At 38.7% G+C, this 72,089-nt stretch overlaps 1 protein-coding gene across 1 annotated transcript; it reads right to left on the reverse strand.

The window, feature by feature from the left end:
- Positions 1–4,483: 4,483 nt before the first annotated feature.
- On the reverse strand, positions 4,484–49,935 carry GAS6 (growth arrest specific 6). The gene is made up of 15 exons (XM_087726498.1): positions 49,739–49,935; positions 48,696–48,868; positions 39,261–39,285; positions 38,517–38,579; positions 32,040–32,162; positions 31,027–31,149; positions 25,336–25,461; positions 22,613–22,734; positions 20,812–20,930; positions 17,958–18,147; positions 15,785–15,949; positions 12,481–12,649; positions 10,182–10,354; positions 9,632–9,860; positions 4,484–5,009 (listed from the first exon to the last, which is right to left on the reverse strand). The coding sequence occupies exons 1-15, from the start codon at positions 49,803–49,805 to the stop codon at positions 4,858–4,860; spliced, it is 2,019 nt and encodes a 672-aa protein (XP_087582624.1). The 5' UTR covers positions 49,806–49,935; the 3' UTR covers positions 4,484–4,857.
- Positions 49,936–72,089: the final 22,154 nt, after the last annotated feature.

A 72,089-nucleotide genomic window follows, 5' to 3' on the forward strand; every position in this document is an offset into this window, starting at 1 on the left:
TCAGGATCAGGTATAATAATGTTAGTGAAAACCAAAATAATATCCCTATAGCTACCCACATAGATTAGCAATGCAGATACATAATTGCTTCATATATGGTTTAACTTAGCCAGCATCTTCTTTTGGGTAAAGATGTCTTCCAAAAGATTGTGGTAGTTATTTTACAATAAAATATTATGTACATATTTTTCATAATTTCAGGGTATGCATTTTATCAAAAAGGAGGGATAAATAATCTAATCTAGTGTGATCTAAGTTCTTCCCCTTCCCCATCCAATGGTACTATATTGAAACATATTTTAAATATTTGGATTTGTTCTCCTTATCCGAATAGTTTGTGATGTCCAGGACTTAATACGGCTGGAAATAAAGTTATTGCTTTCTGCAAACTGCAGATTCAGCCAATTAATAATTGGGCACAAGAAAGGACATTATAAAAGGAATCTGTTGGGAAAGAGGATGATTTGGGGTTCACCAGCTGTTCCAAAAGGCAGAGTTCCTTCTCTCCATTGCCTGTTCCTATTCTAAAAACAGTCATGTTGTCAAAGTCTTAAAAGGCCATGGGAGATACAGCAATAGTAGGGTTTTGCTGTCTTCCAGTCAATTGTGTCCGATTCTCAGAAACTTCCTGGACAAGTTCCTGCAGTTTTCTTGGCAAGGGTTTTTCTTCAGAAATGGTTTGCCATTTCCTAGGGGTGAGAAAAAACAACTGGCTTACGATCACCAAGCAGGCTTCGTACCTGAGCCTGACTAGAACTCACAGTCTCCCAATTTTCAGCCTGTTGCTTTAACCAGTACACATCTCCTAGGAGGTTATTAGGGCTTGCAAAACCCTCTTCTATTTCATTATCCACAATAAACAGAGAAAATATATGCACAATCTGAAATAAAAAGGATTGGTCTGGGGGGGGGGGAATTACTTAAAATCAGAAGAAATAAATGCATTATATTCTCCAAATATCCTCCACAGTCAGTATTACCAGCCATTCTTCCTATATCAATATACATTTATAATCTAATAACATTTCTCTGGACAGGCTAAATGAGGAGAGATATATGCTTGTCACTTTTTTCTTTTTAATTTGCATAATACTTCGCACCTTAATTTAAACACATATTTTAAAGCTTTAAAAATGCTTAATTATCTGACAGTGCTTCTCAGCTTTATGAACTTATTTATTTATTTTATTTGGAGTTTTTATTTGGAGTTTTTATATGCCGCCCAATCCACACTTTATGGTGTGTGAACATCATCTTCCAGAATTCTACAGCCACTTGGCTAAGAAATTCTGGGAGTTAAAGTCCACACATCTTAAAGTTCACAAAGTTGAGAAAAACTGATCTATGATATCTAGTCAATTCTGAACCTTATATAACTCATTACAGCAAAGAACATTTATGAACAAGAAGAGGTTGTTTTCTTGATTGCTAGAAAACAAGCAAGCTCAGAGAGCAGTAAGGCCTCCTCATTTCAACCCTGAATTACAAATATTCTATTAATTCTAAACATGCTTGATTTGGTATAATGGGGATTCTGAGACTTGTTCTTAAAGTATCTGCTTTAAATGAATTTTTAACCAAGTAACAATTCCATTGGATGAAGGGGCAATGGAAATATTTTTAGAATGAAATAATTTGGGACAATTAAAACTATTTTATAAATAAATAATTTAGTGCTTTAAGATATTTCTGACCACACTGAACAAACAAATATAAAATATAAAATTTCAATTCCTAGACAGGGTGTAGTCCTGGGAAAAGAAATTTCAGTAGTGTAACTCCTAAAATAAGATGATTAATAAAAGTCTTGGAATCTGCTCGGAACTAGACAGGAACCCATATAATGTGTGGGGTATTTTGTATGATGATACTTGCTCCAATGTAACAAGCCCTGAAAAAACAAAAAACTAGATTTGGGGCAAAATGTCTGTAAGAAGAAAAACTCAACCATAACAACTTCTAAGCACTTTGGTGACAGAACTTAGCTTCCTATCTATTACAGAGTACAGACTGATAAGTCTTCAAACAGAAATTGAAGTACTATAGGCAGTGTTAAGAGATGGTTAAAATGAACCCAACCAGCTGAAGGATGGCTCAGTGTGTGTAAGGCCATTGTGTATTGTATTTGCAGATAATGAAAAAACTAGAAAGGTTCGTTATCTTGTATACCTAACAGCTTAAATAATAATGCAAATTTGAGCCAAGTCAGTATCTCAAAAGAATTCACTAGTTTCACATCTGTTCCAGATCTACATCATCCATCTGAGAGCAAATTAGGAAATTCTAGAACACCAACAAAGTAGAAAAGTGGCAGATATTAGAATTAGTAATCCCTAATCTCTACTTGCTGAAATTTCAAGCTTAATTGGAGCTTGGCTACAGGATTTATGGTCTCAATCACGGTAGCTTTTCCAATCATGTTGAAAATATTACCACATAGTAATGCTCTTTATATTTTCAATGAGAAAAGAGGAAAAATATAGTGATATATATTTGTGGGCATGTCTGTACGTGCATGAAGGAAGAATACATGAAGAGATGAATAAATGCAGGATAAATGCCATGTGTGTAAATAAAATCCTTTAAAAATGTTTTTGTGGGCCTCTTCTTATATATGGAAAAATAGCATTACAAAATAACTTTATATAAATAGGATAACCAACATTTTCACCACTTCAGAAAGCATCCAAACACAGGTGATAAATCAGAGGGCTACACGTATATTACTAAAAATATACATATATGTTTTGGCAAAAGCTTAAACATCACCTCTTTCCTCCCCAGTGCAATACTGCTATTCTATAGTTTGTCAGGTAATCCAATTAGTAAGCTTCTGATAGTTATAGTGACATAATGTAACTATACCATGATGGCGAAGCTATGACACGTGTGCCAGAGGTGGCACACAGATCCCTCTCTGCTGGCACATGCGCCATTCGTCCCAGGTCACATCTCCATGGTGTTTCTTTCGTGAACTTGTTTCCCTACAAATGACGAAACAGAAGCTCACAAAAGAAAAAAAACTTACCTCTTGCCGTGCCTCCAGTGTTGGGATGCTCAGTCTCCTGCCAGCCAGCTGGTCTTTGAGTCTCTGCTGTGCATGCACACATGTCCGCATGTCTGTGCATGTGGCATGTCTGCGTATGCCTGTGCATGCATGCATGTCCACACGCACACACTTGTACATCATGTGCACGTACACATACCTTTTAGTTTGGGCATGTGCACACGGACAGTTTGGCTACTCAGTGTATAAAAGGTTCACCATCACTGAACTATACTATACTACTTTGTAACTACCCCCTATAGAAAAACATATATTGCTTTACTCCTATACTTTTTTCAGCTTTTGATGGGTACATTTGAAAAAATGCTGTTATATTGGGATTGAAAGTCAAAAGGCCTGGGACAAATAGCTTTCCCAATCATAGAAAAAGGCAAACATATTCTGAAATAACACACAAATAATCTGAATAAATAACAGCAAGCTGTTTAGGAACAGCAGGATAAACATGGACTATATAAAAACTCAAGAGCCCAAGCTTGTTACTTTTTCCAAGTTAATTTCTTAATGGGGTAGTTAACCGTAGCATATTAAGTCTTTATAAGGCCAAACAGTTTTACTAACTTTTATTGGATTCCAGGTTAGCCTAGAACTGTATATCATGTACACTGAGTACATGGGAAAGAAAAAAAGGAAGACTGAAAAGGAATACTTGAGGCCTGGAGAGCCCTATTCCCAGAATGTAAGAAGCTGGAAGCAGGTTGGATGGAGCTCATTCGGTTAAACTTGGTCAATCCAAAATATTACTTCAGCCATCCTCAATGAGACTGTTCTGCACTGTAGAGGCCGAAATTCAACAAATGCTGGGTCCTCCTTCCTTTAAATACTGAACTTATCAAGTTTCAGGAAATGGTTCCTAAACTTGCTTCTGCTGGAACAGAAACTCTTTTTTCTGTTTTGTGATCCTCCTCTTCTTCTTTATCCTATTGGATAAAGTCAAGTTTACTTTTGTTTATTGTGAGAAAGAAAGCTGAGGGAAGTGGTTATCCAAAGATAATCAGGAAAACAGGTTTAAAATCCACACCATCATTTGAATAAAACCAAAGGAAAAAGGTGGAGCACTTCATCCTATGCTTTTGCATCCCATATGTTTGTACTGTATCCAAGGGTAGAATAGAATAGCATTAGTATGAGGATTTTATTTTACAAGCCTTGATTTTCCATTACAGATTATACTTCCAACAAAGGCAGAAGGAACCAAGAGAGGAGAATGGGAACCACTATTGAACATGTGGATTTAAATGTTTCTTGTTCCCTCCATAATTGCTGTTTGCCATGTTTTCTAAAACCCAAAGCCAAACTTCTTATGTCTAAATTAGATAGGAAAACACATTTGCTAAGCTTAAGCTTTGAATGGGAGAAAATGTTAAAATCTCACTGCCCATGTTCATCTACAGTAAATGCTGTCCTTGCATCATATAATTCAACAAAAAGTTTTATTTTTTTCATATTTTGTAAGTTAGGAAGCAGCATTAAAAAAATACATAATTATTTTTAATCTTTCAGTCCACACACAGTAATTTACCAGCGGCTATGAACTGTCTTTCAACTACTTACCTCAGACAACAATTTGCAACTTCTGGTTATTAACATTAGTCTTCTCAACTATTTACAAATATATTACATATTTTAAATTCTCTCAAGCAAAGAAATATTTCAATAATTAACACAGTAGATCCTACATCACTTCAGTGTTCAAGGGAACTATACACGCAGTGCTGGAAATCTGAATAATTTATAACTGAAATGCACATATGTTGAATACAAAAATTCTGTGTGTGTTGCAGTGGCATCTATTGACCAGTTTCTACTGGAGGACAAGAATGAGAGGTGATGTCATTGGTCTTTTGGAGCGCCTCATCTAAATCCAGAGCTTGATTGTTAACTTTCACCGTCATGCAGCCATGGTAGGAAGCAGTAACTGGAGTTGAAGTGACAGGAACATCTGTGGTGTTTTTAAAACAAGAACAACAAAGACATCTTCAATAAACACTACTACCAAGCTCCTCATTCTTCTTAATTTCAAAATATATAGAACAATTGTTCTTTTTGATGTTGTAAGTAGTTCATGTATCTTATAATGGCTATATGAACAGTTGAGCCCCACTATGAAAAGAAATATTCACAAAAAGCACCTTGGCAAATGAAGAACCAGAACTTATATCCTGGAATGAATTCTAATTTCTTATCACTTCTACTTTCAAAATCTTCACTGTAATTTTTAAAATAAACTTTAGCTTTTGGCAGTGGAGTGGCACTGGAGAGCAAACCACTGCCAAAACCTAAAACCTGAGCTACAAATATTTTCTATTATTTCAACATAAACCTTAAATGGATGCAGCATCACAGTCCAGGTTCTGACTCTTGGTACATGCACCAATGTAGAATGGGTCGAAATATCATTTCACTATCTTATCAGCTTTGCCCCTCCTTTTAGCCAAAAGATCAACACACAATACACACAACAAACATGACTAGCTTTGATTCCCCCCATTGGTGATAGCATCATTACCTTTTTAAAAATATCGTATTTTTCGGAGTATAAGATGCACCTTTTTCCCTCAAAAGAGGCTGAAAGTCTGGGTGCATCTTATACACTGAATACAGCATTTTTTGTCTCCCGAAACCCACCCACCCCTCACCAAAATGGCCCTTCATACCTCTTAGGAGGCTTATAGAGGAGCTCCTGGGGGCTGGGGAGAGCAGAAATGAGCAAAAAATGGACCATTTTTTTGCTCAATTTTGCGCCCCCCCCCAGCCCCACAAGCACTCTATAAGCCTCCTAAAGGCTATGCATGGCCTTTTTTGACAAAAAGGGGCAAATTTTTGCTTGTTTTGGGGGGCCCCACCCTCTAGGAACATGCTACAAGCCTCCTAAAGGCTATTCATGCCCCCTTTTTTTTGAAGAAAAATGGGCCATTTTTGAGAGGTCTGCAGAGTACAATTTTTTTTTTTTTAATTTGCCTCTTCAAAATTTTGATGCGTCTTATACTTCGGTGCGTCTTATACTCTGAAAAATACAGTACACCCTGCAAACATCTCCGTATTATACAATCAGTCTCTGAGATGTGTATTTATCTCCACTGCCTTGCTGGACTCAGAAACACTGCAAGATCTCTGTTTTTGTTAAAATGATGAATGCACAAGCATTTGTTATTTGCTTCCCTTGACCTCACCTGCCAATTAAGGTTCTGCCATATAGGTAGTCCTCCATCTATGACTGTGAAGGACATGTTGTGATGTTGTAAAGTGGGATCACCTTGGTTAACGACCCCACCCCTGCTCTCCCTGGTGAGGTCAAATGACCATGCAGGTTGTTAAGTGCAGCATGGAGTGCCTCTGGAGTGGGAGAAGCCCAGTGCAGGCCCAGACCCACCTGCCATGGGACTCCCAAGATCTTCATCACCCCAACAAATGACATGCTCTGCCTGCTGCCCCTCGGGGTCCCCACAGCCTTTAGACCTTCTTCTGTCACCAGGTCCCCACATGCCTTGTACAAAACCATACTTTTCATATGAAACATTATTTTCTAATCTATAGCACTCTCCCTACTCTCCCTGAAACATATGGAATGCAGTTTCTCCAACAGGCTTTGGGTGATATCTAGAAAGAACCAGGAAGAACTTTGCACTTATCAGGAAGATATTACCTAGCTGGGGGAAAACAACTGAGCAATCTAATGCTTGGATGGGGTGGGGCAGAAAACACAAGGAAAAGCAGTCATCAGCGGACATTTGCATTCCACTTCTGCAGGATTCCTCTACAAACCAATGCTTGCATCTGTAAAAACTCTTCAAGTACTCAGAAAATAAAAGTAAGGAGCAAACAAACGCTACATTATCTGAGTAAGTCTCATATACCCAAATATCTTTGCTTAATTAACAAGAATGACAAAAGTACAGTATTTAAGAACCAAGGCCTTGCTTTTTTGCACTAATTGTTAACAAATACTCCCTCTCGGTCCTCTTATATTTCTGTGTTATCCATAGAAACCTTTTCTTTCCAAGAGCTGGCTCCCACAGATACAGACATATACACATACACACACAGTGCCTCTTTAGTACCCATTTGAAAAAGCAGAGATAAATCCAAGTTTAGCCCACTAATCTAAATTTAATCTAACAGGATCATATGGACAGACTCTAACTACAGACTCTAACACTACACTATGTGTAGCAAGAGAAATGAATGCGCCCATGACATATTCCTATGTTCACTGAGCATATACTTCACATATACTAAAACAGCGGCCCTCAACCTTTTGGGTACCAGGGACCAATTCTGTGGAGAGAGGATTTTCTGCATACACGAAGGGGTATGGTTTCACACGCTGCCTGCATCTTGCGGATGGGGCTTTGCTTGTTTGCGTGAACCGGTTTCTGGCATGCCGCAGACTGGTGCCAGTCCATGGACTGGGGGTTGGAAACCCCTGTACTAAAAAATAGAACTGGGCCTTCAGTAAGAATCAGTGGAATGTACTTTACTTCTACATAACTATAAGAAAATGTCTGCAATTTGATACAATTTGGCAAGTTGACTTTTCTGTCACTTAATCTGTTGTACAAGAGCAATCCTGAAGCAAAACTGGTATTTATTTTGCAGCATCACCACCACCACCAACAACAAAACAACAACAGTAATAATAATGGTGTCTTCCCAATAGCTTCAAATAGCTCTTGTAAAGGAGGTGGGATACCCTGGCAGATGTTTTTGATATTTGATAGCCACGTCCTGAGTTATTCAGTATTGTTGACAGAGGAATCAGTGCAATGACAAACCGTAGTGGTGACACTGAGTCTGCTTGAAAGATTCTTCTCTTGATGTTAACTTCTCCCAGTCTATCACAATTGGCCAGCAACTGTGTCCTCCACTGTGCCATTGATCTTTACATAAACCTTCTGATATTTCTACTGCTCCAGTTATTTCTAGGCACCTGATTAACCAACCATGTGGCAGGGAGTCAAACGCTTTCCTGTAATCAAGCCATGCTACATTGAAATTGATCTTCTTTCTCTTTCCATTTTCCAGAATCAATTAGAAGTTGATCTTTTATCCCTTTGCTGTTTGGGCAGGTTTTTTTCTGCTCAGGTGGAAAGAACTTATTTTCAGTAGATGCTGTTGGACTGCATCAGCTATCACACCAGAAAGTAATATGAAAGTTGTTGGTAATAATTGGCCTGTAGTTGCCTGGTCTTGTCCCCTTTTCAAACTTTCATTATCAGGTAGGTTTTGCCAGATGTTAGCCACTCTTCAATTTCACCTCTTGCAGTATGTTGTTAAACTGCTTGGCAAAAAGTGAGAATAGGTAATGCCAATGGTCATAGGCATCTTGGGTGCAATCCCAAAATAACAGGAGCACCACTTGAACATCATCGGCATTGACAAATTTACCACCAGTCAATTGCAAAAGGTGTTTTTACTCAGAATAGCTTACGTCCTGTGATAATACCTTCAACACCATCAAACATCCACATCTGCCTAGCCCAGATAATTGGAAAGGACTCAACAAACAAAAATGCCAAATCTGGACTCAACATTTGGCAGACACTGCTATGAACCCTAATAAAGTAATGAAAATAATGAATGATAATGAATAGACCAAGTATATGATAATGGCAAAAATAATGAAATAAAATTAAAACCATAATAGAAACTCTCTTTAAAGCAACCATATCCTTCTTTAGGACCTTTCCTCAGTTTGCACCAAAGGGTTGCATAGCTCTAATACTCACCAAATGTAATCAATGTTAAGATGTGCCTTAATCCAAATAATTACAGGAACCATAAACACATAAGGATTTTGAAAATTCTGTGTAAACTATTTCAGAAACCTGAGTCATTATATAAGTTATCCCAAATAATCACATATCTACTGGAAAAATTAGCAGTGGTGGAAGCTACTGATCATTTGATGACAGCCATATGAAAGCATCTCTAAGCATCAGGAGTGGTATTTTTATGACTTCTGCACATCCAGCAATTGTAATAGACTTCTGGACTATTTCCTGTAAATAACTTGCAGTGCACTGCCTGGGTATTAAACAAGGAAGATCATAATGTTTGCTAATGGAACATATTTAATTGCATGAACAGCTGAATAACAGCCTCTGCATCCCAAATGATCTGATGTGGTTGAATTCATGTATTAGAATTATACAATTGGAATTATACAAAGCCTTGAAGGGAAATCTATCATCAGTTCTAATATAATGGAAAAACGTTGAAGGGAAAATTATTTGCTCTTCCATGAACAATGTACATATTGTATGTTATATTACATTCATTTCTATTATTTCTTTGTGACTCTTTATTAAAACCAGGCCCGAGACAGCATGAAGTATATATTTTTTTTCCTCAGAACAAAATCAAATTTAATTGTGCTTCATTTACTTAACTTCCCCAAGGATATAACCTACATGCTGTAATGTGTTTAAAAGCAAACAAGTCAATAAGGTTTGTTCTTGAGGCAGTCATGCAGGAAAGATGGAAAAGATCCAATTTTCACAGGCCACCTATTCTATCAATGAGCAGATCATATGCATTCTGGATGTAGAATTGAACACTCACCTGGCAGTCCTCCCACATAGGTCTTTATAGATGACTGTAGATAATTATCTAAAACAGACAGATTATCTTCCAGTTGTTCCTGGTTTAGTTCATTCTGTCCTGCAGTCCCATCCATGGTCAGAACTATCTGACTATTGCTGATGGAGATGTCTATCAAGTGTTCTTGTTTGTCACAAATGCTTACTGCCAGCCGGCAAACCACAGTATTCTTCACTGCTAGGATAATAAACTGTACAGCAAGGAAATAAAATAAAAGTTTGTTAATGAAATACTGACCTACTATATTTTTGAAAAAGATTAAAAACTAAATAATACTGAAGATGTTATTATGACATATATATTGCAGTGGACAACCAATCTGAAGTATTCTATTCCCATTTCCCAGAAATCTTTGAAAATATACTTTTATAATGCGTTAATTAACATAACATAATGCATTAATTAATATGAATTAGTATTCACGGAACTGTTTTAATAATTTAAAAGTTCCTCCTTGTTGTACTACACATACACATGCATGAAGTATTTCAATATGTATTTGTGTGCTTACCTGTTGCTTAAGCTTCTTTGTGGAATGATAGTCAATCAGAGCCACTGAAAAAGGGACTATTGCTTTATTGCTAACAAGAGCAAAGAGCACTCCAGTATCTGTGGCTGGACGAATTAAAAAATTTACTTTTAATTCCCACTGCTTCCTGGTTTCATTGATATCAAATGGATAAGCTACAGAGAGAAGAAACAGAGAACTAAGTGCATATTCTACTATTTTTAACACTTCAAATAATAAAACAGTAGGTAAGATTTCTCACTCATGGTAAGAACAAACGGCCATAATCACAACTTCTTCAGATGTATATTGTTATTTTATGCTATGTTGCTATGTTATAATAATATTTCCATCCTTTTAACAGCTCTTTTGTTAATTTCATAAAAAGCGCCGTGATTGCTTTGTCTAGTTAAAGATTATAATTTTTAATCACTAAGACATCTGGACTGTAAGAACCTGGTCAATCTGCTAGATTTTTAGGGTCCCTAATCATCCAATATCGTGAGCTGCAGGAATTAATTCTGGGTTTCTAATAGAAAGAAACTAGAACAAGGAAATAAAGCTACTTTCAGTTCTATTTTACCTCAGTGCAGCATTAGATGTATAATACTGTGTTTTCCCCAAAATAAGACTCAGTCTTATTTTATTTTGGGCTTGAAAATAAACACTCGGGCTTATTTTCGGGGAGGTCTTTTTTTAAGTACAGGTGGGAGAGGTGATTTGGACATGCTGTGCAGCTGTCTGGCTCATGTGAGGGTCGCAGGACGCTTATGCAGAGCCACTGGCAGCAGGTGGAGGCATGGGCAGGGAGGGGGAGAGACAGGGATCTGGATGTACTGTGCAGCTGCCTGGCTCATGGGAGGCTTGTGGCACCACTGGCAGCAGGAGGGCAGAGGCAGGTGATTTCGGTGCAGCTGTAGGCAAGCCTAGAGACAGTGGAATAGAGTGGGTGGTGTATTGGGATTGCTTGTCTCCCCACCCTTGCCTCTGCCTCCACCTGCTGCCAGTGGCACCATACAAGCCTCCCATGAGCCAGGCAGACGCACAGCACATCCGGATCACCTGTCTCCCCTCCCCCATTCCTCTGCCTCCGCCTGCTGCTGGTGATGCTGCACAAGTGTCCCGCGAACCTGTGAGCCAATTACATTTTAAGCCCTAGTGAATTTTCTCTCCTAAGTCATAACTCATACCATACATTGTCTGCCAGGTTATATGGGCAGGGAAAGAGGTATATCACATTGCAACCAGCCAAAAGTAAATCATTTTATATATTCTATGCATGGCTTTACTTAAAAGCTATTACCATATTTTTTGGAGTATAAGATGCACCAGAGTATAAGATACGCCTTAGTTTTGGGGAGGAAAATAGGGGGGGTGGAAATCCTGCCTATCAGGGATTCATCTGGCTAGTGTCATTAGTCTAATCAGCTTCAGCACATACGTTTGCTGGCTTTGATTGTGCACGCTTTTTATCCCCTGGACTATGTATTCCAAGTGAGGCCACACTGATTAGCAATTACTTACAATCATTACAAACAATCATTATTGAGGGCAAGTGAGAAGTCTATTTGGACCAAAAAGGAGTACACTTTCCTATCTAAACTCTCTTTGAGCTCATTAACCAGCATGATTGATGCTATTTCTATTCTGGAAACTTGGGAGCAGTAATACTAGCAGATTATCTGCTCCACAGAAAAGTTGAAGGGCATACTTAAATGAGAAAATTCAAAGAAGATAGCCACAATTTTGTCGCATTGGAGAGAAGTAGATTTTCCATTCCTTGAGAAATTGTTTTTGAAGCACAGACTCCATTTTGTTTGTCTCTACTCTTCCAAGCCTCACATAGATGTACCCATATCCAAAGGGGCGAGTATGCTGCAGTAAAAATATTCAAAGCTTTTTTTCATCCCTAATGAGGTGCTAACGAGTAAAGCAATCTTCCCTGCTTTGCCTGCTTTTCCCATTGCTGCTCCCTCCAACCATCAGCTGTGCTTTGGATGCTTTTTTTTAGTCGGAAGGAATAGCAATGAGAAAGCAGGCAAAGGACATCTCTTCACTCGTTTGCAGCTCATTAGGGCTGAAAAGCTACATTTGGAGTATAAGTTGCACCCAAATTTTCAGCCTCTTTTAGAGGGGAAAAAGGTAGATCATGCATTATACACATATTCAATATTCTTTGTAAGAGGTTAGCTTTTTCAGTTATGATAGCGCCATTATTTTTTCTTCTTCGTCCATGCCTAGAAGACACATTAATTTTTTTGTAAAACTTTCTTTCATATAATAATTAAGAACAAGCACTTACCATAACTGAGATTAAACATAGCAAATCCTTTGCCAGGGTAGAAAGAGCCTCTTCCTGCAATTGCAAAGCACTGCATCTTATCATTCTTTTGGACCATTTCTTGGATATTCATGTCGTCCTTATTCTGCCAATTCCAAGCCCTCATACATCCATCTAGACGAGGGTTAATCTAACAAGATAAATGGAATGACCTTTCTTTGAACTGCTGATGAAAATGGAAAGGGATTTATCCAAATATTTTAACTTAGAAAATAATGCTTTTCAATTATCTCAAATCTCTCTCCAATATATTCAGTGGTGGGTTCCTACCAGTTCGGCCTGGTTTGGCTGAACTGGCAATGGTTTGGTAGCCTAGGTCGCTGGAACCGGCAGAAACCCATGCCTGCCACACCCCCAAACTGGTTCTCCCGGTGGCGCCTTGTTTTTTGCTTCTGCACATGCGCAGAGCAATTTTTATTGCATTGCTCCTTTGCGTACAGCACACATCAAGCGCGTGCACTGCACGGTCATGACCAAATTGGCAGTAACAACTGCCAGAACCTACCCCTGAATATATTGATTATATTTATACTCAATAAATATAATATGAATATTATAAAACAACATAGGCTTAATCAACCATTGCCAGGACATACAGTACTGTTACATTACTTCAATGGCCTTTTTTTTTTGGTAAATAGATTGTATAGACTTATGTAGGCTTATAGTTTAGCTGCATTTGGAATGCTGTCCTCAGTCCAACTCATCCAAAAAAGAGAACATGTTCTGAGAGAAAATGTTATAGCACTTCCCCTACAATCAAACGACAAAACACAAGAGGTTTGAACTTTAGAGTAGGTGGGGGATAGGCATTTGTGAAATTTAATATATCTATTGCTTTTATTGTTGTTGTAAGTTGCAAAGTTGTGTCTGACCCATCGCGACCCATGGACAACATTCCTCCAGGCCTTTTTGCCTCTTGGTACTGTCATGGCAAAGATACTGGAGTGGGTTGCCATTTCCTTCTCTATTGCTATAAGTGATGCTATAGGAAGGAGAGGATGACAGAGAATGAGGTTGGATGGAGTTACTGAAGCAGTCAGCGTGAGCTTAAATGGACTCCAGGGATGGTAGAGGATAGGAAGGTCTGGAGGAACGTTGTCCATGGTGTCATGATGGGTTGGACACAACTTTGTGACTAACAACAACAGAGCATCACAAATATAGGATGTTGATAGAAACTCACTGGCTATCATAAGCCAACCAAAACTGCTTCCTGTAACAGGTTAAAAGGATGTTCTGCTTTAAGCCAAAAGGGAGCCATGTCTCTGTCACAGCTTTTCCTCTTCCATTTCTTTAAGTTAGAGAGCAACATCTATGTCTGATCATCAAGCAAGGTGGGCAGGTAAGAAGAGATGGCTGTAGTTGACTCCTCTTCCAAAGAAATAAATGCAGTGGAAGGAAGGGAAGAGATGCTTATGTGGTCCCTCCTGACACCTTGCCATCTGCTGCTTTCATTGATTCATAAGAAGCTGTAGTGTCACAAAGCATGGAGAGAATAACCAGAGGGAAAGAACTATTTCTATAGGTTGTGAAAATGTGAATCCATCTGAGTGAAGAGTTTGGGTATAGAGCTGGTAGAACAGTATGTCAGAAGAGTGATTAAAGGATTAAAGAGCCGAGGTGGCGCAGTTCAGCAGATCAAATCTCACCAGGCTCAAGGTTGACTCAGTCTTCCATCCTTCCGAGGTGGGTAAAATGAGGACCCAGATTGTTGGGGGAAATAGGCTGACTCTGTAAACCACTTAGAGAGGCTGTAAAAGCACTATGAAGCGATATATAAGTCTAAGTGCTATTGCTATTCATGAACAGGAAGGCATGTAAAGTAGGAAAACAGATTTTAATGCAGCATGATATCATTTCTTAGGCTAAGAGTTGCACTTTTCCTCCCAATGATGCCATTTTAGTTTTATACACTTTCTCTCTAGTTAAAGAATAATATGTATTTGTCATGAGCCTGGTTTTGTAAAACCTCTTTCCATCTTTTGTGAAATCGGACATTGCCTTATCTTCTATATTTTAGAAAGGTTGGCTTTATTTATAATTTAATTCAGTCTATTGTTTTGATTGGACTTGTATAGACCATTCTGCATTCTTCCAGAGGGAGTACATATGGAAATGAAGTGAATCATAAATAATTTTCAGTCAGAATTTTCTCAAGAAAATATAACACTGCAAGATAAAACATAAGATTCCACATAGTCTACAAATTAGGTCACTGAACCTTTACAGAGTTTGCTGTGATAAAAGTTGCAAAACACTATCACCAGGGAAGCATAAAGAGAAAAAAAAACCTTAAAGAATGCAGAGGAGTAAATAGACTTGCTCATAAGGTATGTTGACCTACTATCCTCCCTAGAGCCACCAGCTAAAAATAGATATGTGAACATTACAAAACAAAGGGAAAAAAACAGAACAGCAGAAAAGCCAATTTCTATAGTGTTGAGAGCAATTTTGCTTGCTTGACATACACTATATTGCCAAAAGTATTCGCTCACCTGCCTTTACTCGCATATGAATGTACTGTAAGTGACATCCCATTCCTAATCCATAGGGTTCAATATGAAGTCAGTTCACCCTTTGCAGCTATAACAGCTTCAACTCTTCTGGGAAGGCTGGCCACAAGGTTTGGGAGTGTGTTTATGGGAATTTTTGACCATTCTTCCAGAAGCGCATTTGTGAGATCACACACTGATGTTGGACGAGTATACGTGGCCTATCACTTCGTGGCTGAGTTGCTGTCATTCCCAAACACTTCCACCTTCTTATAATACAGTTGACTGTGGAATATTTAGGAGCAAGGAAATTTCACAACTGGATTTGTTGCACAGGTGGCATCCTATCACATTTCCATGCTGGAATTCACTGAATTCCTGAGAGCGACCCATTCTTTCATAAATGTTTGTAAACACAGTCCACATGCCTAGGTACTTGATTTTATGCACCTGTGGCCATGGAAGGGATTGGAACACCTGATTCTGATTATTTGGATGGGTGAGCGAATGCTTTTGGCAATATAGTGTATCTCCTGAATATGTGTTCTACTGCACAAATTTACTCTTGTGGTCAAAAGTAATCTGACATATGAGTTTTTAAAATACATATTTTTTCTTCATGGACAAGTTATTTTATCTTACTTTATTAGTATTACTTTATTATTATTATTTTATCTTATTTGAATCAAAGATGGCTATATCCCTTGTTCCATCAGGTGCCCAACTCTACCACAAATTATAAAATGCATGCAATGAACAGTCCTACTTACAGGATGTATAAGATGATGGGTCTTGAAAGGAACTCCTCCAACTGTTAAATTTAGTTGATAAAGTCCTCTGTCTTGAGTAAACAAATCGCCTGAGACAGCTATCCTCATAACTGCATCCTTATTGACTTTTATAACTAAACTTTTTTCCAATTCTTCAACTGATATCTGACAGAAAAAATCACAAAGGGATCAGGAGAGAAATATGAAAAGCACATCATCTCCCATATAAAAATATTACTGAATGAGCTATTTTCAAGTTATGTGGTGGCTATGAATTAGCCTTGTCTTTAGAAATACATGCAGCCAAATAGCTTTATTTTTCTCATTCAGTAGGACAACATTGTAATTTCTGAAGTGAAGCTAGGAACAAAGGGGTAAGCTGACTTATCTCAACAAAGCAGTCCCTATGAATCATTTCAAGTGAGATTCCACACATTAAAATTGAGTCTCTCATAATATTTTACATACATATATTTGCTAACAATAACAAGACAAAACATATGATCAATATGCAGCTTTCTCTCCTGTTCCAATCATATATAGAACTGGTGGGACTTAACATTTGACTATAAATTGACTATTTATTTACCAGATTTATCCCAAGCCACATCTTCCCCCAAATAATTATCTGAAAAATAGGAGAATGGCTGATAAGAAGCTGCTGCTGTACAGAAAGGAATAAACAAAGGACTGCAAACAGAACGGTGCCTTTGTAGATTCTTAAAGGTTTTCCCTTCTTTTATCCTTTCCATGGGCAGAGATGGGAGGTTAAGACTGTGCATATTTGAATTTCTCTGAGAGAAATGTATAAGATATACAAAACAGAATAGGTCATACACAGATGGAAACAAATTAACTTTGAAATATGTACAAGTCAGCTCTTGTTATCCATGATTTTGCATATATTGACAAATTCCTTATCATTTGAAATTCCACAAACAGCTGGAGATCAAGAAGCTTTCAGTTTTTCCACCCCCAGTACTTTTGGACAACTGTCCAAACAACTATACAATTTTATCTGCAAGAGGATGGATCTGAATGACTATCAATCAAAGGCTTCTCCATTTTGTATGAATCTAATTTCAGTTTATCCATTCCCATCCAGCCCATTATCAGGCTCAAACACAAACAAGGGAATAAAATGTTTTATGTTAGATTACAATTAAAACCCACTCTAAATTGTACAGTGATATATATATATCGCCATATGCAGTAGTCTTCCAGATCACTTTCTGAACATGTCCTGGCAAGAGCAAACACATTTACTATTAAATTCAAGACCCAATCCTAAAGGGAATTAAAAGCTTCCAAGGAATCTAAGAGAACAAGGTGGGTACATTCCTGGATCCCCGACATGTCATCCGTCAAGCCAAGAAAAGCAATCTCAGCCTCAAATTACAGTTGCATAATCAGTATCTTCCAGATGTATCTACAATTGCAAGACTATCAACCTCTTAATCATCTTAGTTGGAAATTACGTACTTCAAATCAACCTACACTTTTTCTGGTCTTCCACTTATGAAGAGTTAAACTGGATTTTAACTCTTACAATTATTCATACGTTTTGACTCTGGTATGATATCTTTGATAACAGTATCATAACTATTTATTTTATGTAGGAAAGAATATACACCCTCTTGCAAGTAAATTGATTACTTGGCTAAACTGATACTGGCCACATATTTAAATTCCACAAGCTAAAAAGGATTTACTACAGTAGATTGGTACTTGCCAATGTTTACAATCTCTCTACCCTGCCTTCAGCATTTACCTGCAGTTCTAAAGACAGCTGCAGAGGCAAAACTTAGCTAATGTCACAAAATTGCAGAAAAATAAAATGTTATGTATTTAAGCATTAAAAACTAATATTCTATTTTATTAAACCTAAGGAATTCTAATTGTTACTATGGGCAATGTACAAGTCATTGTATTATTTATTTTAAAATATTTACACATCACTCCAAGTGATGTACAATTTAAAATCACAAATAAAATTGCCAACAGGATAAAAGTTACAACCAGCATATTTTTTTAAAAAAAATTCTAGCACAGTAATAAAAGCAGTCAAAAGTCCAGCAATACAGCATGAAGTTTACCACCCAACTAAAACCAATGGACCTTGTCCAGCAAAATAACTTAAAGGCATGAAAATAGCAGCCTGTACTATACCCACTGTCTGCCACATGCCATGGTTGATGATTGGGCCAGTGCTGGTCACCCGGCCGATTCCATTGTACTTGAGTTGCAGCTCCAACCGTCCATTGCGCAAAGCCAAGACTATCCAGGTTTTGTCTTGACGGCCTCCAGCAAAAAAAAGGATGCCTTCAGGATCAAAGGTTCTAAAATCAAATTCAGCTGTAAATCTGGACACATAAGAATAAGGAGGGAAAAAAGAGTTAAGGAGGGAATACAGTCCATTTTCCAGATACCTATACCCATTCAGAGGTGGTATTCTGCAGGTTCGCACCAGTTCAGGCGAACCGGTAGTGGCGGCGGTGCGAGGCTCCGCCCACTCACCCTGATGTCATCACAGACCTTCTGAACATGCTGCACGTGCTCCCGCTACCGAAGCAGTAGTGAAGAAAAGAGGATACCATTACTGCCTCCATCTAATTAAAAAAACCACACTATCAGCCAGTGGTGGGATTCAAACATTTTTACTACCGGTTCTGTGTGCATGGTTTGGTGGGCATGGTGTGGCTTGGTGGGCGTGGCAGGGGAAGGATAGTGTAAAATCTCTATTCCTTCCCCACTCCAGGGGAAGGTTACTGCAAAATCCCCATTCCCTCCCAATCCGCTGGGACTTGAGAGGCAGAGAATAGATGGGAGCAGGGCCAGTCAGAGGTGGTATTCACCGGTTCTCTGAACTACTCAAAATGTCCGCTACCGGTTGTCAAGAACTGATCAGAACCTGCTGAATACCATCTCTGCTACTAGCCATAGAATCATTGGGGGATGATAAACATGACATCATCAGGCAAACCCCATGCATTGGGCATTTACATTCAAAGTCAGCAAGTAGAAAAGGTCAGGGTTGGTATTGTGATTATCAGGCACAAAAAAAAACATGTCCACATGTGGTGTTTGAATTTAAGTGATTTATTGCTAAACTCGTATGCTTCTTCTCAGATAAGGTCAGCACCTACTTAGAGTTAGATAAGGATCAAAGGCAGTCCAGGAGGGTTGAACTTAATTCCATCTGTGGCCATGTAGTGATTCTAGGCTAATCCCTCTTTTCACCCCTGGCAATAGCCTGGCTCTGCTATTCCTTCTCTTACAGTAATGTAGATCTGGTAGGTTTTTTTCATCTCCATAGTTTATAGTACAGGTAGTCCTCCACTTACAACCATTTTATATTGACTTTGTGAAGTTACAATGGCGCTGAAAAAAGTGACTTATGACCATTTTTTTCCACTTATGACCATCGCGAAATCCCCATGGCCATGTGATCAAAATTTGAATGCTTGGCAACTGGTTCATATTTATGGCAATAGCGGTGTCCTGGGGTCCTATGTCCATCTTTTGTGGTCTTCTGACTACCCAAGTCAATGGGAAAGCCAGATTCACTTAACAATCCTATTACTAACTTAACAATTGAAGTGATTAGTTTAACAACTCTGGCAACAAAGGTGGTAAAATGGGACAAACCTCACTTAACTGTCTTTATTAGTAACAGAACCTTTGGGCTCAATTGTGGCTGTAAGTCAAAGACTACTTTTCATTAGATGTCTTTCTGTGCCTCAATTATTTCCATATGTAAATTGATAGCATCCTTTGCAGGATATTATGGAAAATTTCAATCAACCACCATACCTTCCCCAATAACTGCATTCTAGATTATCCCAACCTTATTGATTGCTGATTGCAATCAATGCAATCAATCAGTTTGCAATCAATCAGTGCTGTTTCACTGATTGCTAAGCGAGTAAACTTGGGATGTCATTTGAAGAAACAAGAAAATAAGAAAATGAACAACACATTTGTTGCATGTTCTTGGGAACATTGTTGGCCAGGTAGGCAAGAGAGATAGTTGAAAATGGAGAGATTTCTCAGCCTCTCCTGATTCTGCAAACAATTCTTCTACACCACATTGTACTATCATTGTTGCAAATGTGTTAATATTTTTAAAGAACCATAACCATATGTGGCAAACAAGCTGCCCTGCTGTTTCTGCCAACAAAACAGTCATACCTCTGCTCACATTTCTTCACTTTTTGCTGTAGGAAATGTTCAAAAAGGAAGCTTGCTGACCATGCACGATAAGGTTTCCAGTCATGTGGTAACCTACTCATGTCCCCCTCATAAGAACTATATTCTGTGGATTGCAATGGACTGATACCGGTAATAATTTGCACAACATCAGACCAAGCCAGATGCATTGAACTTTCCCCCCTTCTCTGTCATGTGTGTTGCATACAGAAAGAGTTTGTAAAGAGGTCTTTGTTAGTTTCATATAGTTAGATTCTGATATACACAAAGGAGAAGATGGAAAGAAGTACCGGGAACCTACAAAGGACAATGTTAATCTTCAAATATGTATACATTGATGAATAATGTTTTTATGCCATCAACTAGCAAAGTTAGTGCCCATATATAAGAGACAGAACCAGTATTTCAAACCTTCAACCCCTGCCTCAAAACGGATAAGCTATCTTACCTGGGAGGACTTCAAGACATGCAGGAAGATCTACAGTAAGTGGAGAATACCTACTATGGCCCTTAAAATCCCAAGTCCCCAAATTTAAACCCCAGATACTCTGGAGAGATCTCATACCACAAATGGTCTGCAGCCCAAAGACTACCCATCTTGGCATATATAAGAACTCCTGTAAGGACTCCAGTGACATAAAATAAGAGCACAATTGTAATTGTTATTCTGAACTTAACGTCACTAGGCAATTGGTCCTTAGTAAATGTTAGAATTCCAATCCAGGATGACACACCTTAATTGCAAAGAAAGGTAAACCAATTGCCTTTAAGAGGTAAAATAATTATTACTTAAATTGCTTTTAAAAAGCAATTCTCACCTTGTGGGTTGTGTCCTTTTAAAGGATGCTTTGATGACAGGTGTCGCACTAAAAATTCTTCCAAGATAGAGGGATTTAATACTTTTTGCAGTAGCAAATGGTACACAAGGCAAAATATCCTGGGGAAGGGAGAAAAGGTTTTTTTTCAAAACACTCTGATTAGATTGAGGTCAACAATTACAACGATGTTTTGTGTGTGTGTGTGTGTGTGTGTGTGTGTGTGCGTGCGTGTGTGTGTGTGTAAAAATTATATTTAGATCACTCAGTGATTTTGTATTGTCCTGGAAAGCAGATATAGTAAATCAGGGCATCCGGCTTAGCTGTAGGTTTTACAGCCCCATTTTGCTATGACTGATGTGTCCAAAATATGTGAACACCTCCATCAAAGAGCCATCTTTTCCCTATTTAGATGTCACACCACTTAGCGATGGCAATTCTGGCAGTCCTGGTTGCCATTGTTAAGTGAAACCATTATGGGTTATTAAGCAAGAACGTCACATGGTCACCAATCACCTGTCTATTTCTCCATTAATTCTCTTATGGCACTTGGGGGGGGGGGAGTCACAAATGGCAACCATGTAACTATGAGTCACTGCAATGGCAGAAGTAAGTGCTACTCATTCAGCATTGTTGCAAGTTTGAATAGTTGAACTAGTGTTTGTAAACCAAGGACTGTATAGTGTCATTTTGTTAGTCATATAACATATATCTTTCTTATGTAGAAGACCATAAAATAAGCCCATTGCCAGGGTTGACACCCATTTAATGGATCTCTGGTGAAAAAGTCTGAATAGTGTCAGGCAGAAAAGACCCAGAGACCTACTGTTAATCGGAAGACACTGCAATTGGCAAAAAACAAATCTTATGATGGAGGGCAACTTTGTGTAGGTAATCCTGGACTTGCAACCACAATTGAAATATCAGTCATTGAGCAGAGATTCAAATGAAACACCTTGTGACCGTTCCGCTCAATGACTGCAATCCCAGTTGCCATTGTTAAGTGATTGTGTGGATCATTACATTGCCTTTTTCTGCAGCTGTAGGCACACCCGGTTGATATGAAGGTGCAGCCTTCCTATTGAAACCGCCTTGCACCATCCTGTAAGTGGGTCCCATTCTCTCGCTTGTTGGAAGACTCCTTCTCCAAACTGCACAATTTGAAAAAGAGACCTTCCGAACAAGCAATCACATTTGCTAGCCTTCCCAGAAAACTTTCTATCCTTCAGAATGCTGGCATTCACTAGCTTTCTAGCCCCAGGAAGCTAAAGAATTTTCAGGATTTGAGATCTGTTCCTGAAGTCCACTAAAGGATTTCCCCTCCCCACATATCATGGGCCACTCGGCAATCAACCATAAATATGAGCTGGTTACCAATGTAATCATGTGACAGGGGAGTGGGAGATGGATTGCCCTTTTACAACATCTAGAAGTGCTTTACAGGCTTTAAAGCATCCTTTTTAAGGTTGTTGTATCTTTGAACAGCTATTAAAAAAAACAGTTGTAACTCAAAGAAAACCTGTAAGTTCTTATCTGAAATTTCATTTGGCAAGCAAAACATGCTGTATGAATGGAACAAGGAACCAAAGTTTTAAGTACGCATGTTCCCTATTCATGATAGGCAATACTCTCTGTTTTGTATTATAATTTGTATTATTATATGTACATAGTGTTTTAATATATTCTTCTGCAGACTCAAGTGAAGGGAATGAGTTAAACTTTTCACTTTGTACATTGCTATCTCATAAATGTGAGGCTCCATTTGTGTATTTCTGCTTGCAGAACAGAAATATTAAAATATTACCTCACAAGTATTCATATCATTGGAGAGTTTAACGCCACCTTTTCCGTTGCAGTGGCAAGTATAACTTCCTTGCGAATTAACACATGTTTGCTCACAGAGGTTTTGTTCACATTCATCCACATCTATACAACACCAATAAAAAGAAAAGCAGAAAAGTTAAGTTCTTGTGTTTGCTTTTAATGTATTTTAAAACAGTTGTAGCAACCATAAAGAAAAATACCGGTACAATATATTATTCTTTCTAAGGAACTTGATTTGTCATTGCATTCCATTTCTGGGCAGCTTCCCCCCCACATCTCACCCCTTTTACTAAAAATAATCAATATCTTTGTTTTGTTTTGTTTCATGAGGATAATGCCATTTCTGTGTTTTCTCATACCATGATAGGAAGTCAGTGGTGACATTTTGCTGTCCTGCTCAATGTATGATATTGAAGCAGTAAGGTGAGATACCATCAGATTAACAATGAATTGGCATGTTTCATTTGTTGCAGATAGGTGAGTGTGATTGGTGGTCCATCATAGTGGTGAATTCCTGACCCTACAAATATTCATGTAGAGCATCAATTGCCCATTTTAGTCCACAGACTTCCTTTTGATGTTTTTTTGGTGTTATGTTTTTATTGTTTAGGGGAGGAGCTTCTTTGAGAAGTAGACCACAGAATGGTCCATTCCTTCCTAATTTTGGGCGGCCTGGCACCTAAGCCTATATTAGATATGTCCATTTGTAGAACAAAGAGGGTTGGGGAAAATCCTGTCCTTTCAATGCTGGCTTCTCATACAATGTGTCTTTTATTTTTCCAAATACTTCCTGGTGTTCTTTAGAAATTTCATCCTTGAGGGTTGTTTCTCATTAGGTGATAACATGCTGCTAGATCAAACTCTTTCTTTGTTTTAGGGGTTTCAACTTGTTTCAAGGTTTCAAACTTCCTATATTCTCGTTTTACTTCTTCCTCTCCAACCATGAAACCCTTATATGAGGTGTCCTGATATCCCAGATGTCACTTCTCTGGGTTAGGCCAGGTTTTTCTAAATTATCAATTATTAACCTTAAATGTTGGTGATATTCTTGATATACAGTAGCATGCAAAAATGTTAGGCAGCTGTGCAAAAATGCTGTAAATTAACAATGCTTTCAGAAATGGAAGTTTGAATAGTTTGTTTTTATCAATTAACAAAATGGAAAGTAAATGAACAGAAGAGAAGTCCAAATCAAATCAGTATTTGGTGTGTCCATCCTAAACTATTAATTCTTCTACTTCTGAAAGCATTCTTGATTTACAGCATTTTTGCACTACTGCCCAACACTTTTGCACAGTATAGTATGTGTGTGTATTGTAATATATATATATATATATATATATATATATATATATATATATATATATATATATATATATATATATATATATATATATATATATATACACATATATACATACATACATACATACATACATACATACATACATACATATACATATACATACATACATACATACACACACACACACACACACACACACACACATACTGTATACATATACGTATACGTATATGTGTATGAAGATATCATCTAGATAAGCAGCATATTATTCCCTTGAAAAGGATAAAGTAGTGGGCGCCCCATGTAGATTAAGTGACATTCTCTTAACAGCAAATGGTGTTTTCTTGTTTGAATGGTGTTCCAGTAGAATTTGCAAATATCCTTTGGTTAAGTCCAAAGGTGAAAAATGCATGGATCTGCCTAGGCCATCTGAGAAGTCATCAACTCTGTACATTAGATACCCATCAAATTTTGCCACTCAGTTTATTTGCTGGAAGTCTATGTAACACCGGTTTTCCCTATTTTATATTGGCATTAATTCAATTGGAGTACACCAGTCCCTTGTCTGTTCCATTTTTAACACATCTTTCAACTGTTCAGGAATTCTATAGGGATGCTGTCTAATCAATCAAGTTTCTCACATTTTTATCTGTGTTCTCTTAAAACAGTTTATCTCTTCAGTTAAAATGGCTGAAGTACAATATCAAAAAAGCTAAAGTGGTAGCAGATTAAGTAAAATAATCATTAACCATAGCACTCCATTTTCTACCTAAGAATGCTTTTGTTTGAGAAAGTTGGGTTCTCCCAATGCTGGCACCCAAAAGCAAATTTGAGTATAAACCTGCACTGAATTTTCTAGCCATGAGATGATTTTTTAAAAATAAATTGGATGACAATACATTTAAAGGAAAATATTTATAGCTCAGAGTTGAATTGAGGGGTCCCATTTAGTACTCTCTGAGCTTGGTTGTTTTCTTGAAGATGTTTCATTACCCAAACTAGGTAACATAATCAATGTGAGACAATACATTTAGTGTACCTTTTAAAAATTATTCTTCTAAAAATATTCACCATAATGCTTGATACAGTTCTTCATTCAAAGCAGGGGTGTCAAACTCGCATCGTCACCTCATTGTCACATGATGTATTGCCACTTTCCCCCCGCCTTCGCTAACCTGGGGTGGGCGTGGCCAGTGTGTGATGCATCCAGCCTGTAGGCCGCGAGTTTGACACCCCTGATTCAAAGCATCAAATCTGATTCAACATATCTGCTTATTTTTCAACACCCATTTGCCATCTAGAGGTATATAGGAAATTAACAGCAAAGTGTGAAGGCCACACAGCATACACAGGAAGGGTAAGAATTCTCATGATCATATTTAATTCTACCTACTAACCTTTGCAGGTCTTTGTGGCCTCATCATAAGTGTAACCAGTATCACAAACACACGTGTAAGATCTTATTAAATTTTTACACTGAGCTTCTCCACAGATCCCTGATGTTGCAGCACATTCATCAATATCTGGAAAACAGCAAAAAGTAAAGATAATCAACAATAATAATCAGACTATCAACAATGTTTCACAGGCCTAACTCAATCTCTTTCTATTGTTATAACCGCATAATGGAATTAGGAAATGACTTCCGTCTCCCAGAAACAAAAGGCTGATAGTCTGCAAACTATGCAGCACTTCTGAGTAAATGCTCTAAAATGATTAAAAATGGGGAACTCTGTGGATGGGAACAGAGAGGAAGAGAATCACAGGAAAAAGTGTGATAGCAGTGTTAGAAGAGGGTCAGGGTTTTGAGACAAAAAGGATCACAGGATAGGAAATTACCAAGCTGTTTGGCTAGGAAAGCTTCTTTCACGCAACAATGAGGGTTTTGTACATAGCTCTCTTAATGGAACAGGCTGTATAGATCATATTTACATGCACATTTGAATTTGTTTCTGCATTATGAAAATGAGGCATCTAACGTAATGAATGGAAGATACACAGTCAAATCTTGCAGTGTAGAGAGCGGCATGTGGCACCACCTATTTTTCAGCAACTAGTCTGTATATAGCAAATTTCATGCAGAATAGTATAGCTGCATCCATACATACCCACCACGCCATTCCCTTTTAGGTTAAGCAATGTTATGCACAGCATAGAAAAAGAGTAAACCAAAAGAAATGAAAGGCATCAGAGAAGAAAAAGAGAAGAAATATAACCGACACTAGTTTATATCAACATCATTCCATATTCTCTTCATTTCCGATAGATCCGTCCTCTGCTTCATATGCTGCCTTTGTTTTCTTAAACTATGTTCTGAGGACGTCATCAACTTTATCTTATCATGACTTTCTCAACCTTCACCTTCCTTTTGACCCATTCTTTCACTCTGCCTTCATCTATTGGTTGAGGAATTCTAATTTTCATTCATTCTCACTCTATGACAAGCTACATACTCATACAGGTAGTCCTCAACTTACAACTATTCCTTTAGCGATCGTTCGAAGTTACAATGGCACTGAAAAAAGTGACTTACGACCAGTTTTCACATTTATGAGTCCAGCAGCATTCCTATGGTCATTTGATTAAAATTCAAGTGCTTGAATGTTTTATGACAGTTTCACTGTCCCAGGATCATGTGATCACTATTTATAACCTTCCCAGCTGGCTTGTAACAAGAAAAGTCAATTCGGGAAGTCAGATTTGCTTAGCAAATGCAGGATTTACTTAACAACTACACTGATTCACTTAACAACTGTGGCAAAAGAGTTGTAAGGTGGGGAAAAATTCAATTAACAACTGCCTTGCTTAGCAATTATGGCCCCAATAGTAGTCTTACGTTGAAGACTACCTATACCTCTTTTACTTCTTTTTATACTCATCATTCAGTTTTGCATTCAGGAGCATATTCCATTCACAATTTTTCATTCTTTACCCTATTTCTCTTGTTTTACCACACATTAAGCCATGGTGGCACAGTGGCTAGAATGCTGCATTGCAAGCTAATTCTTCCTACTGCCAGGAATTCAATCCTGATCAGCTCAAGGTTGACTCAGCCTTCCATCTTTCCAAGATTGGTAAAATGAGGACCCAGTCTTCAGAATTAATAAAATGTAATTTAAGGAATGGGAATGCAGATTTTTAGATTTTTTGGTAGATTTTATTAATATTTGTAGGCCGCCCTTTTCCCTGAGGGGACTCAGGGCGGCTCACATAAAATCCGGGAGAGGGAATACAGACATTGACATAGAACATATAATAAAATAGTAAAGCAACATACATTCATCATTCGGGAGGGGCGGCTATCCTTGTCCCCAGGCCTGACGGGCTAGCCAGTTCTTAAGGGCTGTGCGGAAGGCCTGGACGGTGGAGAGGGTACGAATCTCCACGGGGAGCTCGTTCCAAAGGGTCGGGGCTACTACTGAGAAGGCCCTCCTCCTTGTAGTTGCCAGCCGGCATTGGCTGGCCGATGGAATACGGAGGAGGCCTAATCTATGTGATCTTATTGGTCGCAGGGAGGTAATTGGCAGAAGGCGGTCTCTCAAGTATCCAGATCCACTACCATGTAGGGCTTTATGGGTGACTAGTAACACCTTGAAGCGCATCCGGAGCTCGACAGATAGCCAGCGCAGCTCGCGGAGGATAGGTGTTATGTGGGTGAACCGAGGTGCACCCACAATCACTCGCGCGGCCGCGTTCTGTACTAGCTGAAGTCGCCGGATGCTCTTCAAGGGCAGCCCCATGTAGAGCACATTGCAGTATTCCAGCCTAGAGGTCACAAGGGCCCGGGTGACCGTTGTGAGAGCCTCCCGATTCAGGTAGGGTCGCAACTGGCGCACCAGGCGAACCTGGGCGAATGCCCCCCTGGTCACAGCCGTCAAATGGTGGTCAAACGATAGCTGTGGATCCAGGAGGACTCCCAAGTTGCGAACCCTCTCTGAGGGGTATAGAATTTGACCCCCCAGCCTGAGAGATGGAATATTGGTGGAATCTTTGGGAGGGAAACACAACAGCCACTCGGTCTTTTCTGGGTTGAGCACAAGCTTGTTAACCCTCATCCAGTCCATAACGGCTTCAAGGCCTCGGTTCATCACGTCTGCCGCTTCATTGAGTTGGCACGGGGCGGACAGATACAATTGAGTATCGTCCGCATATTGATGGTATCTGATCCCGTGCCTGCGGATGATCTCTCCCAGCGGTTTCATGTAGATGTTGAATAGTAGGGGGGATAAGACCGAGCCCTGAGGCACCCCATAAGTTAGGGGCCTAGGGGACGATCTCTGCCCCCCCACTAACACCGACTGCGACCTGTCCGAGAGGTAGGAGGAGAACCACCGCAACACGGTGCCTCCCACTCCCACCTCCCGCAGTCGTCGCAGAAGGATACCATGGTCGATGGTATCGAAAGCCGCTGAGAGGTCAAGGAGGACCAGGATGGAGGAATGTCCTCCATCTCTGGCCCTCCAGAGATCATTGGTCAATGCGACCAAAGCGGTTTCTGTGCTGTAACCGGGTCTGAAGCCTGACTGGAAGGGGTCGAGATAGTTTGCTTCCTCCAAGGACCGTTGGAGCTGGAAGGCCACCACCTTCTCCACAACCTTCCCAAGGAAGGGAAGGTTGGAGACTGGGCGATAGTTATTAAGAACAGCTGGATCCAGAGATGGCTTCTTTAGGAGGGGTCTCACCACCGCCGCTTTCAGTGCGGCGGGGAAGTTCCCCTCCCGAAGAGAGGCGGTCACAACCGCCTGGATCCAGCCTCGTGTCACCTCACTGCTGTTAGTAACCAGCCATGAGGGACACGGGTCCAGTACGCAGGTGGAGGCACTTACAGCCCTCATGGCCTTGTCCACATCCCCGGGGGTAACATCCTGAAACTCAACCCAGAGATGTTCTACTTGATCCTCTTGTGCCTCGGCTGGAACTGCGGGGATGGAGTCCAAGTCCAAGTCCGCAACCACTGCGCACCACTGTCCGCAACCAAATGCAACCACTGAATCTGCCTGCAAATTTTATGCATGATTCCAGTAAAGCACTTGGCTACTTTCACACACAGATACTAGTATGTTCATGCCCCACATGTTCTGAGGAACATTTTCTAAACTATTTCCAAAGCGCTGCACAACCTTAATGCCTAACTCTCTCTCTACTCACAGTTTGTCCATTTTAATCTCCTGTGCCAGCTGCTTTCCACAAATGAGTTATACAATACGTTTACAGCTCCCTCTCTAACTAGGCATTTTCCAAACGTATTGGAATTGCAGTTACGCTAGCTGACATATGATAAATGGCTATTTGTTTGTTTTATTTTTAAAATGTTGGCATGCTGCTTTCCATTGTAAAACAAAACTAAAATAGATATAGATAATCAGTATCTTCCAGGAATGTCTACAGCTGAGTCATTACTCTTTCAATAACCCAGTGTTTCTCAACCTTGACGACTTTAGAATGTATGGATTTCAACATTACTGACAGCTAATTTAGTCGAGTCATTAAGGAACCAGACTAGAAAGCAGGAGGCCGGGAGTTCTAGTCCTGACTTAGACATGAAAACCAGCTGCGTAATTTTGAACTAGTTACTCTTTCGCTCAACCCACCCCACAAGGTTGTTGTTGTGGAAAATAGGAGGAGAAATGTATGTTGAGTTATTCTTGAGTTATTTGTAAAAATAATAAAGGCGGGATAAAAATAAAACTACTGGCTGAGGGATTCTGGGGATCCTGGCATCTTAAAGCTGCCAAGTTGAAGAAACAGTGTAATAAATTGTCTCACAGGGGAATGTTTATCACTAGGTGAAACTAATGAAGATTTCATGGAACCAAAGGTAGACACCATCCGTAAAGCAAGGTTGCAATCTTTCCTGGAACTATCCGGTCAAGTCTAACTTGCTGATAAAATAGACCTTAGGAGGTATGATCAAAAGAAAATGTGAAACAAAAAAAAATCACAAAGTGTCTTGCAAATACTTCCAAAAGCTTGAATGATGCCCCCAAACAAAATGGTGCCTCAAGCACCTGTCACAGCCTTTGCAAAATGTGGTTTCTCAGCAACAGCTTCAGTTAGGAAGTGTTTTGCCGCTACTGTACAGCTCTTTTCTTCCTTTAACCTTCTCTCTCTCCCCTCCACAATCTCTGTCCAGGCAACATTATTGTCATTTATTCTTTACTGACTTCCAGTGTGCAGAACATTAACATTCTGTTCAACAGGCTGAAGTAACTATAATTTAAATTACAGAAAACATATCCATTGTTATTGGCCACTTGTCATCGCAACATTTCTGAGACGAGTAAACTCTCTAGAGATTATTTTTCTCTCAGGTGACCGCACAATTCTTGTATACCCTAGGTCATTCTCTAATACAATGCAATATAATAAAACTAAGAAAAACTATATTCTACTTTGCCAAATATTGCTTTTTAGCTCCAGAAGGAGCCAGTTGGCTGGAGCATTTTGGCATAATATGCCAATCCTTTGTGAATCACTCTTTTGCTATGGGGTTGGATCTTTCTGTGGTATGACTGCAGGCATGCTTAGGCATGCATTCCTGGCTGTTGCTATTGAAATCTTAAACTGCAGTTGTGAGAAAGTCAGAAGCAATACCAACTGCTCAGTTTAGTTTTCAGAATTATTTATGCTAATAAAGACAGCAAACAGCTCAGGGTTAATGTGGTTTATAAGTTTTATCTGGATTAGAATAATTTATTGCTGGCTCATAAATTCATTTAGAACATATCCACAATAAACATTTTAATCCTTGAGGTGCCATTTTTTTTCTTTCATCAAGATAGCTACCCTTTTATATAATAAGGGAACAATAGATTCTCAGCAGAGGTATTTAGCTTTCACTTACTCCCACAGAATTTGTGCAGTAACCTTCTCATAAGTGTTGTTGATAGAACATATCAAAAGATCCAGCAATCATAACTTGCCACAGTGTTTGAATTGGCAAACTAGGGGTTGGCATCAGCACCAAAAAGGAGAAAGAAGGAAGCAGGAAAAAAGAACTGGAACAGATCAAATTAGATTCAGAACAGGCTAGTTCATGTAATGCCAAAGGTGGATTTCATATTATTCTTGTCTTTTTCATAGCTTACCTTCGCATGATTTATTGTCACTCATAAGAGCATAGCCAGTGTAACATGAGCAGTAATAGCTGCCTGGCTTGTTATAACAAATCTGTTTACATCCGCCATTGTGATCTGCACATTCATTAATATCTAGAAATGGAAAAAGATTGTTTCAGTTTCCAAACAAATTCCAATAGAAGAATGTGAAACAAGAAATTCATCTCTTCATATGCATCATTTCATTAAATTCCACCTGTTGTATATGCAAGATTTTATCATCTCTGGTTTAATTTTCAAGTCAGTTTACAATGTGTAAATTTACTTATTTATGCAGTTATTCACAAGCATCTTCCTATCACTGCATTAAGTTTTTGGCTGATCGGAATAATAAGTTATGCAGAATCTCTTTCAATCAAGTCTTCAATTATTCTATTTTAATGGGCCCATTAATCTATTTGCAAATTACACTCTGTCTTGTCATGAGCTGCAATATTTCCTAGAATAACTCTGTTAATCTCCATCTGGAGATTCCAAAGATTGAAACATTTATGTAAAAAGAAAATTCCATATTTTGTAAATAAACTATATTTTTCTTCATCCAAAAATCAGAATTATAGGAATACAGGTAGTCCTCAACTTTCAAGTTTGTTTAGTAACCATTCAAAGTTATAACGGCATTGAAAAAAGTGACTTATGACTGTTTTTCCCACTTATGATTGTTGCAGCATTCCCAAATCATGTGATCAAAATTCAGATGCTTGGCAACTGACTTGGATTTATGACGGTTGCAATGTCCCGGGTTTATGTGATCATCTTTTGAAACCTTCTGACACTCAAAATCAATGGGGAAGCCAGATTCATTTAATAGCCATGTTGCTAACTTAACAACTGCAGTGATTCACTTAACAACTATAGTAATAAAGGTCATAAAAGGAGGGACACTCACTTAACAACTGTCTCGCTTAGCAACAGAAATTTTGGGTTCACTTGTGGTTGTAAATTGAGAACCATCCATCTCAGCAGCTCAGACTTAGGCTTACCTTTATTACATGTCTCGCCCTCCCAGCCTCTCTTACAGTGGCAAAGGTATCCACCTTTCAGATCTTCACATTTTATAGTGCCGTCTCTGTGACACGGGTTAGGAGAACATTGGTCTGGTAAATCTAGGCCAGAAAACAAACCTTGTAAAATGTTTATCCTTGACTCATATTGTTCAGAGCGATGAGTTTGGTATTACTCTTCAAACTTATCCCAAGAAACATTATTCTTTTGTATAAGGAGGAATAACATTGGTAGAATTGCATCATTGTATAATGATAAGCCATATGCCCAATTCCAGAAAAGGTATAACTCACCAAAGTAAATGAAGTTTTGTTCTGGAGAGCATTGTGGTTTGTTTGTTTGTTTTAAAAAAAGAATGGAAAATATTTCTCAATTACCTTCCTCATTCTAACTTTGAAATCAGCTTTCTGAGAAACTGTTCTCTATTTGCTTTTTTTTCCCCTCAAAAAAAAAAAAAAAGTCCTGTGACTACAATTGTTAATTTTAGGCAAGAGAAAAACACCACCAATTTACAGTTACTATCTTACTAGAACAACCTGAAACTATGATACATCTTGTTTGTTCAGGGGCTCAACATGAACTCTATACATACATATATACTGAACATGCCAATTAATTGTTATATTCAATAAACAAAAGAGAATGAGACCCAACGGAGGACTTTTTTCTACTAAGTGTGTATGTTTCACAGAGGTGCAGATTAGTCCACTGAATATGAATACACACACCACACACACACACAAACACAAACAGAGACACAAACAAACAAACACACACACACACAAACATATATATATATAAATTAAAAATGCAGTGATACCCAAGTCCCTGAAGATACATAAAAGCATCCATTTCTCCCTCATGATTGCATGTACAGCATATAGGTTAACACACATCTGAACGCATGGCATATACAAACATATGGTAAAACATGCAAATGTACAAAATATATAACAGTGCACCACGAATCTTCCTTAAATGAACTAGCTAATACTTAGACCAGTGATGGCTAACCATTTTGGTGCCAAAAATGTGAGTGTGTGCATGCAAAATAAAAATATTTTTATTCAATTGTTCAAATAAATTATTCTAATAATGACAAGAATGTCACGTCTCTAGCCATGTATTTGGTCATGCTATTTGGGAACCAACTGACTCCTGACTACATGTCACCAGGTACACAAGTAACATGCACTAAGAAAGGACAACTATTCATATTCTAATGTTTTCTGTATTTTTTAAAAGGGAAGTAAAGTCATAATCTAGAATACAAGAGCAATATTGCTGACAACCTTCCAAGTAGACCAGAGTGGAAACACAACAAAATGAGCTAATTCTACTTCATTGTCAATCTATATTATCAGAATCTTACAAGTCTAAAAGTTCACATCTCCCATGGCTTGATATGTTAGGGTGAATCCTTTCTAAGTTTCTTTCTCTGACCAATATTTAGCTGCATGACCTTCCCCGTCCAATCTGATTATTCGTTAAGGTAGCATCTCTTCCCCTGCTTTCCCAGTGTTGTTCTGCATTGGGATGCAGTTGGGATATCTCTATGTCTGCATAGAGATATCCCAACATTTTATTTTTCATTTCTACATGGTGATTGCTTGATTAACAAGTTGAACATTAGAATGGCATTTTAGATTTTTTCAAAAATTTCCTTTTGTTCTCAATTCTCATAAAGCTACTTCAAGAAAAATGGTCAATTTATACTCCCCAAGTGTGATCAGAGTTGGAGTCCTTATTCTGAAGTCTTCATTCTTTTATCATAGCAAAACATTCTGATGTGGAGCAAGGCAAAACTCATAATTACGAATTGTATGTAACAGGGGTGGGTTCCTGCCAGTTCTAACCTCTTCTATAGAAGAGGTTCCACAAATCTACAGTGCCATTTAGAACCGGTTCCAGTTCCCTCCCCTGCCCATCCGCACCACGCTTGCCCCGCCGACCGCTCACTGATTGGCTGGCTCACCAATCACCCCGCCCGCCTCTAAGAGTCCTATCTAAAGCTTAAAGTCTTAAAGCTGTCAAGTTTGAACATCCCTGAGGTTTTTTTCTAAAGGGTTAGGGGTGCAAGGGTCTTGTAACTTGACAGCTTTAAGACTTGTGTGCTTCAAATTGCAGAGTTCCTGAGCCAACAAGTTGGTTGCTAAGCAAGAGCGTTGTTAAGTGAGTTTCACCACATTTTACAAGTTGGCCACTCCCACCCAGTCACATGACTGCCAAGCCACTCCCACTCAGTCACATGGCTGTCAAGCCACTCTCACAAAGCAGGCCACACCTACAGAAGAGGTTCTAAAAAAATTTGAAACCCACCATTTACATACCAGTGGTGGGTTCCTACCAGTTTGGCCCAGTTCGACTGAACAGGTAGTGGTTTGGCGGCCTGGGTTGCTGGAACTGGTAGTGACCCAAGCCTGCCATGCCCCCAAACTGTTTCTCCGGGTGGTGCCATAGGCACTGCCAACTTGGTTTTTGCTTCTGTGCGTGCGCAGAACAATTTTTATTGTACTGCACATGCGCGTGCACGGCGCATTCATGATCAACTTGGTAAGTTCCCTTTGCCAAGGGCAGACATTTGTACAATGTTTTTATCTTGAAACCCAGAAATAGTACTGCTTGATAAGGTCAATATAAACACTAAGTACTAATAAAAGCCAACATAAAGGTAACATAACAAAATACATTGTCCTTCCTCGCTTTCTGAAGTAAGCAAGCTCATGAAAAAGAAGCAAAAACCGAATAGAAGAACATCTAACATTGTGAAGGTAAAACAGACATTTACATAAAACATTCCTGTGACCCCATTATAGATTACACTCACCAAGGAAATACCATTTAAAAACCCTGCCTGAAAATTCTTGCTTAGCGGGTAGAATTTTATTTCTGTAGTTGCTGAGCTTTTTGTTTTTTGATAGAAAAGATTAGATCAATGGTGGACTTGCTTAATATTGATGACTTGGCAAATTTACACTGTTCTTGTAAAAGATCAATGTTTGCCAACCGTAACAATTTAGGAATTATAATACCGACTGGGGAATTCTGGGAGTTGAAGTCCACATATTTTTAAACTGCTAAGTCGGAGAAACACTATATGAGAGGAAAATAAATGTGTTAAAGTTTCAGATACATTTTTCCTTCAAATGTAACTGTTATTCTCATACCAATAAAATATAGACTGGTCATAGAACTATTACATTGGAGAATATCCCAAATTACTACATTAGCAATAGCAATAGCAGTAGACTTATATACCGCTTCATAGGGCTTTCAGCCCTCTCTAAGCGGTTTACAGAGAGTCAGCATATTGCCCCCAACAATCTGGGTCCTCATTTTACCCACCTCGGAAGGATGGAAGGCTGAGTCAACCCTGAGCCGGTGAGATTTGAACCACTGAACTGAACCGCTGAACTGCTGATCTAGCAGTAGCCTGCAGTGCTGCATTTAACCACTGCGCCACCTTGGCCACATTAATCGTAATGCAGCCTAAAGAGGTAAAAGTACAAAACCTAACTCTAGTGCCAATTCTATCTAAGAAAAAACTAGTACTTACTTGAACCACACTATACAGACATTTTCTCTTTTTATAATCTAAATATTAAATATGCATTTTGCTATTTTTTTCATTTAGATTCAAAAGGATTCAGGAAATTACAAAATTGCCATGGGCAAGCTTTTATGTTTGAAGCTCTGTAAATAAGGCACATACTTCTGTAACAGACTGAGATAGCAGCTTGCCTAAGACAACTGAGCATGGCTTTAATTCTGTTCTTTTCTGTTCTATTCTAATCCACCTTTCAAGAATATAGCCTTCCCAAGACTGTTTTCAAAGGAAAAACTTTGCAGGGTGTTGTTAAGATTACCAAAACATGTGAATCAATTGAACATTCGGGAAAAGCAGGACATGCAGTATAAATGTTATATATTTCATTTTATAATTTTTAGATATGCTTTGTCTTTCAATTATGTTTTTGGTTCTGTTTTTCAGTCTCATATAAGCAAAGGTTATAAATAATATTTCTGTTTAAAAACTTTGTAAAGAAAGAGACAGAAAAGTGGAAAATTAGGGGACTGTTACAGAAACACCATGCCCAGTCACCTTACTGCTTTTTCTCCAGTATGTTCAGACAATGCATCAGAAACATTTGATACTGTTTATTCTTCAGATGGAAATAATTATCATAAAAGTATCAAGTTCATCATACTAGATTCTTGAATAATATGTTCAATGTCCTTCACAAGTGGAAAACCCTGGCAACTATTCACATATTAAAACACACAACTTCCTGATCATTCTATTGAAAATCTGGCTGTCCCATGCTTAATTACGTAATGCTTCTACAGTGCTTTCTAACTTCTTCAATTACAGGGAAATATATTCCATAGTGTATCACTAGCAGTTGCCCCCAAATATGAAGATTAGTTTCTCAGTAATCAGCTGAGAATGGATTCACATGACCATACAAATGTTTAGCATGAGTTAAGGATGGGTGGGGGTAATTTACAATATTTGTATATCTTTTAATGAAATCCAGTGTAGTCTGTGATTCACTTGGAATATTGAACCTATTTTCCCCCAAACTGTGGAGTTCACATTAATTCAACCACATTCTCTCAGCCTAACTACCTCACATGATGATCATCATAATTGCATATTCCACCTGGCCTCCATAAGCCAATAACGTAAAACTTGTATAGCACTGTATATTTAAAGGCAAAGGGGGACTTCAGAATGCACATATGCATACAGCACAAGCAACTGTCTACAACTACTTAAGCCAAACATGTCTTTTCATGGAAACACACAACAGCTGCAAAGGAAAGCTATGCAATCCCTGCGCATCTACTTTAAAGAGAGGCAGAAAAGCAAAGTGGCAAAATGTAGATACAAAATTATAACATGCACAAGATGTCATCATGCCAATATCACCACTACGGACTTGCATCTTCATGTCTTGAATAATGCACATATTTGCAATATTGTGTGATGATATCAGCATGGACATGTTATCATTTGCCATCCCACCACAGATGAGTAAGTAGGTGTTACCTGAATAATTCCTTTGTTGCAATTGAATCTAAGGACTGTACATATAATGTGCAACATAATACATAATGTCTTAGGATAAGTTTAAGGTGTTCATTGTATCTTGACATAAACAAAAAATCAGATGAAGAAATTTAATTGTGTAACACTTGTATGTAGTAGTGTTTCGTTGACAACTAGAAAAATTGGGGGATGCCACGCAGTATCTTGAGCTTTGGAAGAAATGTACCCTAGAGATGATGATATCGGACTATGATAAAGGAACCAGGTAATGTAGACTGATTGAAATGGCCTTTTAATTGTTGAAGGAAACCACTGTTCAACATCTTATTTAATGGTCCTTGAAGGATTCCCATCAGAAGTATTTGCTACACTTTCAAACCTTCTCAACAATTCACTGGTTGAGAAAGTCTTTGGTGCTCTCTGAGCTTGGTTGTTTTCTTGCAGACATTTCATTACCCAAACTAGGTAACATATTAATGCTAGCTAGTAAAGAGTGTGGTTTGCTCTGTTTATATTGCCCTATCAGGGTTGGTGGGGTTGGTCTTAGGATTAGGGTGCGCATGTGCCCTGGCCCCCAATGCATGTGTGCATGACCCCCATGCATGCAACCCACCCCTGCACTTGTGCACATAACCCCCTGCTCACAACCCGTACCCCGCATATGAATGCAGAACCCCACACGTGCCCTGCACCCCGGACATGCGTGGCAGAGACCCGAAGACCAGCTGGCCAGGGGGAGATGTGTGCACATGTGCAGTGGATCCGAACTGGGGTGCCGGCTCATGTGCTATCAGAGAGGGTCCTGAAATGTAACATTATACACAGGGGTTCTGCTGTGCATTTTATTATGATTCACCAAATTGTCCAAAAACATCTAGTTAATATAAACCAGGATTTCTCTACCCTGGCAATTTAAAGATATTAAAGTTGCCAAGGTTGAGAAACATTGATCTAAGCTCTAGTCTTCTGTAACATCCAACTGCAAACCACGGTTAATAAAATAATAGTTCATAGCTTAAACACTAAAATATATTAAGCTCAATAAAACAGAAGCATCCAATGACTCTGAAATGCAATGCTCAACTGAAAATCAGAGGCTAAGCCACGTTTTCATTTATATTTTACTTTCCTTTTTGAAATTTTAGCAAGATGTTTTAAAATCACAGTTCAGCACTGTGTATACATGCAGCAAGTACCAGTGAAGGAAAGAAAATGGAAAAATAAGGGATACAAGATCCACTTTGGCACATTCTTGTAACATTAGACCACTATTTAACATCATATACAAACTCTCAATACAGTAAATTATTAAAAGCAGGATGGAGCATGAATCCTTCCCCATGCTAGACCGACACATGAATGTTACAAATGCCTAAAAGATAAAAAGATGAAAAATGCTTACTATGCACACACGTATGTAAACTTGGACTTCTTATAGCTGGTGACCCATAGTCCCGAATACAGTCTAAAGAAAATGCAAAAAGTATTATTAAGCCATATGCCTAAATGAACTGATTTCTAATCCCCCATGCTACACTCAGCATATTTACTTTTCTACCAAATTATTCGTATATGTAGAGATATATCTATACATCCATCAGTGGTGGGTTACGACCAGTACGCCACGGAACAGGCGTGCCAGTGCCTGCCGGGAGCACTGGGTACCGTTCCAGTACTGTGCTCCAGAGGGCCCACCCTCCCATCCACCTTACTGGTATTTGACAGCGTGCGCATGGACTGTACGGCATCTGTGCGATGCTCCGAGCAGCTGGAGCGTTGTGGGCAGTAAATACGCATGCGCACGCTGTGCGTGTTCATGTGGTGGACACCTGGCCCCGTTACACTGTACCGGTTGCAACGGGATCCGGAACCCACCACTGACATCCATATATATAACTGCACTTTTATTTTAGAATAATTCTTCCATTTTCTAATATTATGCAGATGACCAGGCTGAGCCTGAGGATGGGGACAAATGCATCAAAAGTCAAGATTTCTTTATTTTTTTAAAGAAGGGGAATGGTGCCTGGATCATTGCAAAAGATCATATAAGAACTAATATCTATGGCAGATTAATATGCATATATATTGTGCCTGGCAACAAAACAACACTATCATACATGAATAGGATGTAACTGCAACTCACCCAAATATTTCGGGTAGAAATAATCCTGTGAGAGAGGGAAAAAAAGCATTTATTGGAAAGACCCATTTAATCTAAAGTGATATTAAGATTAAAATAAAGGCTAACAGTTTAATAATGGAGCAATACAATTTGAATGGGTCGAACATGACTTTGCAACTAACAACAACAATTTAAACATGGTGTTAGGTGTTTGCTTATTTTATTGATCCCATTACCATTAAACAAAGCATTTTTGCTTCTATAGAGCCCTGAGTCACACTACTGAAGGTTAATGACTGAATACTCATGAGTAAACATCCAGGTTTATACTGCTTACTCATCAGTAAATCTGCTGATTAAGGAAACTTGAGCTGCCTGCTTGAAAACAGAGGTTATGAGTGGAGTGATCCACTGTACTTTCAAAAACATATTGGTGACAACAGCAATATTGGAGGAAGGAAGTGAGTAATCAAGATTCAGTTTCTTATTTTGCTGTTTGACATTAAATTCTCCAGCTGCAAATTCCGGAACAATTATCTTAGTTATAGGAAAAGAAAGTAAAGAAAAGTTTCAATTTTAAAGCAGAATTATAAACCCTTAAGTCAGCATATGTTATCATCACTAGGACAGTTGAGTTCCTCCTTAAAATATGGGTTTATAATTGTTAGTTTAATCTTTTGGGCAAATCACTCATTCCACTGAAGACTGTCACCAATGTCAATAACAGCTCCCAAAATACATCCCAGAAAAGATGGTACTAAAAGTAATGCACCTTATGTGAGTAATGAGTCCAAATAACAGACCAAATAAGCAAAAAAGATGAAATGTCCATGCCTTTAAGGAAAACTGGTCAAGGAACAGTGGTTAGTCTTCATAACTTCAAAGCTCAACTTGTCCTTTATTTCTCTTTTGGAAATTAAAAGGGTAGAAGATCACACTAACAATAAAAACTGCCTACAACTGCACATAATGATTTTCACAATGTGAACCTGCATATGATAGGGTTTCTGCCGCAATGCTTAACACCCTGTCATGCATGCCATGCTAATATATGGTACTGTAAATGAGTAGAAAATTAGACAGTATGATGGTAAGGAATTGGTGATAGACAGACAATTGTGATGTGAAGAATATAGTGGTATACATGACAGATACAAGTTGATGCAACACCCTCCTCAAATACAAAAATCAAGAAAGAATGGCTAGTCTCCACATGCATACATTATGTATTTAACATATTTGATTACTTCTTTTCCTTTAGTCTATTTAATCATTTCCAAGAACTTCATTTGGATTTTTTTTTTGCATATCAAAACATGTCTTATTTATTTTAGCAGGAAAAAAAGAAAAAGACTAGGAGGTAGAAACAGTTTTTTTCTGCTTATATATTTCCATTTATTCAAGCTTCAGAAAGTCAATGAATTAATGTTTCTGTTCGGTTTACACTAACAGAAACAAATACTTTACTGACATGTCATAGAAATGTTAACATTTAACATTACAAGATTATCCATTATTTTGGCCAAATACTTGAAAACAAATCAGAAGTTGGGGGGGGGGGGTTAATTTTATCTTATGTTCATTTTCAAACAAGATGACAAATAACAAACCTTACTATTTAGTTTCCAAAAGTTTTGAAGAAAGTATATTTTCCATTTTTAAGTTTCTGAACTACTTTCCCCAAAACATAAATGAAAGATTATGTAGTTATTTATAGGTTAGTGATGCCCTGAGTACCAGAAAGCTTATAAATTTATGAAGACAATTTAGAGGTTATGTGCAAAAATGTATAACTTACTTTAAAAGTTTCTTTTTGCAGTTATAATCAGACTAATAGATTTTAAGCACAAATAAAAAAGACAGGAGTTAAATTCTAATTTAAGAAGATAGGTTATAATTTCAATTTAGATAAATAAAATGAATAAGATAAGATGAATAAAAGTAGAAGTATATGTACAGACAATAATTTATGTTCATGATCTAATCTATGTTATATATGCCCCAAAGCATATATTTCATATAGGTGTTTTCCAGATATTTTGAATTAGAATTCATATAAATCTCATTTAAAATGGCCATTTGGATAGAAATCATGGGAAATGTAGTTTAACACAAGTTGTTATCAAAAGATTATGTTATCTATAAATTGGCTCCCCCCCCCCAAAAAATGTAATTCCTATTATAGGTAGTAATGAATCACTAATGAATCACTGCAATTGTTAAGTTAGTAATATAGTTGTTAAATGAATCTGGATTTTCCACTGACTTTGCTTATCATGTCACATAAGATGATCCTATGAGTTTCACGAATAGGAGCTGCCAAAGAATTTTGTTCACATGACCATGGGGATCCTGCAATGATAAACACTCATAAGTCACTTTTTCAATGCCGTTGTAGCTTTGAACAGTCACTGAGTGAACTGTTGTAAGTCAACGACTACCTGTTCAAATTCACAATTTTAAATGGTTGCTGAATGAACGGTTATTAAGTGAGGACTGCTTGTAGCTTGCTTTTTCCCCCCAAATCAGATTTATAGAAGGAAGCTTAAGATTTGTCGCTTACGTCAAGAAGGTATTCCTAAGTTGTCAAGACCAGCCTACACTAGAAACTTCTTTTCGTTTAGCTGAGATTGCCGGATTTTGAGCATTAACTGGCTCACAAATAAAATGCACGGTAAGTAATGACTTAAGCAGAAGGAAAGCACTGCTGAACTTCAGCATGTACCATAAAGCGAACTATACTTTCAAGATCAGATTGAAAAGTCGATTCTACTTGTTTGTAGCTTCCCCCCCCACCCCGTGTCCTAGGTTTATAATAATGTTTGTGTTCATATCACATTCAGCTACATAGCTAACACATGTCTGACTGGAACAGATCTTTGCTAAACTACTGAGTCATAGATAACTCATACTTCATTTCGTAAGCCGATTTTTCATTTTCAGAGCCACACATACTATGCTAAGCAAAAAACACATTTTAATCTAGTCTGTTCTTGCTAATAATAGAAATCTGTGCAAGAAAGAAACAACAACACTGTTGCCAAATACACAAACTTTCTGATAATAGATTAAACTGATATAGTACAGGGGCCAGTTTAGGAGGAGGTCCTAATGGATTCTGTGATTTATGAACAAAGAAATGTGGTTTAATCACAGAAAATGCACTTTCCAAGTTACAGTCACAGATTTATTTATTTTTTTATTAAATTTATATGCCATCCATCTCACTTTCCAAAGTGACTCTGGCAGATAATGCATTACACTGCATCTACTCTGTGTCGATGCTACACAGGCGCTACCAAAGCGCTGTTTTGCTTTCCAATCAAAACAAAAAAGTCTTTAGTCAACAACGATAAATGTTAAATAATTTTCAAGAATGGAAGAAATGTATATAACTCCATTATCTTGGGGATCTATAAACAGTAATTTTTAGGCAGGGGATGGACTGGATAGGAAAGAAACAGGTTTTTTTAAAATAAATTAGTAAATAGCAGACTGTAACACCAAGATGTTCCACAGTTGGCATCTTTTACATATATTTTTCTCTTTGCAAAATCATAAATAGAAATACTACTTACATGACATTTCTATAGCACTGGCACATATACAAGCATCCCTAACAATCCTTATTGCTTCTGGTAAATCCTATTCTTCTTCCCCAGCAGATATCATAGAAAGGGCTACTTCTAAGGAAGCCTTTGCTCATTTGGATTTGTGTACTATTATGCTATTGTTTTTTTCACAAAAAGAATTGAGGTAACAGACACTCCCCTGAACACAAGCCACACCCACAATTGAACACAGAGCAAAGTAAGTGGCAATGCCACACCCACAATTAAATAGGTATTCTAGGATGTGCTGTCAACAAGGAAGCATATATTGGCTGAAATGTTTGCAGTTACAGGATAAGCAAAGCTAGAAAAGCATCCAACAATGTTGCAATGACATTGGGTCTTGGAAGATGACAATATGAGGGCAAATATGTAAATAAAAGAAGTTAGGACATGGTAGATTATAAAAATCAGGGTAAAAAAGGCAATGGAGAAGTAGGAGAATACAATATCATTGGTATGGGGTGGAAAAGACTTCCCCCATCTCCAGGAAAGATTGCTGTGTGTCCATGTTTGGACTGAGGTGATGTGCCTGTGTGTGCACATGCTTATAAATCTGTGAAGCAGCATATACGTCTGAAGGAGGTTATGCATGCACATAGATATTCGTATGCATTGCTGTACTTTACATGGATACTGGCACGTCTTCTCCAAGACTGGAACCTTGCCTTCCTATAGATTATGGATTATAATTTCTCCAGAACTGATTGCATAACATAGTTTTTCCATATAACTTGTTTGAATATTTTTAAAAGTTATATATTTAGTGTGAGAAAATTATTAACTGAAAAGAATCTTTGGTAGTTAACATATGTTGACGTTCTATTTTGTAATTTTCCCTAGTTATCATCATGTAAAATAAGCAGTTTGGTGCAGTGGTTAAGGCACTGGGCTAAAAACCAGAAGGCAATGAATTCTGTTCCTGCCTTAGGCACAAAACCAGTTAGGTGACCTTGGACCAATCACTTTCCTGAAGTGAAGAAAATTGCAGGGACTAGTCCAGGCAGTCACCAGGAGTCAACACTAACTCAAAGGCACACACACATAAATGACGTCTATGGAACATTAGGTGGCGTACAAGATGTAGCCAAATTATTTAAAATGAATCAATATTTGAAATTCAAGCATTTTTCATCATGACAGGCATATCTCTTACCAACTTAAATTTTATTTCTCCTATCACGCTCCTTATATAGACCTTGACTGGGGTATCATGTTTTTAAGGCAGACTTTGTTTTAGCATTATTTTCTTTAGACCTTTTTACCTAAATAGTTTTTCTGGAGGATCAAAGCATGCAAAATAAAGCCAATTAAAAAACCCTTGAATCATTAATCCTCACAAAATTACAAGCAACCAAAACTGCTCAAAATTATACTTATTTATTAGTTCTACATTCCACCTACCCCCCTCCCACAAAGCAGCAATATAATAATAATAATAATAATAATAATAATAATAATAATAATAATAACAATAATAACAACAACAAAAACAATAATAATAACAATAATACATAACATTCCTTCCTATTTCTGAACAACCCCACCCCCAGTAAGGCAGCCTGGACTGAGAGATCCTGACTGGTCCAAAAGCCATCCAGTAAATCTCTATGGCTGAGGATGGATATGAACCTTATATAAATTAACTCAGCATTTATACAAATTTACTGTATATGCTGAATAATACAAGAAGGTTACTCAGCACTTTTAAAATGCAGTTCTAAATATAGATCTTTGAATTATGGGTTATTTGTTCAATATTGCATCAAACAAATCTTCTTGTTCCTTCTCAAAGCTCTCTAAACGTTCTGTGTTAAGCAACAGGGGGAAAAAACTATTTTATCACATCACTACTAAAATTCCTGTGACTGTTTGATATTTTGAAATTTTTAACTGGGCAAAATGGTGCAACACGAAGCAACAATTTTTGACTCAACATACCTTAACTGGCTAACTTACAGAATGTACCCAAAATATGACTCCTGTGGGATTGAAATTTGGCAAAGTTGTAGTTGCTTGTCCACCATGCCTTCTGACTACACTAGTACCTTGTTTCCCTGAAAATAAGACCTCCCCAGATAATAACGCCAATCGGGCTTTTGAGGGCATGCACTAAAATAAGCCCTCCCTGAAAATATTACAACACAGCAGCAGCCATGAGGTGACCATGCTTGCTGCTGCCTGCACCTCAAAAATAATAAGACCTCTCTGAAAATAAGACCAAGCGCTTACTTAGGGGGGTCAAAAGAAAATAAGACCCTTTCTTATTTTGGGGAAAACATGCTAGAAACCACGGGTTGCCTAACAAAAGGGACAATAGGAGAGGTATACCCTACCCTCTTTCCTGCCTCCCTCGAGCTTCTGCACTGAATAACTGGAGGCAAGGGCTGACTAGTGAATAGCCATTGGCTGTTTTGGAAGAGAGCCCAACATTTGAAATCTTGTAACAATGGTAGCCAGTGAGAGGATAACTTGAATGTCAGCTTGGAGAGGTAGGGAAATGGAAGAGGAAGAGGCTTCACCAGGGCTCTCTTGAATGATCCAATGGGTCACAGGTTGTCTAGTGATCTCTTAAAATTTACTAGTGGCCTGAACCTTAATATTTGCCATGTACACCTACGTGTGCATTTATATAACATGGCATATGCAGATTTGTAATACATATGTCATAGCTTTTCAAAATTCTCATCAGAATTTTAAAGTCACAAACAAATCTCCTTTGTACAATCACATATGCTAATATAAATTCTTCAACCCCATACATATTGTTTGTATGATAAGGTAAAAGCCAACATTCTACATTATTTTAAAAATGCCATTTCTGCTTTAAAATAAGAACATTTAAGTGCTATAAAACAAGAATGAGGAACAGCTGTGAGGAACAGCAAGATGTTACATAGCTATAATGCCAATATTATTAACTAATCTCTCTGGAACAGTTTAACAACACCTGGAAAGAGTCAAGACACAAAATAAAGCTACAAGATTACATCCTCTAAAAATACCAACAACTTGATACATCTGGACCAATATTAGAATCACAAGTAATCCAATTTTTTTTGTTATTTCTTATAAAATGTGTGATCTCTTTCTTTTGGACTGCAGGGAAACTAAAGAAGACTCCCAGAAGATCTTAGGAATTATTGCATTGCTCATCTCTTTAACAAACCACATTTGAAAATCATCCACAAACGTGATTAGCTGAGAGAAATGAAATAACCATGCTTGCTCAGATATTGCAGTGCTTATACTACAAACATTCCAGCAATATTTTTGATGTCTAGGACACTATTTTTTTTAAATAATAAATTGTACTTGATAGAAGATTACCAATAGAATTTTACTATTGTTTCTAATAGATCACTCTGCTATTAATGTAGCTATCAATAGCTATTAAAATTCAAATGATGAATGAAATGTCCAAGTTCAGAGGCAATATATATCCAGATACTGGAAATCAATCCAGGATATTTCCACCAGTTTTATCTTGATATTTTTTTTGTGACCTTCCAAGGACAGTTCCTATCTAGTACTCCAAGGTTAGTGTTGCAATAATTTCATGGAATTCCAAGATTCTTTTTAGGTGAATAGTATTATTGGTCTATACAGATTTTTGTTTGAAACCTGTCTATTGCTAATCTCCTATGGCTAGAAGACATGCAATGCAGGGCAGGAAGAGATAGAGAACAAAGGGAAATCCCATTATGCAAACAGAGATCTATTTACATTAGACAAAATCACCATTGCTTCAGGTATGCTACATCAACATATGACTATTATATTTGAAAGGTAGTTTATCTCTCTGTGCCACCACCCTCTCTTCTTCTTCCTCAGAAAACCATTCCTTTTTTTCCCATTCCATTCATCTTTATAAACTACCATGTTTCCCCCAAAACAAGACAGGGACTTATTTTCTTTTGACCCCCGAAATAAGTGCTTGGCCTTATTTTTGGAGAGGTCTTCTTATTTTTGAGGGGCAGAAGGTGGTGAGTATGGTCACCTAATGGCTGCTGCTGTGCTGCAATATTTTTGGGGAGGGCTTATTTTCAGGGGAGGGTTATTTTAGCACATGCGCTCAAAAGCCTGATTGGGCTTATTGTCTGGGGAGGTCTTATTTTGGGGAAAATAGGGTATACAACTTCAGAAAGATTTTTCAAAACTGGAGGAAATTAAGAACACAAACATGAAACAACATTTATTTTAAAAAAAATCTGTCACAGAAAAATCCAAACATTCCATAGTAAAGCTTTAGATAAATGACACTGCAGAATATATAACATTTCTTCCCTTTTTACAATAGAACAATACAATTTAGTCATATACTTTTTCTGCAGACTCATTTTTGGATTTAAAAAAATAGTTTTACTAAAACTTTATATATAACTCTCTGGTGACCTTGGATTATGTTGTTGTTGTTTTTACTTTGGGGAATATTCTCCATCCATATATGAACCATGGCTGCAAACATGTAAGAAATTATTTCAGCACAGCGTATATTGATTTAATGTGAACACATTTAACATTGATATTTAAAAGGAGTAAATATTTTATGAGTTCAAGTGTATGATAACAGATATGTAAACAACCTAAATATCCAATGCTGGTTACTGTTTATAAACTGAAAATGACAGATAATTGGAGAGGAGAACAACTTGTTCATTTTTGTTCCTCCCAAACATATCCTTGACTTTATCTGAAGCTAAAGGTCAAAAGTTTAAGAGTGATATCACAAACCAAAATTTGCTACTAATTTGGAAAAAGAGTACACCATTCTGTAAACTTAGTCAGGGAATATGTTAAGACATGTTTTTTCTTAAATATAAAAAGTAACCCTTCTAAGAGAAAAAAAAATCAAGTTCCTCTCATTCTCAGTACTTTTCACCTACAAAACTCTCAACCTGTCCAGCCCATTCAAATCAAATCATTAACAGGAATACAACCCTGTGCAAAAATCACTAGTTCTCTCAAAACATTTATTCCCTAAACTAACACCAGGCAATCCTTGTTTAATAAATGAGTTTTTTTGCAATAGTACATCCCAATGTTGCAAGCATCAGAAAACTAGAATATATAAAATGAAATGTTTTATTAAAAATTATAATTACTTTTATACTATTGAGACTTCTAGCAAGAAACAGCTATAGATTTAGATAACTATCATTCACTCACTAAACACAGTAATTTTTTAAATTTAATTTCATTGCTGATATGTTAACTCAGACTGCTTACATTTATCAACCAACACACAGCTGATCCAAGTTAGCATAATCTTCTAATTCAGTAAAGATATTGAATACTCTTCTGAATAAGATGGCTTTATACTATTTATTCAACTCATTTATTCAACAAAACCTTGCTTGCAAGCATTTAAAAAAAAATCAACGGAGGGGAGGCCTTTGAACTGACAGGCACCAAAATAAATATTCAAATTGAGCTGTGCAAATTGCAAACTCTCCTTAGTTATCCAATAACCCTGATTCTAGTAGATGTATTTCCTCTGTGGTAGGATGTAATTTGTCCACAAAAGAATGCACGTGCGTGCATGTGTGTGAACACACAGGACACCCAAGGAATCCTTTCTGGGAGAGGGATCCTGACTTATCTCCCAGCATTTCCCTACTGTTGTTTGCTCGGCCTCACAATCCAAATAGAACGGATTTGTCAAGAGAAGGGCGTGGTTTAAGTTATTTATCTAATAATGACTCTTCCAAGAAACTTCTCCAGCTGTGCAAACACCTGGCGCCCCCATTCCCATTCGGATGCTTTAGGATGACTTCACACTATTCTTCCTTTTTCAAATAAATAAACTTAATGACCCCCGACACTTTTTTTGGACTTTTCTCACCGTCTCAGGGTCGTTCTCAAACACTTCTCGGGCTTCCTCCCGGTTGCAGAGTTCCTCCACGCACTCACGCTCCAGATGGCCTTGCTTGGTCTCCTCGAAGATCTGGTAGGCTCGGCGGTGCCGCTGGCGAAGGAATTGGGAAGCCTCTTCCCGACCTTTGTAGAACACCACGGCTGAAGGAGCCCCCAAAGAAACAGGGGAGGGGGGAGAAGGGGGAAGCCATTAATCCCGGGCTCCCTTGGAAGGACGCGGCCGCGCGCCTCCTCAGCAAAGTCGCCGGGCTCCCTCCCTCTCCGGGCAAGCGCGCGGGGATATTCCCCTTTTCCAAGAATCCTCCGGGACCGTCACGAACTCCGCTCTACGTGACATGCACGGACCGCTTGCAAAAAAAAAACCCCTCCGGCTCTGGGTTCCATCTTCGGCTCCGCGGCTACCCCCACACACACCATTTTCCGCGCCCGCCACGAGAGAAACCAAACAATGCCTCGGCGGCGCCACCGCCGTTTACTTCGCAAAACAAGGACATCCCCTGGCGTCCCTCGCCCGGCCGCTGCCGAGAACAAAGCTGCGGAAGCCCCCGAGCAAGGGAGCCGAAGGTCGCCAACCACCGACCCCTTTGGCGGGCAAAGAGAAAAGCGGGGGGTCTGGGAGCGGGGAGACCGAGAACCTTTGGCCGAAAAGTAGCGCCACGAGGCAGGTGCCCTGGACGTGAAACTGCCGGCTGGTGGCCCGTGGGGGGAAAAAAGGCTCTAGGACGCCCTGACCTTAAGGGGCAAACGTTGAGGAGCGCCGAGGCGGCTGTCGGCGGGCTCTTTCCCGGCCCACAGAAACGCGAACGCGGTATTTATCCGCGTGGACTTTGAGGGGTTTTCCCCCTTTTAAAATGCGCGTCTCCCATCCATTCAGGGGAAGGGGGCGAAGTGCTCCGCCACTACGAGGCAGGGCAGCGGAGAGGGGCTTCCTTCCTCGGCTGGGGTGGGGGAGAAGAGGAGGAGGAGGAGGAAGAAGAAGCAGCAGCCCGGGGAGGAAGCCCCACTACTCACTCTGCGAGGAGTCCGCAGCCAGCAGGACGAGCAAGAGGGCAGCAGCGGCAGCCGGCGGCGGCTGCATGATGCGGCGGCGGCGGCGGCTGAGCCTCGGGCTGCGCCCTCTGACTGGCCGAGAGAAGCGGGGCGGTCTGGTAGCGGAGGAGGGAGCGCCGCTCCTGTTGGAGGCAGCGCGGCTTCTGCCGAGCCCCGCGGGGGAGTCGCTTGGGTTGTTGAGAGCCAATCAAGGCGGAAAGTTCGCAGGCTTTGGAGCTCCGGCAGAGACACACCTAGTGCTCCCCGCGCCCTCAGCCCCCGAGAACTGGCTGGCTGCTGAGCGCAGCGGCGAGGATGGAGGTCAGAGGAAGAGGGAGGCAGACCCCGGAGGGACGTAGAAGGAAGAACACAGCGACCCGTCGACGGCCGTGCCCTCCGGGGCCGAAAGCCTCTGAAAGCAACCACGCACGACTGCGCCTCGCGAATTCCTGCAAAGGGTTATTTATTGTATGTTAAAAGGATGTGCATGCACGCAGACGGGGCTTGCTGCCTCGGCGTGTTTGACAGCTGTTACTTGCTGCCTGACAATCTTGCATGGGTGCATTTCCATGCGTGTCGGCAGATGCCCTTGATTGTAAGGGTTCTTCTCTCCAGGGTCACCATAAGACACCTACCACCACACCTGATGGCAGAAGGTGACACCTACCACCACACCTGATGGCAGCTTTCCATCCCTTGTCCACTGTTCCCACCCCAAATTGGAACTGGTCATTTCACTCAGTCATTTCAGTTCACCCAGTCAATCCCTGGCCTCTTATATCTGGCCTTTCACAAAATTTCAGACATAATAGTGCAGTGGTTCTCAACCTGTGGGTTGGGACCCCTTTGGGGGTCCAACGACCTTTTCACAGGGGTCACCTAAGACCATCGGGAAACACATATTTTCGATGGTCTTAGGAACTAAGACACCAATTTGATGGTTGGGGATCACCACAACATGAGGAACTGTATTAAAGGTTCGCGGCATTGGGAAGGTTGAGAACCACTGTAATAGTGCTTCACAAAAGAATCTCATCCATCAGCGATCAGTTTTATAGTCATGATTAAAGTGTCAAATAGGATGGTTTAGGGTTAGCATTAGGCCTGGGTTCAAGACCACCTTCAGTCATGAGGGCTTTGGGACAATTCAGGGGTGAAATCCAGCAGATTCTGACATGTTCTGGAGAACCGGGAGCGGAAATTTGAGTAGTTCGGTGAACCGGCAAATGCCACCTCAGGCTGGCCCCAGAGTGGGGAGGGAATGGGGAGTTTCCCCTGCCACGCCTACCATGCCACACCATGCCCACTAAGCCACGCCCACAGAACCAGTAGTAAAAAAAATTTGAATTTCACCACTGGGACAATTGCTCTGTCAGCATAACTTACTGTGTTGTTGCATGGATGAACAGAAAAGACATCGTAAATCATTTTGAGTTCCTAGTGAAAATTAGGATGTTACAAATGTAGTGAACAGTTATGTCTATGAATATTACAGGGAGTTCTTCATAAAAAAGAGACAGAAATGTTTTATCTAGTTCCTCAGCAGCAAGCATTTCTTAATATTTTGAACACGATAAGGAAACTATGTTTGACATGCAGCTTTTATATTTGGTTTATTGAGCAAAGTTATTTTTCATAAATACCACGTCTCAAAAATGGCTTGGAAGAAGATACTATCAATGGAATTTTACTGGCCTGTGGAATGTGACAATTCTTTTGGTAGAGTCCTCTGTAGTTATAGTAGCACCCGCTTCCTTGTTATGCAAGGTTTGAGAAGAAAGAGATCTCTCTTTTAGTTAAATTTGCCCTCCAGACATATCTAGTTACTTACAATGGATGGATCTCAACTTGAAATGCATTCCAGTTTTGCAAAACAATGTACGGTAAATGGCAGACAACCAACACAAGCATTGAAGGGTGATAAGTTGTTCTACAAATTCTTTACAATCTTTAATCAACTACGCAGCCATTTTTTGTTAGGCAGCTCATCATTGTTCTGGTTTTTAGGATATCAAACTAAGATTATAGTTAAGTGTTTGTATATTTATGTTGGTTCTGCTTTTGATTCGTGTGTCCTTTTGGGGATTCTGCAAAAAACCTTCACTCAAATTGAACAATTCACTTTAATAATAATTTGTACTTGGTTTAGTTTGTTTAGCCTAAATTGGCTGAAAAGCAACCCAATAAAAATAATAAAAATAATAATTTAAAATGGTACATATACACTAACCACGTTGACTTATTTGAGAGTTCTCTACACTAGTTTTTAAAAAGAAAATGCAATGCCAATTACAACACATTTTGGGAAAGAATCAAACTTTGATTTAGAAACATTCCAATCTGGATCTTGTTGCTTTGGTTTTTTTAATTGCATTTCCTATCCAGGTGCCAGGAAATAGTGCATGGATCTCAAAGACGGGAAACACTGAATGGTTTTATTCCCAAACAGTGCACCTTAGTTAATTCTCAGTTGGATTTCCTTTAATTGGATGTCATACTTGACACATGAAAATAGCTTTTAAAATAAACCACAAAAATTATATAACCATTTTAGGAGATTATAATTGCTGCATTAGAAGGATATTACTGTACTGGGATTTGTGAAAGGTTTATGAAAGCCCTACTAATCATTCGTGTGTCATTATTTCATCTTTCTGGAATGAAATCTGAGATAATACAGGTAGTCCTCGACTTATCACCACAATTCAGCCCAAAATATGTTTTGCTAAGTAAGAAATTTGTCAAGTAAGTTTTGCCCCATTTTACAACTTTTCTTGCCACATTTGTTAATGTGGCAGTTATTAAATTAATAACATGGTTATTAAGTGCTTCTGGCTTCCTCATTCATTTTGCTTGTCAGAAGGTTGAAAAACGTGATTTATATAACCCTGACACTGCAACCATCATACATATGAACCAGTTATCAAGCATCTTAATGTCAATCATGTGACCATGGGGATGCTGTAAGGGTCAAAAGTGAGGAAAATGGTCATAAGTCACTTTTTTCAGTGCCATTGTAACTTTGAATGGTCACCAGGGGTGAAATTCAGCATGTTCTGGCAGGTTCTGGAGAACCGGTAGCGGAAACTTTGAATAGTTTGGAGAACCGGCAAATATCATCTCTGACTGGCCCCAGAATGGGGTGGGAGTGGAGATTTTGCAATATCCTTCCCCTGCCATGCCCACCAAGCCATGCCCACAGAACAGGTAGTAAAAAAAAATTGAATTTCACCACTGATTGTCACTAAATGAACTTTGTAAGTCAAGGATTAGCTGTACAATATTTGAATTTGAATTTCCTTTATTTGTATGCCGCCCTTTTCCCTGGGGGGACTCAGGGTGGCTCACAATTCAAAAAGGGAGGGGGGGAAAGACAAACAGTATTCCAATATGGAAACAATACAACATATTAAAAGAGAGCACAACAGTCACACAATTCGGGTGGGGTTGGAATCTTAACCCCAGGCCAGCCGGGACAGCCAGATCTTCAAAGCGGCACGGAAGGATTGGAGAGTGGTGAGGGTACGAATCTCCACGGGGAGTTCGTTCCAGAGGGTCGGAGCAGCCACCGAGAAGGCTCTCCTCCAGGTAGTTGCCAGTTTGCACTGGCTAGTAGATGGAATTCGGAGGAGGCCTAATTGATGCGATCGTATCGGTCTAGTGGAGGTAATTGGCAGTAGGCGGTCTCTCAAATACCCAGGCCCACTACCATGAAGGGCTTTATAGGTGATAAGTAGCACCTTGAAGCGCACCTGGAGATCGACAGGCAGCCAGTGCAGCTCGTGGAGGATAGGTGTAATGTGGGTGAAGCGAGGTGCACCCACAATCGCTCGCGCGGCCGCATTCTGGACTAGCTGAAGTCGCTGAATGCTCTTCAAGGGCAGCCCCATGTAGAGCACATTGCAGTATTCCAGCCTAGAGGTCACAAGGGCACGAGTGACTGTTGTGAGGGCCTCCCGGTTCAGGTAGGGACGCAACTGGTGTACCAATATATCTTACTTTGATTCTAAACACAGCCACATAGGAGTAGCAAGGAGCAAAAACATTGCTACTTTTCAAAATGAAAAGTTCAGCTTATTTTCCTAGAACATGTCAAGTGTCAAACTTGGGGCATCAAGTTGCTATCATGTGACATATATTGTGATATTTCCCCCCTTTGCAGAGCTGGAGTGGGCATGGTCTGCGTGTGACGCATTTGGCTCGCGGGCTGCCAGTTTGACGCCCCTGTCCTAGAACAAAAGGCAGATGCAAGATTCTCCCACAACATTTTATCTTCAAAGTGAGATGGTATAGGTCAAAGATCGTAGCCAGTCCAAAGTCAATATGCATCGTATCAGAATGAGGATTTGAATCTGTATCTTATTGGTTTTAATCCTGATTCTACTCATGTAATTTCTGTTATTAACCTATCACCATCTCCAAGAGAATTTCCAGTAACTGGGTGAGACAAATGTAAACAATCAAAATTCATCTCATTGTGAATTTTGTAGTACATGCATTATTAACCTGTCTAGAGCCTGGAAATGTAAGCTTTAAAGAAAGGGAAAATTGAGAATAAAAAGTTCTTTTGTTTTTAATAAAGGCGATGTTAAGCAACAGCCTTGTTGTTGTTTTTCCTGCTTATTTAACTTTGTGAGCTTCCAAAAAGCAGATTATGGTGCAGTGTGAGATATATATTTGTTATCTGTTAGAAGAGAGAATGGTACATGAAATTCTTTCTTGTTGACAATAACTTTTATAGGAAACATTGTGAAATCCTTGCACTAGATTCAAAAGGCAATTAGTTGTATTTTTCTGCAATTCACTAATAAAATTTGTGTTCTTATGACCAAGCTGAAGAACTGTTAGCTGAGTAAACCACATTTGTTCAACTTTCCTTAAGTGAACTTACTAGCACATATGTTTGTTTTATAATTTTAAGTAATGTATTGAGCTAAAAACTGAAATAAGTAGCACATTCTTCTGCAACAAAATATAGAACAATAGCACTTAGACTTATATATCACTTTACAGCCCTCTCTAAGTGGTTTACAGAGTCAGCATATTGCTGCCAACAATCTGGGTCCTCATTTTACGCACCTGTAAGGTTGAGTCAGCCTTGAGCCTGCTGAGATTCGATCTGCCAAACTGCTGGCAGCCAGTGAACAGCAGACGTAGTCTGCAATACAGCACTCTAACCACTGCACCACCATGGTGCTGTATATATTATCTGCAATAGATAAAGTTATGTTTCAGGAGGAATGAACAAAACTTCTGAAGTTGCAATCTAAACTTATATCCAGCATTGGTTATTATTGTGAAATCCCACTGAATTTAGACATTTACAAGCCAGGGCTGCTTAAAAACAGAATAATGACTTATTGATATTTATTAGGGCATGCATGATCGCAATAATTTAAAGAAAATGCTTTGTACATTGTATGAATCCACTCTCTCTTGATTATTTACTAAAATATACAGAAATCTGAAAAGTATTGCAGATGCTTTAAGAGTTATCTTAAAGAGCGCTACTTCAATGATGAAGTTGATTAGAGAGTATCTTCTTTCTTCTTTCATGTGAACACCTGAAAATATATATATGTGCTTTGAAGAATAACATAAAGATGCTGTATATGTACAATATGTAAAAGTGCTTACTCCAACTTATTTTAAAAGCTTTCATAACTTTAATAAATACAGTTGAGTAGAGCTGAAATACCAGTATGAATGGTTGGAAAATTATTCCTTATCACAGAAGTGGCAAGGAGTCTCCATAACTAATACATAACCACCCTGCAGGTAGATTGCAAAATGGAGAAAGAACACTTCTAAGAGAAGTAGTAGTCTGCATATTTTAAAACATTCATAAGAGTTGTTATTATCTGCTTTGCTCTACCACTCCTGACCTGACCTATCTTCTAAGCATGCTCAACACACTTGAACCAAATGTGATTTTCACAGCTGTTCTTAGTTGAGCAGATGCTAAATATGTCCAAAATGCAACAGTTCATAGATAAGGCAGGAAACATGGTGGGTAATCATTTCTTTGAACAAAAGTAATCACATTTAATCTGGATCATTTCATGTGGCTGTGATACAGAAAATAAGTTTATTCCCTGGGAAAGAAAATCCAGAATTGCCTCCAGATTATTATGTGTCAGAATTGCTTTAAATTTGGCACCATTCAAAGGCTGGAAGTACATTCAATTCAGGTACTCTTTTACCTCATTCCCCCCAAATTACAGGTCTCACCATTATTTTTGCAAAGATTGGTTTATACCACCCTTGCTTGAAAATTATATCAGAAGCAAGCTAGCCATAAAATGGCCTTAGGGCAGGGGTGTCAAATTCATGTCGTCATGTCATCATGTGATGTATCATGTGATCTTGAAACAGAGGGATAGAATCAAGATCACGTGAAGTGTTAATACCACTGTATAATGCCTTGATAAGGCCACACTTGGAATACTGCATTTAGTTTTGGTCACCACGATGTAGAAAAGATGTGGAGACTCTAGAAAGAGTGCAGAGAGGAGCAACCAAGATGATTAGGGGACTGGAGACTAAAACATATGAAAAACGGTTGCAGGAACTGGGTATGTCTAGTTTAATGAAAAGAAGGACTAGGGGAGACATGATAGCAGTGTTCCAATATCTCAGAGGTTGCCACAAAGAAGAGGGAGTCAAACTATTTTCCAAGGCACCTGAGGGTAGAACAAGAAGCAATGGGTGGAAACTAATCAAGGAGAGAAGCAACTTAGAACTGAGGAGAAATTTCCTGACAGTTGGAACAATTAATCAGTGGAACACACATTTATTAAAAAGCAATTCCTATAAAACAGAATGGGATTTGTTTCTGAATAAATAAGCTTAAGACTAAACTTTTTCAAGATACTGAAAATACCTGGGTAGATTTTTAAGGTATTATGCCTACTAATTTGGACTTAACTTCTAATCCAAAATAATACACTTTATCTGATTTGCCAGCAAACATGAACGGCTGGAATATAAGGTTATAAAACAAATATTTTAAAACAATGGATATGCTGATTAATGAGAACTGTAGTCCAGCAGTTTTGGAGGTTCAAGATTGTGGAAAGCTGCTTTAAATATGAAAACAGTTTTCTAAAATGATGCAAAGTGTTTTCTAATACATACTATGCTTTCAGAGGTTAAATGTCCAAGATATACTTTTAATCATTATTGTTCAATAGTCTACTTTGTTTTTTGTAGTGCAATCTATTTAACGAAATAACCATGATATTTACAGCCACTGTAAACATTTTTATTTTATTTATTTATTTATTTTGCATTTTCCTTTTGATCAGCCAAAGAAAATATACTGATCGCTTCATGCTGTTTCCTGTCTACTTTCTGTGCTTCAAGTTTTGCAGCAGTGAAAAAGACCATCAGCCGTTCAACTTCAGCTCCAAAACAGCTGGAAAGGAACAAAAATGGGAAAATGATGCTATGTAGAAGTGTCTTAAGTCTGGAAAGGAGCAAGTACAGCTTTGTAAAAAATATCTTAGAAACAGTTTCTTCTACTCCTATATTTCTAATATTCAAGTCCATACAAATGTTCTTGAAAGACATTCTATGTATTGTGTGGTGGTTTCAACTTCGGCAGCTTGTAGTTGTGTAGACTTCAACTCCCAGATAAGCTATGGCTGAGGAATTCTGGGAGTTGAAGTCCACACATCTTCCAATTGCCAAGGTTGAGAAACACTCTATTATTGGAACTGTTTCAAAACCAACAAACGAAGGAGCAAGCCAAATCTTGCAACATCTTATTCATAACACGTCAATTAATAACACTGTTGTAAACTTTGGAAATGTCACAGCCACCTTATTTTATCAAGTCCTACTTCAGATGAATAACAGGGGCTATAAGAATCCACAAAGGTATCAAAATAACAACTTGGGTGTCATAACATCATCAAACAAATATTGTGCTTACATATTTATGCTATATACACAAATGTTCACTTTGCTTAGATCCTTGTGTAATAAAATGCACAAATATAACTGACATCAGTTACATATTAATAGCACGAGATATATGCTGTTATGCTGGTTAATAAGTAAGCAAGATCACATATAGGTCATACTAAACCATTACATTTATTTCATTTTTATTTCATTTTTATTTTGGTCAACTCAAGGTAAGATACATCTTTAATCTTGTTCATAACCACCCTGTGTGGTGGGTTGGGCTGAGTGCTTGCCCAAAGTCACCCAGCCAACTTTCATGGCTAAGGCAGGACTCACAATCTGGGCAGCCAGCATCTCATTATACCCCAATTTTGGCTGTCTAATTTTAACCATGATTTGCTGAATAAACAAAAATGGGTAGGTTCATTCATCAGGTTCAACCATAAACTATAGTTTACCAACTATAGTTTATCAAATACAAATTAAAAAACCCTAGATTTTGCCTGACTGTATTATAATAGAGGTATATATAGTTAAAACAGTCCACTAAACCATATAAGTCATGAATGGAATGGAATAGAGTAGGGTAGGTAGGGTAGGGTAGGGTAGGGTAGGGTAGGGTAGGGTAGGGTAGGGTAGGATAGGATAGGATAGGATAGGATAGGATAGGATAGGATAGGATACGGCAGGGCAGGGCAGGGCAGGGCAGGGCAGGGCAGGGCAGGGCAGGGCAGAGCAGAACAGAACAGAACAGAACAGAACAGAATTCTTTATTGGCCAAGTGTGATTGGACACGCAAGGAATTTGTCTTTGGTGCACATGCTCTCAGTGTACATAAAAAAATAATAGGATGCATTCATCAAGAATCATAAGATAATCAAAAGAATCATAAGAGCAATAAGCCACTAACTATGGTATATAAATCGCAATGGCTAAGTAATGTCTATGTCTCATGAAACCAGATATTTCAGACATAACTCAGCTTATGTTTATGAAGCTATTGGTTTCTTATATCTTCTTTTCTTATAGACTCTTGTCACCTCTCTTCTCCCTTTGGTATGATCGTGCATCATCATATTATGTTGTGAGGCCTTTTGTTTAATTTGTGGTGTGCAAAACATGGTTTATAAGTTAGCATGTTGGGTAAACCCTGTCAGTTGTGGTTTGTTCAACAGATCTCATAAGAAAATCATGGGTTAGCAAATGTGCAAATCTAGTGTTTGCATGCATATTATATTTACACAACTCTAGGCATTCTATACAAGCAATATTATCCTCACACAAGTCAACGCTTGTGTAATTTGTATCAACAAACAAAAAAGTCATGGGAGACCGGAGAAAGAATGAAAAGGGTAACACTTAGCCCTCAATTTACAACAACAATTAGGACTTGAATTTCGGTTGCTAAGTATTGCAGTCATTGAGTCATGCCCAATCCCAATTTAAGACCTTGTTCACTTTAAGTGTATCACCAGGGTCATTAGGGCAATCATGCAGTTGTTAAGCAAATCAGGTTCCCCCCCATTAACTTTGCTTGTCAGAAGTTGGGAAGGTCACAAATGACAATCATGTAACCCCAGGACACCATAGCCATCAAAAATACATGCCAGTTGCAAAGCACCCACATTTTGCTCATGTGACTTCTTGGTACATTGCGATAGTCATAAGAATGGGGGACCTGTCTCAGGTCTTTTTTTCCCAATGCTGTCATAATTTGAATGGTCATTAAATGAATGGTCATAAATCAAGGACTAACTATGTATTTAATCAGGGTGGAATGGGAGGAAAAGAAAAGGGAGATTGTTTCCCATCCCTTTCATAGCTGAGTCTGTTCCAGTCATCTGCATAACTTCATATGTCTTAGTCTTGACATATTAGTCTACTTGATTGGTTTCAGTATCTTCAAATAAGTAACGAAGTAGTAAAAGAGCTATAGAAATTTTGCTTTCCCGTCATTTTTAGACTAGCTTAAGGCTATTTGTTGTGAACTCTATCACTACCCTGGTGCTTCATAGCCACTTCTTAAGCTGACATTTGTCACTTCTTTTCTAGAGCAATCGTGTTACTTCTGCCCATATATAGGAAAAAAAACCTGTATCTTGATTCTAACCTTTTGGTGCATAGTGGAATCACGTCTTACTAATTAAGTTGATGTTTTTGAAGCCAGTGGTTATAGCACTGAAGCATAGAATTTAGAAATTGTACAAAGCTGCTACTAAAGAGCTTGAGCCAAGTGTGATGATGAGCCAATTTTAAATCTCTCCTGAAATCAAATTGTTGTGGCTCCATGCAGTCTTTCCATAAGAACTTGCTGTACAACGATTAATGTTCTGGCTTTTCCTGTACTTGAATATGCCTAAATTACTTTGAGGCATTTGGCCTTTTTTATTTACCGACTATCGGAATTCTAGAAGATACTTGTACCCAGAATATTTTGCTTACTAACTGTACCCAATGTATAAGTCTTTTGGAATTCTTCCTTGCATTAATAGGTAGTTAAAACTGTTTCTGTATTCCTTCAACTTTTTTTTTCTGTGCCACTTCTGGAATTCACTAATCTAAGAGTCCCTGCTGTGTGAAAGCGGGAACAGATTTGATGTTCTCCAGATGTTTTACTCTATACATACACAGTCCTTTATCATTAACTTGGATGGCTCTTAAGGCAAAGGTTCCCCTCACACATATGTGCTAGTTGTTCCTGACTCTAGGGGGCGGGGCTCATCTCCATTACAAAGCCGAGGAGCCAGCACTGTCCAAAGACATCTCTGTGGTGATATAGCTGGCATGACTAAATGCCGAACGTGCGCGGAATGCTATTAACTTCCCACCAAAGGTGGTTCCTATTTTTCTACTTGCATTTTTACATGCTTTTGAACTGCTAGGTTGGCAGAAGCTGGGACAAGTAACAGGAGCTCACTCCATTATGCAGAGCTAAGGATTCAAACTGCTAACCTTTCTGATCAACATGTTCAGTGTCTTAGCTGCTGATCCAGTTTAAAAAAAGTTTGAACAGGGGTGTCCAAACCTGGCAACTTTAATACTTGTGGATTTTAGCTCCTAGAATTCCCCAGACAGTCTTAAAGTTGCCAAGTTTGGACACCCCTGGTATAAAACATCTAGAGATGTTCCTAACTCCAGCTATAAAATAACTTTTCAGTTAGTGTCTGTTCACTGTTTTCAAATTGGAACTATTAAAATATTAGGCCATGTACTCTTTTGTAATATAAACATTTTCTTCTATCTATGTCTATGAAGATATTATTTTAAAAACTTCACTGATTGAACTAAATATTTCCATTCTTTTGAAGTACATGTCTAGCTCTATTATATATGTAGCATATCTCTTAAATTTTTAATCAGCTATCTGTATATTTGAACATGTGATCACACATATAATAAATAGACGAAGCCCAACCAAACATAGAATAATTTCTGAAGTGCCAACAAAGCTGGAAGATTGTGGAAAAAAACATTACAAGGCATATAAACCATTATATTATATCAGACTAACATTAGCATTGCAAGAGGTCCAAGTAAAGCAGAGTTCCTTATTTTATGCCATACTCTAAATCTTCTGTTTGCAAACAATTCATTAAACCAAGATGTGAATCCATTTAACCGGAATGAAAAAAGTGAGAAAAGAATACAGTTTTGAGCAACATTCCATTTATTTTTCTCCTCGTCCAAGAGCTTCATTATCAGGAAAAACAGCATTGCTCAACATCCACGTTATTTCAACAATGATTGTTCCCAGAGGAAATACTTCCAGGCATTTAAATTATATCTGATGTATTACAATCAGATGCTATCAGTTCAGAAATAGGTCCACAAATGCTTGCAAAACAAAAATCCAACAGCTATAAAAAAGGATTTACTGGAAATCTACTTACCATGCTAGTCAGTCAAATAAATAAATAACTATTTGTATGAGAATTTCAATCTACTATAGATATGTGAAATTTAAAGATACAAGATTACTAATACTAGAGCTTGTCTTCTTCACTGAGAAACACACAAAGAAGAGAACAGCAACTGATAGGATCATATTGATCTACCATCAATCCAAGACTCTTCTCTTTATTATGCAAGTTATCATAGCAGCAAAGTTGTCCCAAAGTTGCTTTTTCAAGGGGCAACTGGACTTTCTGGTTTTTCTTTGAAGACGTTTTGCTTCTCGTCCAAGAAGCTTCTTCAGCTTTGACTGGATGGTGGGGAATAGAAGGATTTATATTCCTTGCAGACAGCTGGTCATTTGCATTCTTATAGAGCAGTGGTAGTCAACCTGGTCCCTACCGCCCACTAGTGAGCGTTCCAGCTTTCATGCTGGGTGGTAGGGGTTTGCTGTAACTCTGCTTTATAAATTTTATAAAGTAAAGTTACTTCCCTACTTTATAAATCACCATTATTGTGGGACCAGTGGGCAGTTAGAAAATTTTACTACTAACAGAGATACAAAAGTGGGCGGTAGGTATAAAAAGGTTGACTACCTCTGTTATAAAGAGTCATTAAGGCCACTTGGAGGTTTATCTTTAAAGCTTTATTAGCATTTTTCTTTTATGCTTATTGGACAAAGAACCTGAGAAAAAATGGAACTTCGTTGTTGTATGTTGACAGCAACAAAAATGCCTTATACACAAAAATGGAAATATGTTTTAATTCCCACAATGGATGACTGGTTGGAAAATTTGATGGAATTAGCAAAGATATACTGCGTTTCTCTAAAAATATGACCTACCCTGAAAAGAAGCTCTAGCTTTATTTTCATGCCTGTGCCTAATATAAGCCCTACCCCAAAATAAGCCATAGTTAAGCCCCGCCCTCCATCTGGTTGTATGAGGTGGGGTGAGGCGCAGGCGTAAGAATGAAGCTAGGGTGGTAATGGGAGGGTGGAGCTGCCCCATGCCCCTCACACCTGCTTTGCTTAGGACCTGTCAGGCCACTGTCCAACTTTTGCAGTCCTCGTGACTAGATGTCACATGGTGCATTACACCAATGCTGCCCCTGGACTTTTTCCTCCTTTGCTAAACTGGGTGTGGGCAGGGCCAGTGCATGACATATCCAGCCCGTGGTTCGGGAGTTTGACAGCCCTGTTGTATCGTGTTAAATAAAATGGTTGACCTAATTCTGACACTCTTCCATAACACTTTGTTCTCCTACTCTAGGTTCCAGATTTTTAGTTCCTAGAGGTAGAGTTCTGTAGAAAAGAACACTGCGGTCTTGGCAATAACTCTGTTTGGCACTAAGTTCTTTCTAAGACAAGCTCTCCAGATATTCTACTCCCCTTTGTACCCCTTTGGAAGAATCACCATTCTAAGATGTGAGAGGAGCAGCAAAAAGGAGTGCTAATTGCGCCAGTGGCATCACTCATGGCAGAATGCCTCAAGCCTTGATATGACAGGGCTGCTGCTTGCAGCAGGATGCCATGAGGCTCATCACACTGGTGCTGCCACTCATGCATTCAATGGCACAATGCGCCATGCAGCCTCCTGCCATGAGCAGCGGCACTGGCGCAATGAGCCTCATGGTATCCTTCCACAAGTGACGGCACTGGTCGGTCGAGCCATGTGTTGTCTGGCTGCGAGCTGCCATGAAAGGCTGCAGAAGTTGGGCAGCAGTATAACAAGTGTCAGGGTATGGGAGGTGTGGCTACAGTGGTCCTAAGGCAGTGATGGCAAACATTTAATGCCCCTCCCAAGCCCTGCCCATGTGCACTTGACACCCCTGCTGCCCAGCACGTGCATGCACTGCTTTTTTGGAGCCTGGGGAAAACAGCTTACCCCATCCCCCCAGAAGCCCTCCAGAGGTGGAAACGGCCCATTTTCCAACTTCTGGTAGGCCTGGTAGGTCTGTTTTTTGCCCTCCCCAGGCTCCAGGGGTTTCTAGGAGCCTGCGGAGGGCGAAAAAGGTCCAACATGCAAACCAGAGTTCGGGAATATTGGACTGTTTTTCTCCCTCCGGAAGCTTCAGGAGGCTTCCCTGAAGTTCCCAAACTTCCGGTTTGTGCGTTGAGTGGTTTTTTGCACTCCGGAGGCTTCAGGGAAGCCTCCAGGGGGGTGAAAAATGGCTGAAAATCAAGGCTGAAAATCAGCTGCCATGCATGCTGGAGCTGTCAGAGCAATGCCTCATGTACCCTCAGAAATGGCTCTGTGTGCCACCTGTGGCACACGTTCCATAGGTTCGCCATCACGGTCCTAAAGTAAGCATGTAAGACATCCTACCACTAAGACCTGGTCTTTATTTTGGGGCTGAAAATAAAATAAAACCGGATCTTATTTTCGGGGAAACACTGTAGCTAAATTACTGCTTTAATGAAAGAAAATAACATGTCCAACTTTACTTCCACTTGGAAACTGCTTATGGATTTTGTGGCTGAGATGAAAAATATATATGAAATTTTGATTTTGGGTTTTGCTGATCAGACAGTTTTCTTGTTATAGAGATGACTAGTCTATATTGCTATGTAAAAGTAAGACACTGATGCTGTAATGTTAACTTAATTCTACTGCACAAAAAAATTGGAAGTCAATGCTTTTCTTTCTTTTTTTTTCTCCCTTTCTTTTTTCTTCTTCCCTTTTTCCTTCCCTGTTTTCCCTCCATTATCCTTTTTCTTTGTATTTTATATCATGATAAACTTAATTAAAAATGAAAACATAATGTTGCTTTATTTATAGTTTTGAAACTGAGTTCAAAAAAATGCATTGTTCAATTTTTTCCAAAACTAAGAATAATAAATAGTCATAAATAGACATTTCCCAGATAGTAAATCATTTCCCCAATCTGCATTCCATTTCTTAGCTTATAAGAATATTCTTATATATTGTTTTTATACTGATATGGTGGAATATATGCACACAGGTTTGATAGCATATAGAAATCAAGGGCTATTGCCTTTACAGAAAGGAAAGTGGTTTACAATTTATCATGTGGTTTGAAGAGAGAGGGAGAGGAAGAAAAAAAGGGAAGAATTTTTTCAGATCTGGGAAAGAAATATTACTAATGTTTGAATTGAATTAAAAATAAGGAGAAATTTCCTGACAGTTAGAACAATTAATCCGTGGAATAATTTACTTCCAGAAGTTGTGGGTGCTCCAACATTGGAGGTTTTTAAAAGAAGAGATTGGGCAACCATTCGTCTGAAATGGTATAAGGTTTCCTGCTTGAGCTCAAAGACTTCCAATATTGTTCTGTTGATGAAAGTCCAATGACCAATAAAAAGTGTTCATATGATATGTGTGTGTGTGTGTGTATGTGTGTGTGTATGTACACATGTACAAATATATTAATGTTTCCTGAAATCTACTTGGAAACCTCATGAAAAAAACTCATCGCCAGCTGCCAAGGAGAAGGGGGAAAAAGATTACAAACTGTTTCTTTTGCTTTCTATGCCAAGTTAATTCTAGAACTTGCAGCGAATTCCAAACATATCCAGAGATAGTGTTGCTATAATTTGGCTTAATGAGAAAGCCAGCTGGAATATTTTTCTTTGGAAAAAAATATCAAACAGTTTCAAGAAAAGTTTAAGGCTAAAAACATATCTCTGCTTCTCTGGGAATAATTCGTCATTTGTTTCTAATTAGGCATTCTAAACTGCCGAAGATTTACATTTAATACAAATTCATTGTTGTGTATTATAGCTTAACTTAATCTAAATATTACTCAGCAATGGATTTGGGGGATTTGCTCCACAGGGCAGTATTTATTTGTGGGATTATACCCCCTTCTTTTTTATAGGAAGTTAATACCTAATGTTCCTGCCATCCATTTTGCTCCACCACAGTCCTGTGAGGGAGACTGGCCTGAGAAAGAATTATTATTGTAATAACTGTCTATAGAGATTCTGAATCATGCAGGTCATGGTTGTTTTAAAGGTTTTTTTTCAACTGAATTTTCTTGGTTCTTGAAGACATTTCACTTCTCATCCAAGAAGCTTCTTCAGCTGTCTCAATGATTGCTTTGTCCAAAAACTGAGATTCTGGTCTCAACTTATGACCACAGTTGAAACCAGAATCTTTGTTATTGAACAAAATAATCATAGACTGAGAGAGCTAAAGAAGCTTCTTGGATGAGATATAAAAGAGTTTTCAAAAGAAAAGCCAAGAAACTCCAGTTGCTTTTTGAAAAAGGACAGTTGGAACAATGATTGTTGCAACGTTAACAAAATGTATGAATTTTTTTAAGGTGCACTGAACATTTATCAATACTTGTCAATCCTTTATTGCAGAGGTGGGATTCAGCCAGTTCTGACAGGTTCTGGAGAACCGGTAGTGGAAATTTTGAGTAGCTCTGAGAACCGGCAAGTAGGCTAGTCCCACCCGCTGCCTCCCAGCCTCCCTTCTTTTGTTGCACTGAACAGGAGAACGGAGCTGGAAAGCAGGTTAGTGGAGTGGGGAGGGAATGCGGCAGAGGTGGGCTTCAAAGCATCCGGGCGGGTGGGTGGAGCCTCCCGCCACTGCCACTACTGGTTCAGCCAATCCGGGCCGAACTGGGAGCAACCCACCTCTGGCATGGGAATTTTGCAGTCTCCCTTTGGAACGATCTCCCCGTGGAGATTCGTACCCTCACCACCCTCCAGACTTTCCGCACAGCCCTTAAAATCTGGCTATCCCGTCAGGCCTGGGGCTAAAGATTTAACCCACCCCCACCCGAATGGTATGAATGTTGTGTTCTTTTAATTATGTATTGTTCTTATGTGTCATTGTTTGCATCCCCTTCACCATGAGTTGTAAGCCGCCCTGAGTCCCCCCAGGGAAAAGGGCGGCCTATAAATAAACTTTCAAATAAACTTTCAAATTCAAATTCCTTCCCCTGCTATGCCAACAAAGCTACCTCCACAAAGCCATGCCCACAGAACCGGTAGTAAAAAAAATTGAATCCCACCACTGCTTTATTGTCTAGCAAATCCTTTTTGAATGACAGTGATATTTCTAAGCTGGGGTAGTTGCAGAAGGTTTCAGTGGATATATTTTGATCTTAGGTAGGATTAAACTATCCTTGCTGAATCCAACAGAAGCTTTGGATTTATTTTAATTTTTCATGTGCGGAACCACAATGTCTTCCCGATTGCTTTCTCACCCAAAAATATTTTCTTTCAGTTGTGTCCAGTTCAAACATTGAATGGTTAATCCTAATTCCTTGGAAGCTTCAAATCATCTACTCGGCTATTCTTAAATATTTGTAACTTTATCTTTTTCAGCAATGTGGGTAAATCTGGCAGGAATTCCAGGACAAGACTCTGCTTTAAGGGCCCAAGAATAATGGTACACCAGCAGTGTGCAATCCACAAGAAGTCTGCTCAGAAAAAAAAAAGTCCAATTCAATTCCCGTAAATTGGAATAAATGTGGTTATTAAGTAAAAAGCTCTATTGGAAAATCACTGGATAAGCCAACACCACTTGGCATGTACTACACAGCTTCACTCCTTTCTAAATGACAGCAAGAAAGAATTCCGTTAAATGTAACTAGGCTTACTTTCAGATTGTTATGCATTGGACGGTGCAGTTACTAATTAACCTTTTTAAAACTAATAAGCCATTTTAAAATTTAAAGCCAATTTCAATGTCATTCACCAACGTAACCCCCCACTACCACAAGGCAATTGACATAGTTTGATGTTGATGCAGCAATATCATGTTATGGAGTTGGCAACCTGTATAACTTCTCTCTGACTGCAATAAAGAGAAAAGAATATGCTCTCAGTTGCAACAGGTTGTCACAGCCAATTTGGCCAGGTTCTTCAGTTCCTGAAATTTGCTTATAAAACCAGATTCTTCAATTCCTGAAATCAGCTTATAAAACCAGATTCTTCAGTTCCTGAAATCAGCTTATAAAGGTGCAGTTAAATATTACCACATGTTCTACCTATCTTTTAAATAAGAATATTTAATTACTGTCTTACATATTTTTTCCAGTTTATCTTGGATTGTGAAAACGTTACTGTTTTCCAGCCAGTTTGTCCATAATCAACAAAGTCTTAAGACATGCTTTCATTTTTTTAAAAGACTCTTTAACCAATATATGCATACTAGGCACACATTTACTGTACATTACAGCATTATCAGTTTACAACATTTTGTTTATTGACTGTTAACAATGGCAGTGAAAAAAAGTGACATGTCTGTTTTTCACTTTTATGTCCGTTGCATCATCTTCATGGTCACGAGATCAAAATTCAAACACTTGACAACTGACTCATATTTCCGATGGTTGCAGTGTCCCGAGGTCATCTTATCACCTTTCCCAATATTCTGATAACAAAGGCAATGCGGAAGCCAGATTCATTTAACAACTCTGTTACTAAATTAACAACTGCAGTGATTCACTTAATAATTGTGGGACAAAATTCACTTAACAACTATCTTGCTTAGCAACAGAAATTTTGGGCTCAATTGTGGTAGTAAGTCAAGGACTATCTGTATTTTTGCTAGTTAATTCTAATGGAGCCATGCTTTGTGAATGTATCTTAGAAGTGTGTTTAAGCAGACTAAATGAGAGTTTATTTTAATCCATAGGTGTTACTAATTTATTTCCTAGTTATGCTATTTACATAAGGTGACCAGACGTTCCGATTTCAGCGGGACAATCATGCTTTATAACAATTTGTCCCGTGTCCTGGGGCGTTTTAAAAAAGTCCCGATTTTCTGGCTTCATGTTGAAAGCCCAGTGGATTTCCTTAAGAAATCCTAACCGGGGCAAGACAAAAGACACCCTGTCTAACCTCTCTCTCTCTGTCTCAGTACTTTCATTGAAGATATAATTAAAACATTAAAGCAAGAAAACGGACCACCCCCCGCGCCCCTTTTATCTCATTTTATAAGAAAAAATGACCAAGTACCATAGAGTTCCAGGAAATACTTGGCTAGAGAAGCCGCGAGTGTTACTTCCTGGATGTTCTGGAAGGGAGGGGCACGGAGGTTGGATGTCGGCTTGTGTGGCAAAGTTTCTTTGAAAAATATTTCCCTGACTAATTTCACCATTTAAATTTGCTCAGTTCTTTGTATTAACATCTACATCATTCTGGATTGACTTGGAATGCTCACTTGTGCCTGCTGGTAAGTGAGCTGGGTTTTTTTCTTTTATTTTTTAATGTATTTTAAAATAATATTTTATTTATTGTGCATAGGATTTTTTTAAATAGTGTTATTCTGTGTGGATTCTTTTTTTAAATTGTCTTAGACTATTTAAAAAAAGATTCTATCCAAAATAAATTGAAGTGAAACCATTTTTAAAAATTCTGTGCACAATACTTTGAAATGTTTTACTTCAATTTATTCTGTGTGGATTCTTTTTTTAAATTGTCTTAGACTATTTAAAAAAAGATTCTATCCAAAATACAAAATACCAGCTGCAGTTATTCACTTAAGAACTGTGGCAAGAAAGGTGGTATAGTGACCAAAGTTACAATGGCATTGAAAAAAGTGACTGATGACCATTTTTCACACTTAGCGACCATTTTCATACTTAGCGACTGTTGCAGCATCCTCATGGTCACATGATCAAAATTTTGATATTTGGCAACAGTTACAATTTATATTTGTAAATTGTAGTTATGTTGAAATACAAAAAAATATTACAATACTATTTTTGCGTTGTATGAAAAATTTTGTTGCTCCGTATACATTTTTTAATCAAGCCTCCCCCCCCCCGGTCAAAGGTGTCCCTCTTTACCAATTTGAAAATCTGGTCACCTTATATTTACGTGATAGCTTCCCATACTATACAATATTTGGATTGTTGATGATTAATACATTGCTAGTGCAATTTCTTCAGTGTAATTTCTTATTTAAATTGGTCAGTTGAATTTTGCTTACTTTGGATTCCCAATCCATTAGTTTCCATAATTTCAAAATCTTAGTAGGAAACTGCCAATGCTTATATTTCCATGCTGATTTGAATACATTTCAGACTATTAAAATATTTCAGCCTCTAAAGCCAATTTCCATTTCTTTTTTCTTTGACTCTTAAAAAAACTCATCTACAGAAGTTTAATGTTGTGGTTGGTTGCACCATGAATCCATTTTTCAAATAGTCAGTTCTTTATCATATGAAGTTATTCTGGGGTCATTCCTGTGATACAGTTCCAGTAAGGATTTTTGAGTTTGCCTCAAAACCGGTACAGTGCAACGGGGCTGTGCGTCCACCACATGAATGCACGCAGAAAGCGCATGCGTACTTACTGACTGTGATGCTCCAGCTGCTTGGCGGAGTGTCATGCAGGTGCTGTACACTCCATATGCGTGCTCGGAAGCCCCAAAAACTTCAAGTACAGGTAACGAGTGCAGGCTGGTGGGTGGGCCCTCTGGAGCACCATACTGGAATGGTACCTGGTGCTCCCGACAGGCACTGGTACGCATGTACCGGGGCGTACTGGTCATAAGGTTCCACCACAAAACCGCATTCGACGAAACCGTGTAGCTGACGTCATCAACAGGGCGACAACAGCGCGGAGACAGAAGCACGCTGTAAACGCTAAACCTAAAATTAACACCTAAACCTAAACCTAACCCCCGCTAAACCTAATCCTAATCCTAAACCTAACCCTAAATCTAACCCTTAACTTAACCCTAAACCTAACCCTAATCCTAACCCTTAACCTAACCCTAAACCTAATCCTAACCCTTAACCTAACCCTAAACCTAACCCTAAACCTAACCCTAAACCTAACCCTTACCTTAAGTTGAATTGGCTTGCTTTCAAAGCACTATTTAAAGCGCTCTTCTTTCTCCGCGCTCGCTGTTGTCACCCTGTTGATGACGTCAGCGATGCGGTTTAATTGGGCGCGGCTTAGTCAAGCGCGGTTTTGTCGTGCCACGGGTCGTAATCCACCACTGGTTTGCCACATGATAATCCCTTGCAAGCACCTCTCCTCAAGTGGTTTTAAAATCCTTTCATTTAATTTACAAAATTAAATAGGTTGCTTCATGCTAAATAAATTTAAATGCTTAGATTGCTCCATTGTCAAACTGGTTATTTTTATCTTCTCTTTGCCTAGAGTTTGTATGTCTGTTTTTAAAAAAAAATAGTTACTTTTTAAAGTGATTTTTATATTTTTTTATATTGGTCATTTTTTATGTGTGATTTTATCCATTTCTTAGGTCCTGGCCAGAGTTGTCTTTGGTGAGATGGGCAGCTATTTAAATTTCATAAATAAATAAATGAATGAAGATCTGATGCAACGTGACAGCTTTTCCAAATCGCTTACATTATTAATGACTCTGTCTTTTGCTTCTGATGCACAGGATCACAACAACCTGTCTAAATGTGAGACATATGGACAACTGTACATAATCTGATGAAGTACACTTGACTACCCTAACCACCACAATCTGGAGTTTGGCATTCGGGTCTGAGAAGTGTGAGATGCCCCTATAAAGAGAAAGGCAGGGTTCCATTGGGATGCTATACAATATAGCTAGAATGAAAATAATTCACGCTGTTCTCTCTCTCCAGCTGTTGGTCAATATATGAACAATGTTGTCTGTTAAAAGACAGTCTGTACATACATGCCCATTGTTGTATTCCATTTCAGGATAAGCAGTGCCAAGCAGAATACAAAAAATGAGTAACAACTAGCAAGCCAATAAAATTAAAGCATGAGAAATGGGAAAAGAAATACAAATATAAATCTAGGTTACACCAATGCCTTCAAGGTGTCTTTCCATATCCCTCTATTCATGCAAATTGTTAGATCGGGTAAAGGAGGCACAAAAGGCTTCAGTAAACAACAGCTCTTTATTGCAAGTCAAGTAAACATCTGGCTGAGGAATGGTCAGACAGCATCCCCTTTTAAAGGGATCTGTCAGACCTCTTAGCCAATGAGATTCAACCTCTGTTCCCGCCGGAACAGAGGACCTTGGTGGAAACCTCTTGCAGTCTGTCAGCGGTGGGGAATATCTAACACAAATCATCCTTACTTCAACCATGACTACATATTGTTGCATTGCTTTTAATTCTTTAAACTTCTCGCTTCTTTTGAGGATCTTATCAGTGTTACTCAACTAGGAGTTTCTTTGTCTACTTTCTTCTCTATCTATGCACTTTTTCATTCTTCTTAAAGGAAAGAAAAGTCTTAGATCTGAACTATTTTGCCTAACTCAATGATATTAAGTCTAAAGGAGCCATCCTAAAGATGAAGCAGCAAATCTTGGTCTTAAACTTACAAAGAGAGGGGAGCACAGCCATTATTATGCAATGGCACTCTTTATAATGGATATTTTTCTTACCTAAATAGTGTCTTTATTCTCTTATGCACAACAATGTTTCAGTTAGTGAAACCCAATGCTCTGGTATCTACTGGCTTGGAAGGAAGATTGTCCACATTCAGACTGGACAACTGAAACAGATTTGCCCATCTAGCTGAGTTTTCCTTTTTGGCTATTAACTTAGGTTGGGCTGATGAATTTTGTTAGAATTACCTTTTGTTGCG

This window comes from Thamnophis sirtalis, unplaced genomic scaffold (genome assembly GCF_051295495.1).
Source record: "Thamnophis sirtalis isolate CommonGarterSnake01/CBP01778 unplaced genomic scaffold, rThaSir2_p1.2 scaffold_12, whole genome shotgun sequence".
NCBI classification, from domain to species: domain Eukaryota; kingdom Metazoa; phylum Chordata; class Lepidosauria; order Squamata; family Natricidae; genus Thamnophis; species Thamnophis sirtalis.

What these genes read in the sequence shown, in the direction of transcription:
- GAS6 (XM_087726498.1), bottom strand. Translation starts at nt 49,805, where the DNA reads ATGCAGCCGCCGCCGGCTGCCGCTGCTGCCCTCTTGCTCGTCCTGCTG. An exon ending in CCCATCATCTTATACATCCT is followed by an intron (nt 12,650 to 15,784) that starts GTAAGTAGGACT and finishes TTATCTTGTTAG; the next exon opens with ATTAACCCTCGTCTAGATGG. An exon ending in CAAAGAAGCTTAAGCAACAG is followed by an intron (nt 9,861 to 10,181) that starts GTAAGCACACAA and finishes CTTGCTGTACAG; the next exon opens with TTTATTATCCTAGCAGTGAA.